The 72089-nt window shown below is 32.6% G+C and overlaps 3 protein-coding genes across 6 annotated transcripts; all 3 read left to right on the forward strand.

The window, feature by feature from the left end:
* The first annotated feature begins 360 nt into the window (after positions 1-360).
* Positions 361-14348, forward strand: Fatp3 (Fatty acid transport protein 3). Its single transcript, XM_077417664.1, has 13 exons — positions 361-625; positions 6075-6225; positions 6658-6895; positions 7331-7562; positions 8453-8654; positions 10960-11152; positions 11414-11557; positions 11951-12088; positions 12176-12242; positions 12396-12486; positions 12668-12821; positions 12905-12960; positions 13032-14348. Exons 1-13 carry the CDS (start codon positions 498-500, stop codon positions 13125-13127), a joined length of 1890 nt encoding a protein of 629 aa, XP_077273790.1. The 5' UTR covers positions 361-497; the 3' UTR covers positions 13128-14348.
* A 1447-nt stretch (positions 14349-15795) lies between these two features.
* Positions 15796-27038, forward strand: LOC143903757 (5-oxoprolinase). 4 transcript variants are annotated; one of them, XM_077417639.1, is made up of 22 exons: positions 15796-15979; positions 16991-17172; positions 17524-17709; positions 17840-18078; positions 18203-18365; positions 18550-18635; positions 18724-18925; positions 19062-19322; positions 19476-19586; positions 19708-19909; positions 20001-20220; positions 20296-20434; positions 20581-20858; positions 20954-21214; positions 21415-21520; positions 21593-21760; positions 21843-22090; positions 22371-22482; positions 22549-22773; positions 23639-23820; positions 23983-24142; positions 26467-27038. In XM_077417639.1, the coding sequence occupies exons 1-22, from the start codon at positions 15817-15819 to the stop codon at positions 26689-26691; spliced, it is 4119 nt and encodes a 1372-aa protein (XP_077273765.1). In that variant the 5' UTR covers positions 15796-15816; the 3' UTR covers positions 26692-27038. The 4 variants fall into 4 exon arrangements, with proteins under 4 accessions (XP_077273765.1, XP_077273766.1, XP_077273768.1 ...); XM_077417640.1 differs by having other exon boundaries at positions 15865-15979; positions 16983-17172; XM_077417642.1 differs by lacking the exon at positions 15796-15979 and adding an exon at positions 16016-16276 and having other exon boundaries at positions 16983-17172.
* A 4948-nt stretch (positions 27039-31986) lies between these two features.
* LOC143904230 (cytochrome b-c1 complex subunit 7) lies at positions 31987-33319 on the forward strand. Its single transcript, XM_077418677.1, has 2 exons — positions 31987-32289; positions 33044-33319. The coding sequence occupies exons 1-2, from the start codon at positions 32060-32062 to the stop codon at positions 33216-33218; spliced, it is 405 nt and encodes a 134-aa protein (XP_077274803.1). The 5' UTR covers positions 31987-32059; the 3' UTR covers positions 33219-33319.
* The last annotated feature ends 38770 nt before the right edge of the window (positions 33320-72089 follow it).

A 72089-nucleotide genomic window follows, 5' to 3' on the forward strand; every position in this document is an offset into this window, starting at 1 on the left:
TCATTTTATTAGAATTATTTGAAGAGAATTCAAAGTGTAACCAGATTGTAAGATCGAATCTACTGCAATTATACATTTATCCTCCTTTTTGGAGCACGCGCCTTCTCTGAGTCAATTTTGTCGAGACTGATGGCCGAGAGCTTTTGCGCATGTGTTGTCCATTGCAGCGTGTAATATCAGCTTTATCACTCCCACCGCCTCGAAAGTAACCCCACAGGATGGCTGGTGGATTCACGATGACTACGTTTAGGTCTGTCCACATGTTGGACGTGGGGGATACACGGATAGTGCAATATATGCCGGAGTCGTCCTTCAATTCCGTTTCAGTCATACGGCAACGTTTGCGTTTATCAGTTCTCAACCGGTTTACACAGTATATTATTTTACGATCGGCGTTTGTGACTAACGTGACTAACCGGTGATTGCCGACACCATTTCATCTGGGTCGCACGCTCGATCAATTATTCCAAGTTCTAGGACGGGGAAACGTACGGAAAATGATAACAACAGATCTCCACCCGGTCGTTATCACCGCGCTGAGCCTGCTGCTCGGTGGCTTTCTCCTTACTGGAAGTCGCCGGCACTTCCTCTACGTGCTCTATAAGACGTTGCCAAGAGATATTTTGTGAGTATCAATAAATGTGAGAAAATGCGTGTGGGTGTATGTGTGTGTGAGCGGAAGGAAACTACAGGTTTAAATGTTCTTCTTAGCAGATAAACCTGAGTTTAACGTTAAACGAACCTGAATATGTCGATGTCGTATCTCTTTAAATGCAGTTTAAATTAGAGAGCAAATTAGAAAAAAAGTAAACCTGCGGAAATGTATTTTATATTTCCGTAATCTAATTATTTTTATCATTTATTTTATATTATACAAAAATTTGTTCCATGTTAAATCTGATTTAATAAAGTGTAAAGTGGCGATTATTATTAAACACTTTGTTGCTCCAAGATGTTCGTTACATTTATGATTGAATACAACTGAAAAATTCCAAATACATTTGTTTTCTAGTATATGATATACATCGTTCTATTTATATATTTATTAATACACATAAATTTAACTTTTTGACATAGTAATTGTTGCAAATTATTTAATATGCAGTAAATAAAATATTAGCGGAAAAAGCTCCGAATATATTTTATCGCGTATAGCGGTATATTTAAAGCTTGTAGTAATATAGAAGCACTTTCGTGCTTCATGTTATGTTATGGATTAATAATTTGCGTTCAATGCCCGAGTTGCATGATTGACCGTCGCATTCGCTTCAATGCTTCGTTTGCCGTTGGAATGCATTGCGCGTGATGGCTGATGAAGTCTGCAAGAACTCTCGATGCATCTTTCTTTTATTACATTGTGACTTCCTATTGATATAATCATCTTGTTGCCATAATTTAATTTATTTTAAATTTTGTTGTTAATGTTTTAATTATTTGTCAGATTAACTTTCCATTTTTATATTTTTAGACAACGTGTTCGACCTTTGTCACAGGCTTTTATTTCATAAACACTCGTTTGCGCTTGTTCTGCTCCATTACCCTACTATATGATTTTAATCACCGGGATACATTGTAATTATTTTATTATTCTTTTTCATTACTTTTTCCTTTTTCATTATCTAATTATGTATATATTACCTAATTATGTAATATCCTCTATTCTATTTTTACATTATATCTTAATTGCTGTAGAAGACTAACTAAAGTCGAAACATACAATGTTTTGTTCATCTTATTTTTGTAAATATTTGTCTTTTAAATTTGTATTCTAAATTAACACTTTTTAAAAAGTTATCAAACTTATATAGAATTTCTAAAAAATTATATAAAGAATCCTAAAAAAATTTTTTTTAGTATTATTAGTGTTACAACTATTAGTTGAACTATTATTGACATTTTACATAGGTACTAAAGAAAAGAGAAATGAGATTTAAATTACTTAAAGTGTTTATAATTGCTTACTTTCACACACACACACACACACACATACACACACACACACACACACACACACACACACACACACACACACACACACACACACACACGTTATTGTAAAGATTTTTTTTATACCTATTTGGTGTCGCAATTTTATATTGTTAAAAAAAGTACATTTTTTATTTTAAAGACCAAGAAAATTTTTAATTTCAGGATATCTAAATAATATAATATATAGTTTTATATGCAATAATAATAAATTAATGTAATATTTCTTATTTTTATATGGTATTTCAATAATATTCCTTTAAAACAGCATGGCACGATTACAATTTTGAAATATTATCTGTATCAAGAGAAATAGATCTTTTATTTTTAGATAATATAGATGAGATAATGATATAGCGAGTACTGTAATGATATAACGAGGATTTTTGCGCAGCATATATAATGTATATTAATAAATCTTATATTTTGTTTCTGTATAGATGCTACTTACAATTAGATTACGTATAGAATTTAAGTAGAGGTTAAATTCACATTCACACATATTATTCTCGTATGTGTAAAGAAGTGTTTGTATAGCTTTGACCTTATCCAAAATACTAAAAGAAGGAAATAAATAATTTCTTGCTTTACAAGATACTAATTTATTTTATTTCATAATTTTTTGTTTTAAAAATTTCTTATAGCGAATTCAATTGATGCGCACTGTATATTAAAGCCGTTATACGCTGATTTTAATCTGATTGTGAGTGTAAAGTAAATGTAAATATCTCAATCAATGATAAGATATTTTATCAAACAACACAATAAAGTGTACTGAAGGGATTTCGTGATTTAATCCGTTTATATTAAACACATCACATCTTTACATCGATTTGTATACGACGACTAAAACGACTTTAATGTGCATCAGTGCACGTACTGAGTGCGCACTAGTGCGTCCAACTGAATTCGCTGTTAGTTCATAATCCAATGCAATGATACGATTAATAATAAACTTTAATCCATTTAGAAATGTTTGCATGCAACGTGAGCATCAAATATGTAGAATAATTAATTTCAATATACCTTTCTTGTATAATTTTTTGATTATTCTTGTTTTATAATCTTTCGTTATAAAATCTATTCATATGTGCTTTATATTTTGCTAGCCTTATCTTTAGCGACTTAAGGTATTCCTTTCATGACACCAAAGTCTTAAGAATTAACTGATTTATACAAGAGATGCAATATACAAGAGTTTGCTGAGGCCCTGCTTAAGCGCCTACAAAATACGTTCCTCCGTGAAAGGAATACCATAATCTTCCATGTTGTATACAAAGTTCGAGATATCTATTAAGTCAAAACACTTGAAAGAGTATATTGAATTTTAATACATTTATGACAGAAGTTATTCGCATGTGTAAGATTGCGTGTAATAATAATCACTATGTTAAGATTCAATATACTCAAACTTCAAGTGTTTTGACTTTTAATATCCTTAAAAAATTTCAAACCGGTAAATCTCATATGACAGGGATATGCATGAATAAAATTTTGTTGTATAATATAAATCAAAACATGGTTGTATTAATTTCAAACAGTTATATAATCTTTACTATACAGTGATATTATTAATCGGGAAATGTTTTCCTTCAACAACGATAACTATTCTTTATATATACGTTTTTCCATATTGACTTTGCGTCTCAAATCAGAAAGATAGTAGTGTATATATATATATATATATATATATATATATATGTGTGTGTATGTGTGTGTGTGTGTGAAACATATAAAAAGATTACAATAAAATAAGATATAATATTAATCGTATTATGCTGTTTTTCTTGTCTTTCTTAAATTACTTTTTGCAAGAATAAGTGGACAAAATTTTAATAGCATTATTATTGTGTACACAATATGCATATGGAATAACCAGTCTCAAGTTGCTTTGGTCTGAATCTGATTGATGTATATTTTATGTATTACGGAAGCCATGCGCGCATATACGCATTTTATATGTTACGATATTGAAATAAGTTATCAAGTTTTACAAAGTATTAACGCTCTCGTGTTGGAAGAAATAAATAGTTTCTGTTTATCGCTCTGTTCTAATTGTAAACGTACTAAATACACAGAGAGATTATTTTTATCACCTTTTGCTTTATTATGTTGGGTATTTTTTTCCTGATTGTGATTTTTGATCGATATTTTATTGATGGTATTAATAATAAAAATTGAAATAATTGTTATCATGAAATGTCACATTTTGTAATTACAAATTTATTATATTATATATTTTTTATCATTTGTGTTAATATTTGAGATTATATTTAAATGTACAATATCTAAATATACTTTTCTAATTATAGATAAAATTATTTATTGACATATTTGTGATTGCGAAGTAAATAAAATGTCCGTTTAACGTTACTATAATGATAAGCTGAATTAATTACGAAATTTGTTGGGTGACTATCATGCCTAAATTGATATATTTCGTTGGAATTTATTTAATTAAAGTACAAAAATCATCTAACACACATATTTATGTCAATAGAACTTTCTTTCTGTACATGTCACATCAGTCACATAAATATAAAGAGAATATGTAGGAGAGGAAAAAAAACAATAAACATAGTAAGAATTCAAAGTTTATGCGAGGAGACCAGACATATCAATATATTACGTATTCTGTTTAAGAAATCTAAAAATAATTTGTTAGTACTGTTTCTTCAATTTTTCCCCGAAAAATAAAGTAATTTATCATCATTAATCATTATTGTTTAATGTATTTGATATATGCTGTAAGTATGCCATATATGAGGATCGCGCACTCATAAAGCTTTCAAGATAGGAGTATGTACATCGATAAACATATTCTCAAATATGGTAGATATATTACATTATATCTATACGTAACTTAACTTTTTATTTATTTTTTACCAATTTATCGGGCTCGTAATTTGAGCAGTGAATTACAATGTTCGTTTCTTATACAATTTTCGCAAATCAAAGAATAAATTTTGTTTTATAATAACACAATGTGTTATTATAAAACTACCAGTTTCTACTACTACTACCAGTTTCCAATAAGTATCGCGCCTAATACGCGCGGAGCGATTACGCGACGCAACGAGTTGCGAGTATAATTAATTACGTAGCATATAATTTACTTTCGATAATAAGAGGTCACAATTCAAATTAATCAAATTAAATTAATCTTGTAAATGTAAAAAATTTACTGTATTATCTAATGGTATTTAAGAATTTAGTATTGCTTTACATTTTTTTCATCAATATTGTATCATTGTGTGAAAGTAACATTCAATAAACTTTACACGATTAATTACACATAATCACATTAAATTGGGAGATACAGTCGTATTTATAGATGCTTTACGCAAAAATCACGACGGCAAAATTACTTTTTTGATATTTTGCCAGGTGTTAGACGAGTGACAATAGAGCAGTTGCGTTTGCGTGACATATATCACGCATGTCGTGTGACGATATTAACCAATTGCTAGCTAGAGAAAAAGGCATTACGTGAGGGGACCAAGAGCAAAGAATGTATTATCAATTTAAAAAACATGTGACACTAGTTAGTGTAACTTAAAATCTTTTTTTCTATTTTAATTTTATAGTGCGAAAAAATGTATGACGAGTTCTATACAATTTATCATTCTCTTGATATAAATCTACTTTAGTTTCTTTTTTAAAAATGTGTCTAAAATAGAAATTTTTAAAATGATTATTTTAATTGTTTATTTTATTACTCAATCATTTGCTTTTAATTGTGCATTTTACGTTACTTAATTTTATTTAGAATTGCAATTAAATAAAGAAGAATAAGATAATACTAAATTTATTTATCATAAAAATAATTCTATATAACAATAACAAATAAGATGTTTGTATATATTAATTTTAAGTTTTTGATATTATTTAATAAAATTTGATTAATATATTTTTCTTGATTAAAAGAAGAAAGGGTACTCTATTGATACATATATATAAATCGATAAATATATATTTATATTAAACATGTAAATTATATATATAATAATCAGCCGAATTAAATAAATAATTTTTGATAAATTACATGAATATAATTTAGGTTAATTTTTGAATTTTCTTTTGTGCAGGGGTGCTTCTCGATTTTTTAAAGTTAACTTACTTCTTTGGTGGTGGGAGAAACGTGAATATACCGTTGCAAAAGTTTTCTCAAAATATGCAGCAGCTCATCCGAATAAAGTCGCTTACATTTTCGAGGACACAGAATGGACGTATGAACAGGTAATATCTGACTCATAGACCGCTTGTATTCGTATACATTTGCATCGCACCGTACATTTAGCACTTGCGTCGGTGATTGTAAAGACGAGTAGAATTAATTAACTGATGACATGTTATTATACAACCGCTGTACGTATAGGTGCAATTTTTTGAACTTTAAATAAATTATTTAAAGTTCCTTGGAAAAAGATTAAGACAATGTTCATGAAATTATTAAATTAATCAAATTTTAAGCGCAAAAATATTAGTTTACAAGTACTTCAAATATATCTTTTTCAATTAACGATGTATTATATAAGAAATAAGAAAGCAATTAAGAAATACTATAATTTATTAATAAACAGAAAAAGCTAATCAAACTCTTGATTATTTAGTTTTCAATTACACGCGTCTATAATAATTTTTTTACAAATATGCATAAATAACACACAGTTGGAGCACTACAGCAATCGCGTGGGACGTTACTTTCGCACCAGGCCATTTTCTCATTTTGACAGTATAGCTGTCTTTATGGAAAGTCGTCCTGAATACATCGCTACCTGGTTAGGTCTTAGCAAAGCCGGTTTTGTAGCGGCTTTAATTAACACAAATCTTCGACGTGATGTACTTCTGCACAGCATTAACGCTGCTGGCTGCAAAGCTGTCATTTTCGGATCGGAACTTAAGGATGGTGAGTTCTTTGCTTTGAATTGTAAACAGGTATTTGTAATTTAAAGAATTAATAGAAAATTAAAAGCCAATTAATGTAAAAATGTCAGTAACATTTATAAGCATATCATTATTGTTAAATTTGATATTTTATAAATATATTATATTATTACTGTTAAAAATTATCATAAAATTCTCATTTTCTCACAATTATAATTCACAAATTAAAAAGAATAGACGACTTTTTTGCTAATTATAGAATATATATAGAACACTCATAAACATACATTCTAACGTCAATATCTACGTACTTAATCATATGATTGTACTACTAAGTTACCCGTAACTGGATTTTCTCTGGCAAATATACTTTCTAAGTGCACTTTCTATGTTATGAGTGGTAAATATCTCTAAACTTGTTTGCATTGCACATATTATTAAAGCATATCGTGTGCAGCGATCCGTGACATCAAGGATAAAATACCCGACATTGAGCTTTATCAATGGTCCGAGTTGGCGGACACGCCGATTTTGGAAGGTGCGATCAATATAAATACGGAAATCAGCAGTATTGACCCTGGGTCTCTCTTCGTTCAACTTGACCATGTTAATTCCCGAGACAAATTGATTTATATCTATACATCTGGGACGACGGGAATGCCAAAGGCTGCTGTTATCAATAATTTAAGGTGAGGTTTCGTGGATTGATTATAGCTATATGCAAAAAATCATTAGGATATTAAGTGTACGAACTTATCGACGAACATACTACGTGTGTGTGTATATATATGTGGAGGGGTAACAACCACAGTGGTGGAAGTCAAATTTTAAAAAATATTTTTATGTGTGCATAGATGCAATTTATATATTGTATAGATTGCATTTAAATTATTGTGTATATATATATATATATATATATATATACACACAATAATTTAAATATAAGATTTTTTTATCTTATACAACGCATGTATAAGACCATACTGATAAAGAAACTAGTAATGTCTTTTAGATCAACGATTGGTGTTTTTATAGAATTAAATTCTTAATTTGTGCTTAACTTATTAACTATGTATTTATATGTTATTATTTATTATGAGTAACAATAAGAAATTAATAGTATAAAATTAGTAGTTTGGTCTTTGTCTTATTTTTTTGTTTGTATGCTTCTTTATGTATAGCCACGTCTCGATGGTCGAAGCTCATCTAGCTGCATGTCTACTTTAATAAACTCTAATAAACTTTAATCACAGACACTACGTTAACAAAACTTCAATCAGAATTATCGCCAAGCTAAGAATAAATATCTTAAATACTACGTTGATAAATTCTGCTTAAAATGTTCACTAATTGTAAGTATTGAGGCTTAAATTAGGAAAAAATGTATTTACTTATTATCATATTGTTAATAATATATAAGCTGATTTGTGAAAATTTTACATTTATTTTCTAGTGTTATTAAAAGTCAGTCCATAACGTTAACATAAAATATTTTTCTGCATTTATTTGTATACGTATTGTTTCAAATTGAAAAATAAAAATCATTAATAACTTGTGTATACTATTTTTGCGTTTCCAGGTACATGTTGATGACATGTGGCGTGAACTCGATGCTTAATCTACACTCGGATGATCGAATTTACAATCCTCTACCTCTTTATCACACCGCAGGTGGTATACTTGGAGCTGGCCAAGCACTCATGGGAGGCGTCACTGTCGTGCTTCGTAGAAAATTTAGCGCGTCCAAGTATTGGTCGGATTGCATTCATTACGAATGTACTGTAAGATCACTCTATTTTTTAATATAATTTTATAGTTCTCTAATTTTATCATTTTTATGGAAAAATTATAATTAATTGTTACAAAGAATTTTTATTTAATAGATAATGCTGACAAAATAAAATCGACTAATATCGACTAACCAAGCATTCACATCATGCAAAAATTTTAAAACAGTAATTTTTGTAAAAATAATTTATCAATCGTTCCAAAAGAGCAAACGCGTTCCAGAGTTCGAAAAGAATAATTGTAAATTGCCACAAATTATTATTAATTAAAAATACTATTTTTTGTTATTTTAAAGTTCATTTTTATTTACTTACTTTTTTAATCTAATATTAAAAACCAACAGTTTCCAAACAACTGATTGATTATATAATTTATCTTTAATAAGAATTTTTTTAGTGTTACTGTATTTAATTTTTAATTAATAATATAATACCTGATAAATCTGTTTTTCTATTTTATATTAGAAGAAATTGATGACACTGTTCTATAAAAAAGTTGGGAATTCCAGGATTTCTCAGTACCTCGACATTTCATATCTTTAATAATGCTTTTTATTCCCTTACAAAAAAGTATTACTAGCTGGTTAGTAATAAATACTTATTTTGTGTATTAATAATACTAAAATTAAGTATTTATTAGTACTTGAATCACTGTGATCCAAGTATTGCATAGTATTTTATTACTGGTCAGTAATTTATGAAAGTAGTATTTAATACAGGACGAGTATTGAATACTTAGTATTAAATTTCTGATGAGAAAGCATTTAATACTAGGTGAAAAATACTTGTGTAATAAATACTTGTGTTGAATTACTGATGAGTATTTCAATGTTAGTACTGAAGTACTGAACCAAGGATTCCATGTGTAATAAATCACTGGCCAATATTAATACTCAAGTACTGAACTGAATATTCCATGTGAAATTAATCACTGACCAGTACTACAATTTGTATAGAAACATTATAATGGGTGTGTAATTCCTGATAATATTAAGGAAAAAAGATAAAAGTAAGGCACAAATACATTTTATATGAAGGTCTGTACTAATTCGTCGTGATAAAAGTGTACAATTAAGTTTTGAAATAGTACTGAAGATATCATTTTAATATCCAATTCAAAATTTTATTACTCTTTTTAAACTGAATTTGTTTCTTAAGATGATTTTTGAAAAATTATATATTTGTGCTGGTTATGACACATGTAGACTATATATAACACTTACATCAAATTAATAAGTAGTCTACCACGTAAGGCAGTTGGCTCACGATCCAGAGGTCCCGAGTTCGATCCCACCAAGGTAAGTGTGTTTTTTAAATACGAGAAAATATTTATAATTATAGACTGCATCTTAAGAAACAAATTTAGTTATAAAATAGTAATAAAATTTTGAAAAAAAAATAATTTTTTTTTATGTCGGGTAAATATCGGAAATCGAAATATCGGTAGGTAATTCAATACTAAGCACCAGTAGTTCTGTGTAGTATTAATCACTACCTATAATATTTATCACTACCAGTATTTTCCCAGTATTTCCCAAATAAATATTGACAGTATTAAATCACTGAGATTTTAAGTATTTAGTCAGTAATACTTTTTTGTAAGGGTTGTTTCTTGCGTTTACAAAGAAATATGTTGAAAATCTTGTTTAATGAAACTAGACAGAATTGCGTCATAAGAACTTTATACTCTATTACATTCCTGTAATAAGAAAGGATGTAAACGAAGGATATATTCTTGAAAAATGTTATATATGTTCTGAGATTTTATCAAGAAATTATTAAAAATATCCTTCTTAAATTTATTTATATTTTACTAGTTCTGTGTAAAAAATTTTTTTTATAAATATTACAAGAACTAAATGTAGAATTTACTATTCATGTAAATTTAAAATAATTGTTCTTTTCCATTACTATTTCTAAAGCTGAATTAAAAGTTGTTTAAATCATCAATCTTTTGAAATCTGATGGCACTACAAATTGTGTCCAAATTAAAAAATAATTACTGCTGTATTTTTTTATTACTACAGAAATCATCCTTTTTTTTATTAAATAGGATATTTATAAATTTTTGTATTGATTATTTACAACAATCGCTTTATACAGATAAAGCTATTAAATGCAACAATATATTATTAGTATTAAATTTGCAATATTTTATATTTATATGCTATTAATTTATGTTGAGTTATAAAAATGTGAAATGTGTTAATTTCTACAGTATTTTTATAGTATAATAAATTTTGAAACTATTAAGTTTTGAATATTCAACTATAATATAAAAATTGTGTTTTCATTTTAGGTAGCGCAATATATTGGAGAGATCTGCCGTTTTCTGCTTACAGTCCCACCAAGCGAGTGCGATACGACGCATAAAGTACGGCTAATGTTTGGAAATGGTCTGAGGCCGCAAATTTGGGAATCTTTTGTTAAGAGATTTGGTGTGAAGCAAATAGGCGAATTTTATGGAGCCACTGAAGGAAACTCAAATCTCGGTAACTTATCTGTTTAATTAGATTAATCTCAGAAAAATTTTGTTATTTAAATCCATAATCTTAAATATGATACATTTTGGGCACAAATAATAATTATTTTTCTTCTGCGTAAATAATAAATTTATCTTTGTAGAAATGATGTGTTAAAGTTTCGTTTCATAAATAAGTAATTATTTACAATAATTAGCAATAACTGTTGACTTAATATTTTATAATTGTCAAGTGTATAGTTTTTTTTAGAAATATTTGTATAATTTACAGTCAATATTGACAATAAAATCGGTGCTGTTGGTTTCATACCAAGATATGCTAGTAATTTGTATCCAGTTGCACTGTTAAAAATTGATGAAGAAACAGGAGAATTATTGAGGGGGTCAAATGGATTCTGCATACCATGTAAACCTGGTATGTATCACTAAAATTTTATGTTACAAAAAATATGGTAAAAAATTTACTATTTTAGAAAAAAAAATTTTCTCTCACGTTAATGCAACGGATTTAATTTTATTTATTATTAGTATATTAGAGTACAAGAAGATTTTCTATCGTGTCTTTTTCCATAATTTTTTAAAGAAATTGCATGCTATAATAATATCTCTAATATAATTGGATATTATTATGGCATACAATTTCATTAGTTCCAATTTATTATTAATAAACTTATGTTATTAAAAATAATAAATTCACAATAACATTCAATAGTTAAATATATATATATATATATATATATATACATATACTATATTCTTGTTATAATATTTTTAACACAATTGTATTGTTTTTATATTATTTGTTTAGGTGAGCCTGGTGTTTTTGTAGGTAAAATTAATCCAAAGAAAGTGGTAAACGACTTCAGTGGATACGCGGATAAAAAGGCTTCAGAGCAAAAGATTATACATAATGTTTTCAAGAAGGGCGATCGCGTTTTCAATTCTGGTCAGTGTTAATATAAAACATAGGGCAATTTATTTACATGATTCATCAAGGATAATTATATATAATTTAATTGAATATTCCGAACAGGTGATATTTTAGTTATGGATGAACTCGGATACTTTTACTTCAAGGACAGAACTGGTGATACATTTAGGCATGTAGGATACTCTTAATACAAAAAATTAACATCATACAATCAGATCTATTTAAAAATTATTACTATAAATATTTTTAAAATGTAATATTAGTAAATAAATAAAAATTTTTGACTAATTACATTATGTCGCTTTTGAAATTGAAATATTAGGTGGCGAGGTGAAAATGTTGCTACCTCGGAAGTGGAAGCCGTTATAAGCAACGTGATAGGCCTCAAGGATGCAACTGTATTTGGTGTCGAGGTAAATAACATTTAAATCCATTACTCACTCATAAAATAATCAGTTTTGCCTGAGAAAAATATAGAAATATATATAATAAAGCATATAGTATCAATTCATATTGAATAAACAATTGTTTCAAAGTTTTAAAGAAAATGTTATTGATAAAAATTTCTTATTATTCATAATTATGCGTTTGCAGGTGCCCGGAAACGAGGGTAAGGCAGGAATGGTGGCTATATACGATCCAGAAAATTCCTTGGACTTGAAGGGATTGGTCGAAAAATTGAAGAAAGTTTTGCCGAACTACGCCATACCTCGTTTTATTCGTATTCTGTCAGAATTGCCCATGACTGGTAAAGAAACCTATTTAAAGCCACTTTATATTGGATTGTATTTAAAAATTTGTATTTAATAACACAACTTATTTTGTATACAGGAACGTTTAAATTGCAAAAGAAAGATCTCCAACAAGATGCTTTTGACATTAAAAAGGCAAGTTTCGTCCTATTTATTCTAATTCTTTAAAATAGAAGTGATAGTTATAAGAATAATTATTTTTACAGGTTAAAGATCCAATTTACTTTCTCAACAATGATACCTACGCGAGAATGACTGATGAACACCACAATAATATCGTCAAAGAAAAAATTCGATTATAATTCTTTTTCGCGGCACACTTTTTCGCGAAAAAACATTCTTTAATTTTAAGATAAAATGGGAAATTTGAACTTAGAATGAAACGTTTTTTACGATATTAAGTTTCCAGTGTTAGTTAAACTATATTTAGTGATTACTATTTTGTGAACCAATAAACTATCAGGCATGTCTTTTTTCGCAAACGTGTGTGTGCGCAATAAGCACATGTTGTTTCAAAGAAGAAATGACATGAGGTATTTTCCATTAGGACATTTATATCATGACTGATACTTTATAATTTTTTAGTTACTTTGTATATTAGAATAATGACAATGTGACGAATATATATTCCAGTGTGAATTGCAAAATAGCATAATAGATAATTCACTCAATTAGTAAAAAGATAAGAGAGAAAGAAAAAAATATTTTTTTTACAGTTATACTTTATATAGTTATACTTTTTCATAGATTGTACTCCTTATTTTATTTTATTTAAGTTTAGAAAGAAATAATTAAGACAAAAAAAACAGTGTTCAAGAAAAAACAAGAATAACATCTTGTTCATTAGATTTTATCGTTAATTAATTAAAGATAAGCTTTAAATTGAAAAACATAAAAAATTTGCACAAACGCAACGGTTGATATCTTGCTTCCTTTCTGTAGATAAAAATCTGTAATTGTAATGTCGACATGACGTAATTATAATATATCTACATAAGTTAACTATAATGTTGACATAAGTTGTATATTAGTCGACTCGCGTTAAGTTAAATTCTGTTAACTTAAATTTTTTATATTTAAAAAGATCCATATAATTGTAAATTATGTCATTTAATCAATATTGCATTACATCACGAATTAAAATTTGCCTGCAAATGATAGCGCAATTTGTATGTTTTCTTATGCGTTTACACATTTCTTTACAAAGTTTTAATATCTAAAAAATAATATGGTAATACAATTAATTGTAGGCTCTCGGTTTTGTGCGCATCTATATCTATCTTGTAATTCTCATTATATAAGTAGTATTCATGTGTTCCCATTTAAGATAATTTAACATAAAATTTATTACTTACACGTTGTTATTCTTGTACTATTAACAAATGACAATATATTTTTCAGTCCCTGTGAGTATACAATGTATACATATTCAGAGATAACATTTCACACACACAGAATTATTGATGTCTATTTTTGAAAATGTACGATTGTTACATAAATAAAAAATGTTATCATGACAAAAACATGTTTATCATAACAGTTTTACGTTTTTTCCTTTACATAAATGATTATTTCCAAATAAAGACAAGAAAGACATAATACAATATAATATCACAAGTAATTTCAATAAAACTAAAAGTATGGTTTTTAATTAAAATATAAATTAAGTATTACATTTATATCTTTATATCTTATAGTAATATAATAATAACATAATAAAAAGAATAATTACTTATCTTTACTATAGATAGATCTTCTATACCACATTTTTGCTGGCATTGCTAAATTACTAATAATTTTATTGGCCGATTAGCTTAAAGAGATAAAATATGATGTTAACAACTTTATAACTGTATTTGAGAGTTATGGGAGTATATATTGCAGAAAAATGTGTGTTTAGTTCTTTATAATTATCATTGTTATTAAAATTATAATTATTGTGATAAAGTGTAGAATCTTTTAACGAAACCTGGTTAAATTAAAAAAGACAGTTTGCATGATTGTACGACGTTATAACCATAAATAAATAAAGCATAAATAAGGCAATCTTATCGTGCTTTGATATATGTGCTATTTAGATAATGTAGCATGTTTAAAAATCCTTAGAACGTTTTATCAGATAACTATAAATTTTTCCATTGTGAAAGATAAATTAGTATTCTATCAGAAGCATTTTTGGTTACCTTTATTTGTTACCCTTCAATTGTGTTTTAATATATTAATGAAATAAAACATTAAATGTTTTATTTCATAGGATTAATATTATGTAAGGGTTAATATAAGTATAAGAAATATAATAAACGTATCTTTAAATTAATTCGTTAAATAATATTAATATTTAAGAGGTCTGGAATTATAAAGCTTAATTGACAGTGTGTTATTTCTCAGAGAAATAATTACGATGAAATAAATAAAAATTCTTATCTATATATGTTTCTTAATATATTACTTTTTGTTCACCCGATATATTGTCTGCTTGGTTTGTGCGCAGTCTCTTGATCAGTGATACTCATTGTGATCACTTTTGCATTCTTTTTAATGTGATATATGTCCATAATCAAGAGTATCTTTTATAACAATGTTAATTTTAATTATGCTATGATTATTACATAAGTAAAGAATTTTATTAATTTTCTCAAGAATCTTACATTGTTTGTTAAATAATTTCCAAATAAAAATGTAACCGAAAGAATAAGTTTGTTTCAAAAAGAGCATGCATGGCATCTTATCAAGTTAATATATAAATTATGTTATATATTTTTTTAATAATATATAAAATATAATAAAATGAAGTAAGGAAAGAAAATATATAATTTTATTATTTATATTTTTATACAATATTTTTATATTGTTTATCATAGAATTTTCTTTAATCCAATTTCGTTTGCGTCACAAATAGAAATATAATTATTAATTCTAAATTAAAAATTACTGTGATTATTGTATTGTGTACAGCTGATGTATTTACCATTTCTGTTTGAGAACCTTCATATGAAAACCTTGCTGTTGATGTTCCTCGTGCTCCCTCCTGTAGTCACAGTTCGCAGTTGCTCCAATGTCGTAGACCGGTGCTGTCTGTCGACATCGCTGTCGTGGAACGAATACCTATATAGTGTCAAGAAGATATTAGCGATACATTGCATTCAACGTTACGGTACTGTTATTACATTATAATAAAATTATCTATTATAACAGTAATTATTATCGACAGTGGAATTCGCTCGACGTATTGATGTAGAAATAACAGCTGACATATACGAATACCGAGCTATTTGCGCGCATATGCGAAAATAAAAATTATAAATTTCAACTCATTGAATTTTTCTTTCTTTCTTAGAACGTTTTATTTTGTTTTTGCTCGCAGTTTTAAAGTGTGATTAATCTTATTAACGTTATTACACGCTAAAATATCATATTGAAAATGAAAGAAACCTTCAAAATCTTTTATCAGGTAATTAAATCTTCTCTTATGCGAGCAACATAATTAGTTTTTTATCAGAAGAGCCGTGCTTAATTCATCGTTGCGTATAGGTACTTGCTTTCGCATATAAGCGAGCGAATTATTGTTAAGTAAAATGTGAATTATGTTTAAAATTTTACAAAACTGAGAAATTTATAGTTATTTATTACAACGTGTATATTAATTACAAGTCATTTATTACATTTTTCATCGCAAAAACTTGGCAAAAACCGATAGCTAAGGAAGATTCTGAACCTCTGGACTGATAGAAAACGAATCATGTCGATGTTCACAAACACAAACACGAACAGAAATAATAATCCATAGCAAAATCCATTTGTTGAAACATAATCAAGTACACGTGCACCTGATAGACCCCCAAAAATGTTTATTTCAAAAACAAAACTTTGAAAAAAAAAAATTATTCTACAATTTTGATTTTACTTTGACACGAGGAATTACTTTGTTCTCGCTTGTACTACAGAGAGAATCCTGTATATTACAATAAAAATTACACTATTGTAAGATATATTGTATTCTGTAGGAAAATTAAGCACAATAATAAATAATAAAATATTCTTTTGCGGCCTATATAAATTAATTGCAATAATAAATAAAGAAATATTTTAAAATTTGCGTAAATTCTGAGAATTACTTTTGACAGTATAACAAATAAAATTTCTTTTTTTAAAATTAGTTTTACAGTTTTAGGTTCACAGCCAACAATGGAAGATAAATTCCAATTCTCTATAGATCGTGGGGGTACTTTCACTGATATATACGCTAGATGCCCTGGAGGGAAAATCCGAGTTATGAAATTACTCTCGGTAGATCCTAGTAATTATAACGATGCGCCGACAGAAGGGATCCGTAGAATATTAGCAGAGGTATGTTAGAAATAATTAAATATTATGAAAAGATAAAATTTTACAATTTTTATATCATTTAGATCGTATTAACAAAAAATGTGTTATAATTTTTTTATCTACAACAATGAATTGCAGCCAGTAGTTGACAAGTATGTAATTTATAAAAGCGAAGCTAGTAAAACTGTAATATAAATAAATTGTATAAAAGTTGCGTGAAGAAATTTGTAAGCGAAAATATAAGATAAGATAATATTGAATTGTATTACACACAGAATAGCGTAATCCAATATTTTGTACAAAATATCTTATAAAATTCTTGAAATTATTTCTAACATATTTTATATATTATAAAATGTTTATTAATTTTAGGAAACTGACGTTAAAATGAATGGCACAATCGACACTTCAAATATAGAATGGATCAGAATGGGAACAACAGTCGCCACTAATGCGTTATTGGAAAGAAAGGGCGCGAAAATGGCGCTTTTAATAAATGAGGGTTTCATGGATCTTCTGTACATCGGTAATCAATCCCGGCCAAATATTTTCGATTTGGTTCGTATAGTTGAATTCAACAAATACTCATGTTCGAAGCGTATATCGCTTTACCGTGAAATATATAGCGAAGAAATTTATAAGCGTATTAAATTTATCATTCGAATCATCTTTTGCTAAATATTTACAGGAGATAGCGATGCCGCAGGTTTTGTACAAATATGTAATAGGAGTAAAATGCAGGGTAATTCCTGCTCTGCCGGGAAGTTGTCGTATGGAAAACCAGTCGTGGCGAAGGGTAAAAGGTTCCACCGGCGAGAATCTGTTCGTTATTCAAGCACTTGATGAGGCACAATTGAAGGAAGATTTAAAAACACTTCGTAATTTGGAAATAGATAGTCTCGCTGTCGTTCTGGCACATAGCTATACGTTAGTAAACGCATCTGTTTGAATAAAATTTTTTTAATTATTTTCTAGTACATTCTGTTTATAATTTGTTTTAATTTCAATCAGACACTTATTTTAATTCTGCTGTTATATTTTTACGATATAGTTATGCAGTTGACGAAATCAGAGTTGGCGAATTAGCGCGAGAAGCAGGTTTCTCACAAGTGTCTCTTTCACACGAGGTAATGCCAATGACAAGAATGGTTCCTAGAGGCTTTACAGCGTGTGCAGATGCTTATTTGACGCCACACATTAAAAATTATCTACAGGTAATGTTATCTTTATAATTGTACATATATATAATTTGGATTACTTTATAATTACTTATACAAAGTCATTTTCTCTCTCTCTCTCTCTCTCTCTCTCTCTCTCTCTCTCTAAAATAATAATTAAAAAATATATATTTAAGAGATACGAGTTTCTATTTCTAAACTATAATAAATAATTTTGTAGACTTTCTCTTCGGGATTTAAAGACAACTTGAAAGATGTGAACGTATTATTCATGCAGAGTGATGGCGGATTAACACCTATGAATTCGTAAGTCTATTTTTGGAAGTCATTTTTAAGGATTTTTCTTATTACTCTATAAAATTAAACAATATTTTGTTTTGTTGGCATATTAAAGTTTTAATGGATCACGTGCTATACTTTCTGGACCAGCTGGTGGCGTCGTTGGGTACGCGATGACGACTTATGGAAAGGAAACTGATCTACCAGTAATCGGATTCGATATGGGCGGCACATCTACTGATGTAAGTCGATACGGAGGAAGTTATGAGCACGTTTACGAGAGCACTACGGCAGGCGTCGCTATACAAGCTCCGCAGGTATCTCTCTTTTTTTAAAATAAATATTATTATAATGTTTAAAATACATATTAAAAATTGGGCCTTCCTAAAAAATATTACACTGCGTTTTCTCGTGAAGAGTGGTATTTTGCTGAAATAAAAAATTGGGTTGAAGTTGGATGTCAATACAGTTGCGGCGGGAGGTGGGTCAATGCTTTTCTTCAGGTCCGGTCTCTTCGAAGTCGGACCTGAGAGCGCGGGGGCCCATCCAGGACCGGCGTGTTACAAAAAAGGCGGTCCACTGACCGTAACGGACGCCAATCTCGCACTGGGTCGCTTACTGCCCGAATATTTCCCCCAAATTTTTGGGCCTGAGGAAAACGAGCCGCTCGACGTATCTCGTACGTTGAGTATGTTCACAAAACTTACCTACGAGGTAATCTCCTTTACACATTACACAAAAATATATCTTTTAAAAAATATATCTACATTTTAAATCTTATACTTCGTGAAAGAATGAACTTTTCTAAACTTGAGAAAAGATTTATTGTATTACTTTGAACATACAAAATAACCGTATATGTTACAGATCAATGAATTTTTAAAGAAGGATGAAGCAATGTCGATCGATGAAGTGGCAATGGGGTTTATCAGAGTCGCGAATGAGACCATGTGCCGACCGATTCGCGCTCTGACTCAGGTACAGTTAAATCGAGCTTATTTTTTAGTCGACGTTCGTTTCTAGCTTTTGCTGTAACGCAAACTGCATTATTATTAACACGATAACGCACTGTGATTGATCAGTTTTCTTCTTGAGACAGGCAAAGGGCTACGATACTTCGCGTCACGTCCTGGCATGTTTCGGCGGTGCCGGAGGACAACATGCCTGTGCAATCGCTCGATCGTTGGGCATAAGTACGGTTTTTGTCCATAAGTATGCCGGCATTTTGTCAGCTTATGGAATGGCATTGGCAGATGTTGTTGAAGAGGCACAAGAACCAAGCGCCGAAACTTACAATCGCGGTGATTTATGATAACAGAGAATTCTCTTTCTTTCTCATTAATTATCTCTTGCGCGTTCCTTCATATTGATATTCTTTCCGCATTTCTACAGAAAACTTCGCCCGCCTGGATGATCGTTTGGACGCGGTGGAAACCAAAGTCAGAGGTAGACTTCGCGCACAAGGATTTGCTGATTCTCAAATAAAGACGGAACCATTTCTACACTTACGTTATGACGGCACTGATTGCGCTTTAATGTGCACCCCTGCAAAAGAAAATTTAACGAGCACCACAACTAGACACGGAGATTTTCTCACTACTTTTCTAGATAGGTATAAGCGTTTGATTGGAAAGCAGTTCTCTTTTTAATTACTTAAATTAACAAACTTTTTTAAAATTATAATTAGGTATAAGACAGAATTTGGCTTTACGATACCAGACCGCAAGATTTTAGTCGATGATGTGAGAGTTCGAGGAAGTGGAAAAACTGAAATTCCTGAGGATCCTACATTACCTTTTTCACAAGCTTCGCCAAAAGCTGAAAAAGTTAGATAAAAATAATGCAGATAATATGTTAAATAGTTATTGAACTATTTTTTGCATCCAAATCAAATTTAATTTTTGAAACTTAATATTGAACTTTATTATCAATCAAAGATAGTTCAGAAATCTTGAAAATATGAATTTTCTAGACCACTATGGTGTACTTCGAAGGTGGCTATCAGGAAACAGAAGTCTATCAGTTACCTTTGTTATCTCCTGGAGATATTTTACGTGGTCCCGCCATTATTATGGATAGTTTGAGCACATTATTAGTGGAACCAGACTGTACTGCGGAAATCACTTGTCGCGGTGATGTGAAAATCACGATTGGGCAAGGTCGACGAATGAAAGTCACCACTGATCTCGATAGTATTCAGCTTAGTATCTTTTCGCATCGTTTTATGAGCATTGCTGAACAAATGGGTCGGTACGTACGTCAGTAAATAATTTTAACGTTTTAAATACAATTATTTTTACAGTGCTTTTAAAGATGATAATATATACATTTTCAACTTTTGGCAGGGTACTTCAACGAACTTCGATCTCCACTAACATTAAAGAGCGATTGGACTTTTCGTGCGCAATTTTTGGCCCTGACGGCGGTCTTGTTTCAAATGCACCTCATATCCCGGTGCATCTGGGTGCGATGCAAGAAACCGTGCAATACCAGATGAAATCATTTAATGGAAAGTTCACACCGGGAGACGTCATTCTCGCTAATCATCCATTAGCAGGCGGTTCCCATCTTCCAGATTTGACAGTCATCACGCCAGTATTTTACAGGTTTGTGCATTCCCCGCGTTCTATATGAAAACAAATTTTAATGGACAGAAACGTTACACGAGAGAGAATCTTATTATAGACACGATGCTTTAACGAAAGGAGAAACATTGCTAATGTTTTGAAGCTAAATATTTTAATTTTCTCTCTTATTTATTACACAATTAGTAAGTATTTTGACAAAAATTTTATATGTATTATAGAGATGTGCCTGCACCGGTATTCTTCGTGGCCAGTCGTGGTCATCATGCTGATATCGGTGGTATCACGCCGGGCTCTATGCCACCTCATTCAACGAGCCTGAGTCAAGTACGAGAGAACGTAGTTCCGTTTTGGATTTTAAAAGAATTGTGTACGTAAAAGTTGTATTTTTTTTTATAGGAAGGCGCCGTCTTTAAAAGTTTTCTGCTAGTACATAAGGGAGTATTCAGAGAAAAAGAACTAACGGATGCTTTGATGGCCCCAGGCAAAATACCGGGAAGTTCGGGGACCAGAAATCTCTCGAACAACATCAGTGACCTCAAAGCTCAGATCGCAGCGAATCAAAAAGTAATTTTTGATCATTTATTTAAATTCAATCAAATTTACATATAAGTTAAATATGCATAAAATATGATTACTTTTCTGTAAGGGTTTTCAACTGGTAAACGAACTAATTGATATATACAGTCTCGAGGTAGTTCAAGCATATATGGATTATATTCAACGCAATGCCGAAGTTGCCGTTCGAGAAATGTTAAGATCGATAGGTACGAGAATTAAAATGCGAAGAGGAAAAGAAACCGAAATCGATGCCGTTGATTACCTTGATAACGGTAGTCCCATCAAGTTACATGTAAATCTCGATATCAACAAGGGTGAAGCGGTTTTCGATTTTAGGTATATGCTTTTAATTGATATTTGCTAGTATTTATGATAATCGTAATTTTGCTATTTAATTTTATCAAAAACTGGTCTTATCTATTATTGCTATACATTTCTCAACACAATATATAACATTTCTTTGTTCTCTAAATAATAATCTTTAAAAAATACGATATAATATTTTGCTACTTTTCTCATTGCTTTTTGAAAAATTCTATGCTATAATAATTGTATATGACATATTATAAATTGTAGTAATTTACAAGATATTTGAAGACAAAATCTAAATTTGCAGTGGAACAGGTTGTGAAGTATGGGGTAACTGCAACGCGCCGCGTGCCATAACTTTGTCTGCGGTAATTTATTGTTTGAGATGTATGGTGGGCCGTGACATACCATTAAATCAGGTACTGTCCTCTTGGATTTTCTTAGGGAAATCTAACAGTAGAATTTATCTCATTCCATTTCTGTAGGGTTGTTTGAAGCCTGTGAAAATAATTATCCCCGAGGGATCGTTACTCGATCCCTCGGATGATGCGGCGGTGGTGGGTGGCAACGTCTTGACATCTCAGCGTATTGTTGACGTAATCTTAGCAGCTTTCGAAATTTGCGCGGCGTCACAGGGTTGTATGAACAACGTAACTCTCGGCACTGAGGAATGGGGTTACTATGAGACAGTTGCCGGTGGCAGTGGAGCAGTAAGAAGAAGAAACTATAAATCTCAGATATATATTCGAGTCTTGAAATGAGTTTTAATTAATCAGTTATTTAAATAATTAAAATAAGATGCTAATATACGGCCCTCTGATTGGCTGATGACGCCTTAAGACTATCTTGGATATTATAAGACCCGACTATGAATACCGGCCTTAAAGAATTATATATGAAATAAAAATAGAAAAAAAAAAAAACTGAAGAATATAATAAAATTAAAAAACTTCGGTAAACTTGGTAATTTTTTTCAACAAAAATTGGCAACTTCTTTATTATTAACAATTTTTATTAATTCTATTATATTCTTCAGTCTTTTCTACCCTTATTTCATATATAATTCGTTAAGATTTGGTTGATCAGTTCTGGAGTTGTAGAAATTGTTGTAAATTTGGCACAAAAATACATACATACATACACACATACCGACATTTTTTTTAATGCAATATTTTGACGTTTTAGAACACTCTGAACATATTGACTCAAAAAACAATCTTTTCTCTCTTTGGTTTCTTCAACCCCTATTTTATATATAATTTTTTTAAATTTGGCCGATTAGAGCCAACTTTATACGCGATCAAAGGTTCATATACGAATTTACGAAAACAAAGCTTCCTCTATGAGGAAGCAAAAACGAGCTATTTAAAATAATTAATTGAGAAAAAAGATTTTTTTAAATTTTATATTGAATTAAAAAATATATAGAAATAATAATTATTATTTTTCTGTACCACATAAAAGTTAATGTATATAAAATAAAAAAAGATATAACATCTTCTGTCTTATTTTAGCTTGGCGGTATAATATATGGTATATAGATATTTCTTTAGCAAACATATTTGCGTTCCTCAGGGACCGACATGGCACGGCAGAAGTGCCGTTCACACGCACATGACCAACACGAGAATCACAGATCCAGAAATACTCGAGCTTCGCTATCCAATTATACTTAACCGCTTCTCTATTCGACCTGGAAGTGGTGGTAATGGAGCTTATATCGGTGGCGACGGTGCTGTGCGTGAAATGATATTTAGGTAATTAAACTTTGTTAAATCCCAAATTTCTATACATACTATGAACTATATAGCTATTTGTATAAATTTTTCTTTAATTAAAAAATTATGTTATAAATAAAAAACAACTGTATGTGCAAAAAATATTTCTACTTAAAAGTCTTTTTAAATATTTGTTCGCAGAGCTCCGATGACCTTATCTGTATTAACCGAGCGGAGAGTATATCATCCACCTGGATATAATGATGGTGAGGATGGAGCATGTGGCTTAAATATTTTGGTGCGGGCTGATGGCAGGCGGATCAATTTAGGCCCGAAGGCTGCCGTTCCAGTTTATGCGGGGGTAAGCAATTTTAAATAATATCTTTGGCAAAAACAATATATCTCACAGACTTTATTAAAAAAGCAATATGTTCCAAAGTATTATAACAAATTATAACAATTCATTATTTTACCATAATATAACATTAATTAAATTTATGCACCCTACAGTTTAAATTATATCAATTATAATATATATTGAAAGAAATGTAAATTTTATAATTAAATAAAAGAGGTAATAAATCAAAATCTTATCAAATTTGATCTTAATACAAACTATAGATGCTTTACATAAAAATAAAACAATACTTAATTTTCGTAGAAAATAATTTGTATCAATTAATAAATAATGAATTGATACATATGTTTCTTCTGGAGAAAAAAAATAAAATTTAACAAATGCGCAATTAAATTTAAAGGATAGCAGAGTGGCAAAGAAATAGTTTTTATAGTTTATGTTAGCTCGTAAAACTGTATCCCGGTAAAATAAGATCTGTTGTGTGCCACACTATGTTTATAGTGTGCGCGCAGCAAGAGGTAAAATAATTTCTTTTGCAGCGAATGTATGAGTATTATTAGATAATAGGAAAAGGTCGCATGTGGACATATAAAATTCTTAAAAATGGAAAAATTTCGATGTATCATTTTTTATCAAAACGAATGCATGAAGAAACTTTTTTCAAAACTATGCAATTCTATAAGTCCGATGTAATCTGAGAGATTTATAGTGTTATATTTCAAATTTAATATTATAGTTAAAAATTAAAAAAAAATATTTAGAAATAGATATGTCAAACAGAAAGACAGTACATTTTTAAACATTTTATAAAAATTTAATAATATTTTATGTTTAACATAATATTTAACATTTTACGCGTGCTTTTTTACATATGTATATCTTATCTAAAAAAAGGCATGTTAAATCGATACTCGCATCTCTCGTGTTATAAATTATAAGTTATAAATACTCATAAAATGCTATAAATGCTCTTTTAGCTAAATCTTCTCTTGCTCAAAAAGTTTTTATGTCTATTTTCTCAAGCAAAATAAAAAAACTTAAGACAGGTCAAGTAAAGATAAAAAATAATAAAAAGAAAAAGCGATAGAAATTACACGAAACTATACTGTGCATATCAACTAACACCGAGTTTTGCAAAATTTCTTTTCGCAATTATCGGAGTGTGAGATTTTACGGCGGATGTGTATCCATGCACGTTTCCGAATATTTCAGTATAGCAGTTAGTGCCAAGAGCATAACGATTACCATATACAGGTGTATACCGGGCTATATATACCGGGATTTGCTAACTCTTTTGCCTTTCATTAGTGTATTATACTTGTCTTTGCAATTTACTCCTCGGTCTTTTTATTTAATCTGCCCTGCAATAAATTAAATAATTATCAAGAAAATTTTTACTTTTCGTTGTACTAAACAATATTTACATAGAAATTCTTTTAATAATTATCCTACCTTTAAAATGATAAATCCGTTTTATAATCAAGTAGTAAATATAAACATAATTTATTGTTCACATACATATCTAATAATTTTTTAAGACTCTTTATATATGTAAATGTGACTGACGTTTTTTGCTTTTTTTGTGATTTGTGCTATAAATCTCGATTAATATGCGATTTGATTTTATGCCAAGGGTAAATGCAATTTTCCAAAAATTTTGATGACGTTATTTTGCGGCACGGTATTGCTTCAGAGTTTCGATGGAATAGTTTGCAGTGGTTTGGTCAAAAGTTGCACTGTGTACATAGCCGCGCCCACATGCAAAAACTCGTAGCAGCGTAACGTGACTGCTTCTCGGTCCTGGTTATCTCTTCCCGCTGCATTTAATAATTATAAACTCGTAATTTAATAATAATAAATTCAACAGTCGTCGGTTGTCTGAAATATTATATGTATATGTCTTTGTACCCGTCAAACCATATTAAATATTAAAACGCGCGCGGTAAACAATTATGACGGAGTATATCTTTATATTTGTAATAGCATTTAATATGTATAATAGAAGTAATACAAATTATAAAATAGACAGCAGCAATTATTATATTTATACATTTTATGTAACACACACATTTTATGTAACACACTCGTTTTATCTCAAATATATATAATGGAATTATATAATTATAAAATGTGCCAATTTAAAGAAAATTAGGTACTTAAAAATTGTAATTAATTAAAAGAAGAACGTAATCTTTTAAGACATAAATTGCCTCTTAGCTTATTTTGGTATTACCAATATGATGATATTTTCATTTTAATAACATGCAATTATTGTTATTACGAAAGTTTAGCTAACAATTTCTCATCAAGTTTCGATTTCTTCACAGGATAAGTTCATTATGGAAACTCCAGGTGGTGGTGGTTATGGTTCCGTTTACGAAGAGAAGCAAGAGATTAAGAGATCTTCAATCTGTTCGAAAACTTATGATTCTCAACATTTAAAAACAAGATTTGCATCAAAATACAAAGATTCAAAATCTAACAGCAGTCTGCATAGTTTTACAGAACGCGGAAGTGTATTTGAGTACCGTATGGCCCAGGAATCGGTTTAATAAAACTCACAATTATTGTCATAAACGCGACGAATTTTAATATAGAAAACGTATCTCGGAAAAAACGAATAAGTTGAAATAGTAAATTTACGCTTCAATGCATACATTTTTATTAGTAACACTATCTGTTTTAAATCAAATCATATTTGTTCAAAATTATATCTTGTTTTTAGTTAGATCATTGCAAAATTGTTAAGAAATGTTATTTACTGTTATATTTTATTGTGTTAATAATATTTATATTAATATGCGTTTATAAGTATATCACATATTGTTATGTGTTATTGTATTAAGCATTATATACCTACATATATATACATTTTAATAAAGATGTTGCCAAATTCTAATTTTGTATATCACTATATTTATATTTCTAATTTTGTTAGTACTTCTCGTGCAATCCCGGCTTCTATTTTAGTTTTTGCCATTCAATTGGTACCATCGTACCATCACTTCCAAGTCGATTGATTCGCATTCTCGAGAAATCGTCAATTCCTAGAGAAATCGAATTTCTCTTTGCTATGGTTAATTTCCTCAATTTGCCAATCCGTTCGATTTGCAGGTGCAAGATGGCTGCCGTTTCATTTCCGGCAAGAGTAATTATTGACCGAAATGTCACTATGCTGACCTACATAGCAGTGGAATTATGATTGCATTTCCATAAAACGTTGTCCAAGATATTCTAACACGTTGCAATGTTAACGAAAGATTTTCCTTTCGTAAGTTTTCATGTAAAATATGATAATAGAAATATGCGAAATATCTGAAATACGTTTTTTATTATTCTTGTAAAATTATTTATATGTTTTAGGGGTAAATAAATATAAATATTAAGTTTCATCAAACAAAAATATATTACAATTAAATATAGAGAAATGTCGTCTTTAGTCAGACTGGGGATCTTGAGAGCCTACAAATATATTAAAATATATTTCATGAAATATTTCATGAACATATTTGTAATTATACTATGTTTTATTATATTTTATTAATTGTAAATGCTTCACAACGATACGCACGGCACAGCACAATACACAATTAATGTGTATGCAATACATTTTTAAAACATTCGTTGCTGTCAAAACTTTTCAATTTTTAAGAAAAAAAATTAATAAAAGTAAAACAATATAAATTAATTTTAGTTTTTGCAAAAAATTAAATTACTTTTATATAAAATAAGTATAGAGGAAACTTATATCTAACCATACAAATTTTTAACTGTTTTATAAGCTCAAGTTTTTTATTACCTTCTATTTTCAAAATTGTAAAATAAAAAACAGCATCAAAGCTCAAATACCGGTATTTAAGTGACTTGTATAAAGCTTCACCTGCAATTTAAACAACATGAATGAGCTTCTGATGTCATTGATACGTACGTAACGAGGAAAATCTCGCTTTTTCAGAGATAGTGAATTTTCTTTGAACGTTTGCGAAAATTGTTGCTGCTGTTGCTGCTCTGGGAGAACAGCTACAGCTGATGAATGCTTTGAAATTCCAACTCGAGAGTCAATCCCCATTTTATTGATGCTGTAGAGAAACTTTATTCCTGTGTCACCTTTTGCACATGTTTTTTATTTTGCTTTTCTTTCATATGCACAGAGAGAATTTTTTCTTAAATTTATAATTAAGAATAAAAGGAGCTTTTAATTTTATAGTTTTATTTTTAGAGAATTGTATCACGCGCGGCGCATCTTTATTCTATGCAAAATACAGAATTTTATCGCATTATTATTTGTGCAATATACATTCATGCAAATTATCTTATTAAGAAATAAAGATAAGAATTTAAGATTAAGAAATTGGAGCGTTAATTTATAATAATTTTTATGAATAATATAATAGAGATTATATTTATGCGTTAATCAATTTTTCAGTTAAATTTATATATATATCATTAGTAAGATTTTATGAGTAGACATACTTATGTTCTTAATTTAAGCGTAAATATATCGAGAGAGTAGAACCGTAAACTGTGTCGTAATTAAATCCACATAATTTAAACATTTCTAATGTATTATAGAACTATAACTATATAGAAGATATACGAAAAATGTTGCAAAATTGATAAATAAGGAAACATAATTTATGCACTTAAACCTTTGATTCAGTTGTATTTTAGTTGGATGATATTTCTCGCAATATACTTGCATCTCAAATTTTACTTAATGGCGAGGAAATAATGGCGAATAAAACTGAAAGAACGCGTTCTTCGATGAAAGTATCCTTTTCACGATGATATATATCATACTGGTTCAGGGGGGGGGGAGGGGGAGCGATTACTCCCGCCACCAAATAAAAGCGAGCCAGAACGCAGAAGATAGTGTCGCTCGTAAAAAAAAAGGGCAAGACCTGTATCCGCGACGAGAGTCACTATCGATCGACATTTCGCTACGGGATGAAAATCGAAGTAGATACTTCGAGGAGAGACAAACGTGCGCGGTACACAAAAATTTCTGAATAAGTTTTACGGTGCATGAGGTTCTTACGAAGATCGCGCTACCGGAAATCGGCACTATTCTCGAGAGGAGTCTCATCTCATCAAGATTTCGCAATTTGAAACTCTTACAGCACATCGCGTTCTTTATGGGAACAAGAGTTTCTTCTTGACTTCAGTTCCTTGCCAGTGGATTAGGATAATGTTTTCTTCTCCACTCTGTGCTGTTCGGCGATCGTATAAAGCTATAATACTGGATGCGCGGTATTATTGGAACGCGATTCCTATATATATATTTTGCAGTTTTATCACTCTAACAGAAATTACGATGCGTGAAGTTTAATGATCTAAATATGGCCATAATAAAAAGATGAATAATGTCTATGTTGAAAAAATATGCATTGTTTAAAATATTTAAAAATTGCAAAAAGTATCCAAATTTCATAAACGCGAATAGCTTAGTGTAGGTACAAAGTTAATTTTAAGAGTTTGAGAATTTGTGAATGTATATCAATGTTCCTAGAATAAAAAAATAATAATTCTGTTTTAATTGTTATAGAAATTGCTGCAAATTCAATATATTCCAAAATTGTAACTATAATTTATTCGATTTGCAAAAAGAGACGCATAATTTCATAACCGTACATAATATAAATGTCAAAATTTTAGGAATTGTATTTACACTTATATACAATTTAATTTTTGTGGATATTTTGCGATGTGTCTAATTACGCTACAACGTAGCCGGACATAAAATATCGAAAAGTTTCGTCACGTAGAGCGTAATGTGGAGGCGTCGCAACTATATACAACTCATCAGAGCGCATTGAGCAGAACATGACATGAGATACAGAGCGGAAGTGTTTTCTCTGTTTAAAACAGTCCTGACGGTTGAACATCACGTTTTGGACATTCAGAAAATTACATGCGCGTACGCAGTTTGATATATATGAATTACACGATGAAAGCGTGAAAAAGCATATGAAAAGGTAATACATCTAACAAAAAGATGGCATTAAAAAATGCGGCGATACTTGCATAAAGGATCATCGGCGATAAATCAGCGCATTCGCGATTCCCAGCAAGTACACAAGCAGAAATTTATCCAGTGTTTTGTGTTATGATCAACTCACAGTAACCGTAATTATTAATTCAATGATTAATAGAGAGTATGAAAATTATTTACAATGCAATTTAAATGTCGCTTTAATACAGTCATGCACTTTTAATATCCATCAATTTCATTTTAAATTTTTTGTGCACAAGCAATTTTTTTAATTCGTGGAATTAGACAAATTTAATGGAATTAGATATAAATTTTCAGTAACTGAACTTTTAGATCAGTTTAGCCTATGTTCAGAAAAAATTCGGTTCAAATTTGCCAAGGAGAATCCATCTAAAATTGAAACCGGAACTTCTGTGATATCCTGTATGCACGCTGCATACAAAGGGTATAGCACATCGAAGGGCGACGTTGCTTCATGAATACGGTTGTAGTCACGCGAGGCGTTCTTGTAGAAGTTATGCGAGGAATATACGCACCGACGATAGCTGTCCCGGTTCCATCTCCGGCATAAATCACCGGCAACAGCTCACACAAAAACGCGGAAGAACCATGTGTAGTCGTTTTGCCGCCTTCGCATTCGATTTTCGTGACTCAGCTCTATCCTCTTTTGCGTAACGGTGTTGTCTCCAACAACAGTGATAATGCGTTGAAAGTGCTTCTAAGGCTCTGTTGTCGTTAAACATATTATTCGCATCTCGTACACACTTGCAGAGTCATTCTTATCCCTGATTTTTAAATATATAGAGATAAATCGTCTTTATCTTTTTTTTCTCTTTTTCTCTCTCTTTTTTCATCGTGCTATTTTTAATGAGTCTACATTAGTGTTAAAGTACAATCATAATTACGACAGTGGACAATAATTCCAAAATACTCTTATAACATACGTATATATACATTTAAGTTATAGATATACTAATCTATTAAAATGTATCTTGTGTTATTTTATTTTATGAATTTTATATTTCTCAATGCATTTTTAGCTTACTTTAAATAAAAACTCGATTTTACGTTCAATTTTAACTAAAGTATACAATTTTAAAAAATACATACTAGTCTCTACTCGTATCATTATTCATGCTATTAGTGAAAATTATGCGTAGCTGACGTCTACACAAAAATTGGCGTAGCAAGACTTGCGGAAACTAGGGCAGTGTTATGAATGTTACTTTAATATGCGTCAGGATAAATGTAACAACGATACACAAAAATCGACCAGGAAGCACAGCTCGCAAAAGCATTGTTGTGCGGATGACTTCCACACGGTCCGCTTTTTTCTTCGTTTTGCTCCTTTTTTCTTCATTTTCCGGCTATTCGACAAAGTGTCTCCGGTATAGCTTTATTTTTGCGAGGTTTTGCAGTTTTTCGATCTGCTTCACTTTCAACTAATTACATCGCAAGTCCGTTTTCACAAAAAAGCAAAATTTATAGAGGATGCAGGAAAATATAACGACACACTCATTGTCAGTGGAACAGAAGTATTTGGAAAATATGCTGATATTTTTTATACTTCTTTACAATCTCAGTTAATCTTCGCTATTGCTGCACAAACACTAAATGTGTATGGGCTCTCTTTTTAAACAAGTCTACAATTAATTAAAAAATAAAAAATAATTTTATCGATTTCTATATTACGATATAAATATCTATATTGTACGATATATATCTATGAAAGAAATTAGTTGAAGGCAGTATCATATATAAAATGATTTCCATATATGTGAAGGATGGAAACAATTGAGAGATGTGTGATCTTCATTTGAATCTCTGCTATTGAAAGTTAATGTGCAATCGTTATTATTATAAGGAGGTTAAAGTTTTAATACGTGTTGTACAAGTGGATTTATAAATTTCCGAGAACGTCTTCCAACATGAAATTTCCTTGGACATTAATGAAAAATCTGAAGTTACCTAGGTGGAATTTTGTACAAAATGATTGTGGACAGAGCTGGCAATTCACTTTAAGAAAATTAGTGTTTAATTTGTCGGGATACAACAAATACGGGCTCTACACACACGACATTATCTATTATGACGATCCCGTCGTACGCGAAGCACTGCGTCGAATACCAGAAGAGGTAATGGATGCCAGAAATTTCAGGTATAATGAATTTAATGTAAATCCCAATAATAATCCACTAATAAAAGCAAAAGTTATCAATATTTATAGATAACTAGATAAAATAAAGAAAATATACAAATAACGTAATGAGCATATTTTTATACGTGTTATAAATATACACAAGAAAAAAATAGAAAAAAGAAAAGTTCTCTAATTTTCTCTAATATTTAATAAAGTAACTACATTGCAATCAGATATGATTTTGCCTTAATAAATGAGATTTAATTGAAAAGACTCTGTCAACTTTAAATTAATATTTGTGTTTTCAAGTTAACTGATATAAAAGATTTGCTGAGCACAGCATGGTGTTTCGCAGTTACACATAGATTCTTTATAATTTATAATGCATATGCATGTAATTATGTGCCGGTCGGACGGGAGTGACGTCGGACGCAGCGCATCGCATTACGCTTCAAAGAACTTAAAACGCCTCTTTCATTAAGTGCTAAATTCGCTTAACGAGGTTTCTTAATTTGAGACTCGGTTAGCATTCGCGATAGCGTTCTACGAGCAACTTACGCGATGGGGTCGCCCTACTTCTGGCATTCGCGTTTTTCTATAGCCGGTCTCGGAAATTTTCACCGTCTGCAAATTAACGCGAGAGATTCCTGTACTCGTTTTTACGTTTACAAACCCCGAGAATATTCTGCGACTACGCATCAGTTGATTTTCCCGTTATGCCACTCAGGCGCTTCTCGAACGAAGGCACGTAACAGTTTTGCATGCTTTGCAGGCACATACGCGCTATACAACTGAGTTTCCTGAAGATATATCTACCCAGGGAGAAATGGGTCACGTACGAGCAGGATATAGAGTATCGATACCTCGGTCCGTATATGGAGGAGATCAAAACTGAGCAAGCTGAGATAAACGAATTTGATTACCACAATTACAGAGATAGTGATTGACCAACTGGTGAAGTAAAATAAGGGATGGTTTCTATAATCCTCTCGATATATACATATATTATTGAATTAAATGTTAAAATGCTGTTATAAGTCAATTTCATGTGAAGGAAATCTGTTAATAATAATTAAGTAAAAAAAATGTAATATTCTATATTATTAAAAAGTTCTAAAGAATAAAAATATCTTTAAAAAAGCCATTATTTAAATAATATGTTGATGTATAGATGCAAGTTTCCCAAATAATATTAGAAATAAAATATCCTATTAATTAAACATATATGTTTAAGAGATTAACGTATAGATTAAAATGTTTTATTTTACTAGTATGCCAAAATTTATTCTTATATTTCTTCCTTTCATTTGCGGTGGTTAGCAGTTGAAAGTGTTGTTTCAACCTGCAAGTATAGTGTTAGTTGTTAGAAGTGAAACTTCGAGATTCACGAACTAAACATCAGATGTGAGAGGTCAACCGGTTGACTGATTCTCAAACACCGAGCGTTAACTATTCTGTGATAGCTTGTTTACGTTGCGGTGTATTTTATCTCACGGTTTGTAGAAAAATAGAACTCTGTCAGTGAATATCAATGTGATACAAGTCTAATCATTTATTGCATGTATCGTACTTAAAAGTTAAATAAACTAAATTTTTTACTTTTATATATTTTTAAATCAGTGTTTAAATGCAATTAATATAAATAATAATGTTTATATATGCAATATGCAATAAATTTTATCTAATATTATACATTACGTAATTATAATAAATAAGTACCATTTTGCCTTTAATTGGTTCAGATTCTACAATCGTAAATTTAGAATAAGAATTGTTATCGCAATAGTTGAAAGCGAAATAGATGTTTTTTCAATGAAAATAGCTATAACATTGAGAGTCCTTTAATTTGATCGATGTCGAAAACATATCTGAATGCAATATGCAATTTATAGCCCGACAAATTTATAGCGCATCACATTTCCTCCATTTGCATGCGCATGTTACATCGAGAAACGCATAATTCACGGATTTGTTTACGCGAAATTTACGACGAATGGAAAGAAAAACCTAACTTCGCTTTGCATAGCATAATAAATCGACGTATATCGTCATTGCATTGATTTCCGCACTTTTGGACTTCCCGTTTTTGCAAATCAGAAAATTGTTGTTTCACATAAAGCAGTAAATGATGTACTTTCATTCTGATAAACTCATTTCCGATAAAGTTTTAATTATTTATATTGTTCATTTCTAGCACATATACATATTTCTTATTTTCGTTATATTTTATTCGTTATATTTTATTGTCTTACATCTTTCTTATACATGTACATTAAAATCTTTTATTTTAATTTTAATGACATCTTTTTCTAATCAGTTTGAAATACGCTCTAGATATTGTCTTTATACTCTTTTATAGATTTTGCGGTTTTTATTAATTATTTACATCACCGATATAATTTTTGGTTAATAATATAGGTTCTTTGAGGACTTTGCTCAGAATATATAAATAAGTCTACCTTACCCGTTCGATCTCTCTTTCACAGGAAATATCTTCTCTAGGCATGTCGATCTTCTCGCAGCGAACTTTTCTTATTTCTGTTCGACAAAAGTTTCGCAATTTTCCATAATTTTTTTTTCTTACAAGGGGGCGAAGACATCCTGATATCCGAGTCCATTTAACGTTCGATCGGGTGTTGGCGAATTACTGTTCCAACGCGGCAGCGCGAGCGTCTAGGTCTGCGCTTAGGGTTTTCCGTGAGGAAAGAGTTAATTGCAGTAACGCACGACTAGCGTCGATTTTACGAGTTACAGCGAGTCGTAAAAAGTTCGTCGCCGTGGTTCCCGTACTCTTATCCCGAGTTACCCAGTACTTGGTGGTTCGCGTTCTGAATTCTTTATGATTTCGCGAGCCTCGCCGAAATGCCCCACGAATGAAAACGCGAAAACGCGTTTACGTTTGTCGCCGATAGGAGTATAGTATTCACGCGGTGCACCTCTTCTCGCGAATGGTCTTGCATAAATTCAAAAGCTACATCAGTGTGTATGCCGTCACAATTCTTTTACTTCGCACTTCAGAGATTACAAGCAATTTAACGAATAAAATCAATTTGTCGCTATCTGATTTTTACGCTTCAACTATATTTATTATTCGTTAAATTTTGAAATTTATTTAGAAATTAATAGTATTTACATCTCTCTCTCTCTCTCTCTCAATTTTTTTTAATTTTTTTACTCAAAAATTAGAAAAATAAAAAGAAAATCGGTAACAAAAAACTATATACTCTATAGTATACTCCCCGGAAAATTCTACCCCTATTTCATATACAATTCATTAAGATTTTGTTAATTAGTTCTAGAGTTATAGAAATTTCGGTAAATTTGGCACATACACACATCATTGCAGAGTTGAGAGACCTGTATGTAAGACCGTGATCTTAAGACATCACTTCCTCTATATATGAGGAAGCCAAGTACAAATTTCTAATTTGCACTATTTTTTTACTTGTTTTTCCACCAACGGAAATGACTGCTTAGGGAATTGCGCGACTGAGGGAGCATTTTAATTTTATCCACGTTGAAGAGAACGGATCTGAACATTATATCCAGCCGCGTTCTTCTAAGTAAAAATATAAGCCTCGCTTATTTATTTCGAATTGTTTTATATCACTCTTGTTAAACCCCAGTGGAAACATAACGCAAAGAGCGGATTATAATCCGAGATAATTTAATAATTCATAAAATTGTGCAACCAAAAAAATATGAATAACAGAAAAAATTATAATGTTAATTAATAAAGTAAGTTTAATTAATAATAAATATAACTATTGTAATTTAACAAAATAATGAAATGTATTCAAAATTATTAACTACTCTGTTACTTTATAAAAATTTATTGTCATATAAAACAAATTGAAATATAAGTACGGCACACATTATTATTTTCTCCTCATTTTTATACAAAAAATTAGATCTGAAGATTTTATTTTGTTTTCAATAAGTACTTAGTTTAATTTAACAATTGCTTTTTCTGATAGCAAATTTTTTCATATTCTAATTAATCTCTCGTGTGGTGACTTTATGAGTCTACGTCGACAGAGATGAATAGCGCTGTCCGTGAGAATATGCGACAGCTATTTTATTGCAAAGCGCATTCAAGTTGCGGCCCCGGAACCAACTCGCTCAGAGGAACTGGTGCTCGAATTACTTTCAATATCCACATGATAAAATATACGCTTTCTCGATGCTCCTGTTGGCGTTCGTGACGACAAAGTTTCGCAGACAGCAAAGCATTTAATTTGAATAAATAGGACTAATTGTAAGAGCTCTCGCAGGCGCGACAGTAAGGACGAGCAAATGAACTAATGAACTTTATAGAGAAATTCGTCATCTTCGCAAAATTGCGAGTATTAATCGCGAGTAAAAATTACTATTACTTCGTGCGTTCTGCGATAATATGGAATCTAGTTATCGGCATTAACATTTAGCCGGTGGCGTAAATATTGCAAAGCAATGTCATTGTCGTTTAATACCGCAACCACTACCCGCAGCTATCGCGCGCTTTCATTTCTCGTCAATGCGGAAATGAAATTCGCGTTTCAATCGAATTATACGAATGACGCGTTACGAAATCGCCCATTCGTTGGCGCCGCTTTGTGTATCAGACCATCAAAATTATTACGTCTAATAAGTCATTAGAGTGAGTGATTTATGAAAGCGTTGTGTAGTATTTATGAAATTATGTATTAAAAATTGCGAATTCTACAAATAATTCGCACTCAATTGCACATCGCTTTATTTACAATTTATATCTGAATTTCACACTCAAATAATATTTTTATAACTTGTCGATAACACCTGAGATATATTACTACTTTTCCAAAAAAAATATATTAAATTATTTTTTCTTTTGTCCATTCTTTAACCTAAATTTAAATAAAAAATGTTTTTATTTTTATCATTATAACAGATACGACAATTATAACTATAAGATTATAAAAAGATTATATTTGCATTAAAGAGACGTTTTGAATCATATATTATTAAATACGCAATTACTTGAGGTTTCTTGAGCGTTAAGTTTCGAACACTTCAGCAACCAACAGATCAGTTTCATAGGTTCGAGTAGTCGAACGACTTTTGATAACAATACAACACGTCTATGATTGGAAACGTCGCAGTTAGCTTGATGAACTTTGGTATCCGCAACGAGACCAAAGACGAAGTTTTGACACATACTGTAACGTGATTTGAAACTTTGAGGTAGATATTGATTGAATGTATAAGATCACATATAGCACTCGTGATAATAGGCACAAATGTTTATCGTTGATGTCTTAAATGTACACACAAATGTATCTTGCATTTTGCAGAACTTTTAAGTAAACTCTTAAAATATGATGCATTATTTATCAATATATATACTGACACATGCGAGATGCAATAAAGTTGACTTTTATTTTGTCCCGTAGGGAACCATACGCAGCGAAAGATTATAATGCCAGATTATTTTTTATCTGCTGCAGTTCTACGCACATAACACTGCATGCTTTTAAACTCAAGCGCGCATGTAGCAACGAATATTGTTCCGCGCTATGCGTAAAGTAATGTTTTCCAACGACGTTCTTTAGTTGCCGAGTTTTAGAGTAGCCTTTTAGTGTCACAAAAAATCGCGCTCATACGCAGTAACACTAAACATGTAGTCGAAATGGATGATTCCGAATATGATGCCAAGATACATTTTGTCTTTTATCCTTTTTACTATATTTTGAGTTCAAAAGCTTTCCAAATATCCAGTGTTATTTTTTTAAAAAATTTATTTTATTAATAGAGTTATTGTAAAAATAATGTAATGTAAAAATAAAAATGGAAAACAATTTATTGGCTTTATTAGAATACGGAATTTATTGGCTTTTTATTCTACCGTTTTCATCAAACTCTATAACTTGATACTGATTGTGAGTACCTATATAAGAAATATACATACACATATTAAAAAAAACATATTTTTTATATTTTTGATAAATTATAGGCATATTTATTTTGTGCATAATTTATATAACTTTTATTTTAAAGTATTATATTTTAAATTTTAATTATTCTTTTTTCACAGGCTTATCAATTGAACAATATATAGATAGTCAGAGCTAGATGGATAGCTATACCTGAATGGCTCTTGGTGCGTGAGAGGTCCTTTGTTCTAGATAAGATGAAAGGACATCTCATTCGACAAATAGCCATTAACATTAGAAATGATGATCATAATTGCCTAATAGAAAGAATAATTTGAGAACTCTCTTTCGTGAATTATTTAAGGTCTGTAAATAGATTGTGTAAATAGAAAATGGAATGTTTTACCAATGAGACAACTAAGTTTTTATATAATTATTAAAAATTGTTAGTATATGATTTTAAAAATTATCAAAACATTAATAAAAATGTCAAAAGTCTGAATAATCTTCGGTATTTAGAACGTTAAAATAAAAATGCATTTTTAACAATTAAATAATAATTGTTTTATCTTTGCGTAAAGTTTGAGAATTATTATTGTACAAATAAATAATAAAAATAACTTTTAGTCACTTGACATAAATTTTTATTGTTTTTGTGTATTTTTTCTTTTTCCACGTTTGATTTAATGGTCCTAAAATTTTTCAGGGAAACTTTGATTGAAGCAGAACAAACTTTCTCAACAATTTTCTTGCGCGTTTGCAAGCTGTTCAAATTCCATTGTCAATTTAGCGTGTGTTCGCCAATAAATCGCCAAGGCGAACGTAGGTATCTTAAGGCATTGCAAGACAGACGGGAATCTAAAACGATGCCATTGTTCGCACGACGTGCTGTCCAAGTCATGTATGTGCTTTGTCGAAAGGCAATGGGTTGTCAAACTTTATCAAGAACTGCACGCTCTCAAAATGTAAGTTTCTTTCTCACAGCTATCAAATACTATAAAGATATAATAGATACAAATTCAGTATGATTGCAGAAGTTTTATTGTATCTATAACTTGCTTAAACTATCAATCTAATAAAATCTGCTTGTTGCTTTGTAAAATCTGAAAAATATTATATTATATATTACATAATATTGTCTGTATAAAAAAAGAGATTGAAAGAATTAATGTAAGTTAAAAAAACGACATTACACGTATATACTTTAGTTTGAAGTAAAGTAGTTTAACTATAATAATAAATTAGGCATATTTGATATCGTCATAGTGAAAGAATCTTCGAGATACGCGAACGATTCTTTTCTTCCCCGTGGTAGGAAGATTGATAAACGAACAACTTCTTCTCGAAGTCAAGAGAGTCGAGCATCGATCGCATGATCGTTCTTCATACACGATGATTCGCAAAGCGTAAAAGTATTTTGGAACGGTAAAATTTCGCTCCGTTTCCTGGCAAACTTTCAGTAATCCTTGAGTTGATCACGAAGTCGGTAATTGGATAGCCGATGGATCCTGCGCCAAGTAAAGTTCCAGTATATTTTGGGAATCACATACGTTGAACGAAATCCATTCACACACGGATGGAATATGCATAAATGATCTTTCAACAGATTCGACGATATTCAGATAATCGGGTTAATTATGGTTATTAGCACACGAAACGCTTTGGATTTTAATATATACTGAGATACCGTATATGTAAATGTAGAGATTATATTTCGGAATTAACAGTGATTTTTTATGCATAATCGTCGTTGTATTATAATTTTGAGAAAAATTGGAAATTAAAATTGTTATTTGCAGTCAAGAAAAAAAATAATTTACAGGAAGTTACATTTTTTAAATTTTTGTTGCAGTAGTAATCAACCTTTTTATGGCCATTACTTAAATGTTGAGACAAAAATAGATTAATGTTCTATTGTTATTCTCTCATCGCTGATTAACGTAAATTATTCTCTATCTATCTATCTAAACAATAAATGTCAATGCAAAATTATGTCACGAGGTAAATGCTTTCCATACAATTCTTGCATAACCTTTTGAAATCGCATCAACATACAATTTATAATTATGATGCAATCAGTGTGCCGTGTTAAACGTGATTAGCTTACACCTCAATATCTGCTGATATCAAACATAATATGTCTACGCATTGAAAATACTTATATGCACGGTAGCATAAACAGGGAAGCGGACGAAGTTTATTTGCAACATGTTGGTTTGCGTCGGGTATTCTCGCTACAAAAAATATTTTATATTAAATATTTTTCTCGGAGTTTTTTCTCTCTCATTATATAGAAGAATGCCAGACGTGTTTTATTAAAATCCAGGAGGTCTGAAATTCAAGAAGGGGTCATATACAGAACTGCGTATCTGCAAATTCTCGCCCCGGCGCGGAAAGATTTTAATTAAATGCAATTTTCGTAAAAATATTTGAAGTTTCCTGTCGTAGAAGATCCGTCGCGAGCATATGCCACTTCAAATTAACTCCGTCCATATCGTCAGATGAGTTTTTACAAGGCTGATAACAAACAATGGCGCGCGCTATGGGATTTCGCTTATCGTTTATATTGTTAGGCCAAATACGCTTTTTGCGCGAGTTGCCTTTTTGCGAATATTAAAACACGGCCTGATTTGGTTTCATCAGATTGAAATTGGAAATTAATGCGCTTCACGTGATAATAGCGTCGCTTTTTGAGGCCAGTTGCATTCACATCAGTCAGCTCTCGCAGCTAAATTGCATCGTCCTTCTGTGTGTCTACTATAATTTTAACTGTCAATTGTACAAAAAAATTGGGCATTTTTTATCTAATACTAATTAACTTAATTTCAAAACAATTAATCTTAAGCAATTAATTGTACACTTCATCAATCAAACATGATTTCATTATAGAATACACACGTACGTAGTAATAAAACGCTTAGTTATATAATTGCATAAAGGATTAAATAAATGCCTAACTGAAGATAACCAAAGAGACAGTAATGAAGTGATGTTCATCACCGGCTACAAACCAAATTTTGCGAACTTAATATAATAGCAGTGGCCCTCATGTCGGTACGAATATCGATCCCAATATTCAAGTGTGTTGCAAACTTGATTCAAAGCGTAATAGAAGAGACATTGTCGCAGATTTTCGGGTAACTTGTAACTTGCCCGTAATCCCTATTTAGATGCGCATGTAAGCTTCTCAAAACCTCTCTATATTCTGCTATAGCACACGAGACGTATATATACAGATTAAAGATCCCAATAAGATGTTTATCTCAAGATGTGCTTACGTTGAACGAGGTACATGCATTTAAGAGATCTTAAGTATTTCAAAGTTCGTAGTCCGAATTGCATCCACGTGCAGAGTAACTGGTTGTAAGTACTATATAGATAAACTTCAAGAGTTGCTAGTTTGTTTCGACTTTCTCGAAACTTTGCAGTTAGCTGGACTAATCAATTTAACACTGAGGATCGCCTCTTTCATCGCGTATTCTTGATTGCGGAGATCAATCATTTTGAAAGTAATGCGTCTTTTACGAATGTTTGCGCGGATTTAAAAATTGAAGTTGATTCTTCTAGGTCTTATTTCTCCTCCTGGAAGAAACGCAAGAAAATTTTCAGGGGCACGATAAAAAAGAGATTTGTTTTCGCGTGCCTGCCAGTTTTCACGAGATGAAATTTTAATTTCCCGCAATAAAGCTGAGAATTTATTTCCAATAAAACCGTAACTTTATTTGCCATAAAACCGTAATTTTCCACGTTGCAATTGGCCCTAGATACCGTTGCATTATTAAAGCATAATTTATATGTCTTTCTTACGATTCCATAAAAGCACGCAATATTGTAACATAAAGTATATAAACTCAAATCGGTGGTTTATTTTAAGGTTTACGACTCTTATTTCATATGATATTGATATATATGTTTGCGCATTTAAAAAGTTGTTATCAACTTGTATTCTTTTTATATTTTATATTTGTATCTTTATTTTCGCAATTTATATAATATTAAAATAAAATAAAAATAAAAAACGCACATTTCATGATAATATCAACATTGTGACATAAAATCGCATTATGTGCATTTTTTCTTTTAAATTAAAAATATTATCTAGTGGTCGGTTATGCTCGTTTTGCTGTACCGTAATATTGAATTTAAATTGAATATTCAAATAATAAAAAAATGAGATAAAAACTACGAAAACATTATTATATCATTTAGTTTTTATAATTTTGCAAATTTTCAACGTTAACATATTTCGTGTGTGTAAGTGACTGTAAATGTAAGTAAATTTGCACGTTTCCGATTCGTACTCTATTCATTTCTCCATCTTTTGATTTCAGTTACAAAATATCTTCGTTAAGGATTTATCTTCCGCAGGATGGTGTATTTGCATTTATATGGGTTTGACTCTAAAAAGATAATATTTTTAAATTGTCAAATCGATATGCCATTAAGCTTCGAGGCTTCATAAATATTGAATTCAGCCAGATTTAAACTGCATAATCTGCTGTTAATTAATAATCGCGTTAAATGATTATTTTTCTACTTCAAAAAATTCAAAATTGAGAATATATTGTCCGTTGGTTGGTCATGGCCCCTGTGGTGTATCTTTTTCACAATTTTTGTAGCATAAAAACGGACGAAAAATATTTATTTTATTGTAGACAATAAAATCTAATTGTTCAGTTCTTTAATCTAATCTCTTCTATACAAAAATATGAATTGTAAATAGAATTGTATAATTAATGCTTTTTTATATTTTTTTTCTTCTAGCCATGTCTAATGGCATTATAAACAACTTCCATTTAAAAGGACAAATCTTCCTTAATTTGGTGATTTCCTTTAATTTTAGCATTTTGTATCAAAGAGTCCTCGTATCTTCTTATAAATTATCCGTCGCGGTAGTCACAGGTGCGACAAGAAGACCTCGGCAATTTCTCCGCAAAGGATACCGGCGACGCAAGCGTGTCGTTGTAACATGTCGCAGGTCTTCTCGCGCATCTGAGGATGTTACGTAGATCTACATGCATATAAGACGTTGCCATTAAATCACGAATATTTGCATATCATGGGCAAAGGAAGCGGAGGAAGAGGCAAATTCGAGGGAAGAGAAACGATCCCCCGTTGGTATCAGCGCGCTGTCGAAACCGTGTTACATGCGTGATGTACCGTACGGTGTTTCCAAGCGAGACTATATTATGTCGCGCCTCTCTCTCTCTCTCTTTCTCTCACAAGCCGAGTTTTATACCACAAAACTTCCTGTATGTCGACCCCGGATTAAGTTAGGGAAACTCTGAAAAACATATTTGTCGGTATATAATTTAATGTCGGTGTTAAGATAAGAAGATTAAGTTGTTGCGCAAGAAACTTCGCGAAGATGCGACGACTTTTTAGTGCAGCGGATAATTTAAAACCGGGTTTGTTATTTGCATAAGCAAAAGCGGAGCGTGCAAACATCGTACCAATGCAATGGAACGTTGCAACACGCTCTAACGAATTCTGCTTAATAGGCTTTGCGCTTTCACAGTAATTTCGATTGCGTTTTATTTCAATGTACCGAATACAAGGATTCGCGTAGTCCATATACATACAATACATATGTATATCGCCAACGTAATAATCGCCACGTACATAGAAAACACTCGTACAAAAACTGAAGTGATAAGCTTTTTTTACATTGTAACATTTTTTACATTGTTATTCCTATTTAAAATATTTGTCACGGAGGTTTAAGCTTTGGTTATAAGCTTCAACCAGTTTTTTTCATAACGTGTTACAGTAAGGACAAATTCAATCGTGATCTAACCATTAAAGTCTCGATACGTTTAGAATATTCAATTAAATTGCAAACATTTTCTGCGATAATCTTAGTAATTATCTTTATAATTACTTTTGTCAGTAACATTTAACTTTTCACTCGTGTTTCCGTTTTGCTCATCCGCTAAAATTTTCCACTGCTTGACAGAATGGCTTGGCTTAAACCGTGATCTCTCGTAGTTGAAAATTCTCGGTACACTTCTGAAAATGGCCGTGGCACGTTTATGAGACCGAGTAACCGTTCCAGTGCTACAGCAAATGCAGTCCGGGTTACCTACCCTCAAGGGTAGTAGCTACCAGAGATGGAGGATACGTACGAACACGAGTGTAACAGGTGCATACAAACGTGTAGCAAAAAAGACAGAGGCAAAACTGCCTTTTATTTGGCGAGTTATTTAAATGAAAATAACTTAAGCGATTGCAACACTGCAATGTAATCCGCTCTAGAATCTCAGCTGACTAGAAGACAGGCCACAATACAGGAAAATCCGTAGAACAGAGGGTCCATTTTCTCGAAATGGAAATGAAAGGATTATGCGAAGTTCAACCCCGGGGAATCTTCGAAGCGACATCTTCAGCGATTGTGTCGTTAATGCTACGCTACGTTATTATATGGAGAATCGTAATATATCATGTTCTCATGTTGCACGTGTTCATGTGTTTTACGTTTCCTCGCACAGGATAAACTTTCTCGGGCATCGGAGTTTGAGATAAAATCCGAAGAATAATATTTATAATTCTCTTATGTGTATAAAATCCAATAAAAAATATAACAATAATGTACATGTATATATATAGGTAATATAAGAGAATTATATACAATATAATAGATTATATATAATACAACATACATATCTTTATTGTTTAAAGCGACCGAGTTTTATTGAATATTTATCTTGAATGCTAAAGACACCGTTTATCTTATTATAAGAATTGCAATTGTGTTGACATTTCGCTTTAAAATGTCAAAATGTCAACATTATTAGCATCTAAATAAGTGACAGAATTACAAATATATTATATCTCCATAAAAAAACAAATGCTTTCTTCTCACAAAGGAAATAATTATGAAAATTATTAGGTTAACAGTGACTTTTCACGCTTTCATTTATTACGAGCGGAAAGCCAACTGGCCGGATGCAATAGAAAAGAAAGTGCTAAATGGACCGAGGGTGACATAGCTGTAGTAAAAGGTTACTACAAGAGGAAAGGTCCGACCGAAAGGAAACTCAGCTTCCCGGTTAATCTTGATTCCGCCTCCTGGTTTTTTATTGACAAACCCAGCTATAGGTGGCCCATCGTTAGCGCTTCTCACAGCGCGTCTCCTGCGAGACTTTGCTGTCGCAGGAGAATTAAAGCCACTTGTCTGATCAGACCGTTTATTTGCTGCATTGATTCCTCATTCGCGTGTCACCTCTCCAGCACGGTATAATTCTTTTACTTTTGTTTAGTGGCATACAAGGACAATCAAACTTATTTTTACTATTATCTTGTCAGTTAATTAAACAAATTATGCTTCTTATAATTAGACACAAACTTTATCAGCTTAATTTAAATTTAATTTTCTCATCTGTCTGTGTGATTCGTTGCTCTTTCATTATTAATTATTTGTAAAAAATAATGATATGTGCTTTATGAGTTGTGTTTCTACTGCAAATCAAACGAGGAAATTTACAAGTAAAAAGAGAAAATTATTATGGAAATCTGTCCAATACAGATAATTTGCAAACTATCTGATTGTTTGTTTAATCTCCTGCAATATAATTACACACAAACGGCATGCAGTTTGCAATTTATTTTAAAGATTTGTGAAATAACAGGAAACATACAACTTGTGTATATTATTTTTATAACATAAAACGTTATATTAACTCATAAGGCAAAAATAAAATTATCCAAAAAACAAAATTTTTCATCTAGACAAAATTAATTATATTATATAACATGTAAAACATGTTATATACATTAGAAAAATCATAAAAATTTCCAAATAAATTAATTAGAAAAATAATCCACGATTTCTCTTTTATCATCATACAGCAGGAAGCTTCGCAACCATACTTTCATATATCAAAGCGTCGGAAATTTCACACCAGTCTCGTCGGCGACATTAAAACCTTGTTACGATCATTATATGTCGTTGTTCGTAATCCTTAAGTTTTAGATGCGAGCAGGAAACCAACGGGCTGCGGCGGTTTAAACTCGGTTAATTAATTTTCTTGGGAATTCCATCGTTTATAATGGCGCGCTGCTGGAATTCATTGTCCCGTCTTTCGCTCGCCGATATTCCGGTGCAATATGAATTCTCTACCATCGGTGATCGATTAAGCATATTGTCATGAAACAGAGAGCGTTACGATCGCAAGCGCAATGTTCGCATTAGAGGAATTCGTTTGCGATTGTGACATTAAGGTGAATTAAACTAGGTTTACTGCCAGTTCGAATTTCTCTAATGGAATTGTCTGTCCATTTTACGCTGTGTATGGCCGACATTACTTATCATTTGCAGCAAAATGTCGACTTTGATGACCGAGCATCTGATGATGGACTAACCACTTCTTTATAGCTTGTAAATATCTGTGTTTCAAGTTTCTGTGTGTAGTAGTACCGAATCTATAAATATTGTTATTCACTGTATAATCAATACGCGCGATAAAATAGAATGGAATATTTATATTTTCACACTGGCACATAGAATATTTATACAAATTTAGATTGCTAAATACTAAATTCAATAGATATTACACTTTACTGATAACTAACAAATATTAGCATAAATTTATGCACAATTTTAATTTGTACGAATTACTTGATGTGTGTGTGAATCACTGTAAGAATATTATAATAGAGATATTCTGTGGATATATATATAATTAAAGAAAGATATTTACGAATATATGCATGGCGAAATATATAATTTTAACCATGAAGAAATTTTTAGAGATGATTACGTGTGCGTCAATACCTCGATATCGATTTGGCAGCTATACGTTGCTTTCGGATCAATTTGGTACGGTTAAAAATATTCTTTCCATACCATCGAGAAAAGAAATATTCTTCCCATAAATCGAGGTAAGAAATTTGTTCACTTCACTGAACCAATTCATGAAATTTCTAAGCTCGGCATTGATGTGACCATATGGGAAAGTTACGGTTGAAGAATGAGGCTTAGAAAGATATGCCATCAAAACGATGCCACAGAGGAAGATTAGATACAGAGCTATAGTATTCAACGCACAGTAGCGAAAACATGGCGACAACATAAAAAAAATCAATTATTCTTTATGTTGCCTTTTAGTTTCCACGCTCTTTTGACTGATAAAGAATCAAATAGACCTATAGACACTTATGGATGTCTCGAGAACGTGCATTTACGAGCTGTACTATTTAAAACTAAAATACCATGTTCGTGAATAATCGTAAATAATCGAATGTACCCGATCTATTGCATCAAAACAATTATCAAAATTTTTGGATATTATTTTATATTTAAGACATTTCGCGAGAACGGTAAAAGTATTAATTAAATGTTGGAAAAAAAGAAATACAAAAAGAGTAATATTCTTGAAGACAAGAGTACGCGATTTAATTATAAATCTAGAATTTCAACCATCTCTTTATGATGTTGCATCGGCGAGCAAATAAAAGTGCAGTTGTTAAAAACGGTATCGCAGAACATTGAGTTTTACGTACATTTACCGTGTGCACGTCAGTTAAAATGGAAGTTAACGCGTGTTCAAACAGTATCAGCCCTCGGGTCAACGTCGCGGCGATTGATTTGGGCGGCTACGGCCGCGCAAACAATTGGATTCTATTTGCCCGGATCATTTATTATGTCGATCTTTTGTTCATTTTTCAGCGTATTTCAACGTATTCTGCTTACATATAGGTATTATCGTATATTGTTCGCGAAACATGGAATATGAACTATATGAGGTGTACCATTCATCAATACGCATGCTATGCGTTTATCATGGCGTTCCACGAACGTACTGTGAGGGAAGATAATAAAATCCATGGAATATAAATGCATATTGATTGTTTCTTGCATCAATTATAATCTTCGTAGATTATTTATATAATATCAACTGAAAAATTTTTTTTTTAATGCTCTCAAGTAGCAACATTCATATTGTTTTGATTTTATATTTCGAGATAATTCTGCTAAATGATCTTATCACAGAGTTTACTTCATAATTAAGGATTTCATACACAGTGGAATATCAATCGATAATTCATATCTTTGATTCTATTATAGATTAAAAGTGAACTAATATTTCTCTCGTAATATAAAGTCTCGTTTTCGAAACTTTAGAATTATCACCACGCAGCACCTTTTTGAATAAATTCTAACATTTTCCTTATACACCAGTAGCAAGAATTCTTGTAGCATGCATAGATGATTTTCCAGTAACCACTTTGCCGGCGAAATCGACGTCGATCGCGTTTACGGCGCGGCAGACAATTTTGTGAAGTGTCAACGACGGATGGTGAATGGTTTGCCGAGTTTTGAGTGTGTGGATGCCTTTTAAGTGCGACGCCGCGGCCGGTCCACATACGTGCTGTTGTATCATGCATATTGCACTGTAGAGCCGCGTGCGGTAGGGGAAAGCGAATGAAAAATGCACTTCTTCCACGAGTAACGTATCACCATCGCGTTGCCGGTACGACCATCTTTTTCAATGTCTGCATTTTTCAAAGATTCTGATGTTACTGGTCCGCGAGACTTACGACCGGACAGCGGAAGTTTTTCTTGAAAGTCATCGAGCAGGTCGTTGTTCGCACGCTTCTGTACCAAAGTTAGTAAACCATGCTGGTGCACTCCAATAGCCTGTATATTGCATTATACATACAGGTGGAAAAAAGAAGAAGAAAGTAATACAATTTTGCGAAAAAAGAGTTTTTACTGGAAACTTTACATTTAAAAGAATTAAATAAATATAATTTGTACAAAGATTATCGATTTTCTTCGTTTAGATTACAGATCCTACTGCCTATTCTGTATTTCTCTCTTCGAATCGTTTATATCACTATATCGTAACAAGGCGATTAAGTACATAACTGCTTACGTCAGGAAACGACCGTAAGCAAGTTTGCGCTTTGATATCTGAATATATAGTCAGTCAATTAATAAATAACTGCCGAGGTTAGTTTAGGCTGGTATTTAGAATAGGAAACTACGGTAGAGTTAATGACGAAATATAAGTATACAGTATGATACAGGCAACAATCGCTGCAAAAGTGTGTGTTATATATAAGTACTCGATATATACATCGAACATCTAATTAATGCGATTTATTTAGTCATTTTGTAAAAGGTATACTTTTTGATTGATTATCGGTGCAGCACAAAGCACAAATCGAAACTATCATATGCGTATATTGAATATTAAAATATACGTATACTTAGATAAATTCTCTTTGAATAAATTTTATTTCTCTTAGGCCTGATTGCACCAACGTCGCATAAAATTTAACCTTAGCAACTCTTAGAAAGAGATAAAAAGTGAGTTAAGCTAAGATTAAATGTTATGCGACGTTGTTGCAATCGGGCCTTATTTCCACATTCTCTTTCTCACTAAGTATGTTACACAAGAATAATCTTTATCTGTATAATAATTTGAGCATTTTCGAATTAAAAAAGTACAGTTTACATATATAATAACATACATATATATAAAATATCAAAAAATAATACAAAGTAACATATTATTTTAAATTGTCCATAAAAATAACATGAAATAATTCACTAAAGATATCTTATATGTATATCTTTTCCAATATTTCCTATACTATAGCTTGAATAAATTTTTACAAAAAATGTAAAGAGAGAGAGAGAGAGGGGGGAGGGAAAAGAGAGAATAATTTCAAAGCAAAAAAAAGATCTTTTAAACGTGAGCGTAGTATAAGAATTTTTCCACGTAGTATAACGCTATAATTTCATAATATTTATGCAAAACATAATGTAACTGCGTAGTTCGCAAGCATAGTACACTTTCTCGGTACACTCATCAATGAGTTAAGCTACGCAGATATAGGCTGCATGCACCAGAGCACATAATGAAAATCGTAACAAGTATGAGGACGCTTTGATCTTATTACTGCCTTTATCTTCTAGCTGTCGTTTGAAGTGGCTAAAATGAAAGTGCTAATTACGACAGCACTCGAGATAGCTCTGATACAATGAAATAAATTTATAAACTATCAAATAGTAATTTCAAATAAAGTATATGTATTAGAAGTTTGATTTAGAAGAAAGATACTTTTATTATTAACAAAAAAAAATATAAATAAAAAAAACAATGTAATTGGTAAATTAAAAGCAATTATAATTCTATATATCGTAATTTTTATATTAATAATCAATTTTTGGTAAGTAAAATGTTTCACAAAATGTTTTATTTAATATAATATAAAAACAATACATATCTATCTCCCTGAATGTATCTCCCTTTAAACTATATTCAATTCAAATATAAACATATGATATAATATGGCTAAAGGGCATGCTCACTAGATAATTGCGTGTAATGGTTCACTGCTGTGGGTGGCAGTAACAGTGTGCATTATTTTGATAGTTAATCGTCGAGTATTGTGAAAAATAGCGTGGTCTGCGCGACAACCCTACGTCCTATCGTGTGAAATATGATCTCTCATGTTGACATCGCGGTAAACGCGAATGAGTGAATGCGAAATTAATAAAATAACGGAAAAAGTTACGTGCGCGCTTTACCGTACACGTTGCTGTGTAATTTATCCCGACGCTTACTTTCGCCGTTGTCGCATCATGGAAATTAAAATAATGCATTATGCATACGAGATGTTAAGGCTGTCCATCAGCGGTTGACATCCGAAACGTATTCCTGATTTTCTCTGAAATTACGCCCATTTAATTCTACGTTCACATTCAAAATAATACGAAAGCAAATTATGAAAATACACTTTTTGCGGAACGGCAAAATTATTGGATACGCGGTCGATTCAGAGCTTATTACGCGCGAAAGCTACAAAAAGTTTCTCCTATAAAGCATTTAACTTCCTTGTTAATCTGAGGTTTAAAGGATTCATTCAATCAACGAGTGACTTGATTGTGATCCAATTTGCTTATCTGCCCATCATCGATTTTTTGTTGTGCTTGTAATTTTTTTCTGGAAACATTTTAATTATTCGCATGACAATACCTAATTATTAAATTCCAATCGATTGAAAAAAAGATATTAAATTCTTAACAAAGTTCTTTATCGATTATATTTATTCAATTATTTTTCTTTGTATGCAGATATTTTGTATTGATTATATTAGCGTAATCAAATTATCTTGTCTAAAATTAAATTCTTTCGTCTGAAATCAAACTTTTTATTATGGGCTGATTTCACCATCTCTAATTAACTGTAACCTTCGATTAAAATCACTCTTCGTCTCTTTTTAAAGAAGACAGTTAGAATAAAGAGATGAAGAGTGAGTTTAATCAAAGGTTACAGTTAATCGACGTTGATGAAATTGGGCCTATAATAATTAAGTTATTTAATATAGTTAACTAAACTATAAATTCTTAATTTAAAACTTATTTTTCTTTTTCTTTTTCCTGAAAAAAAATAATATTTTTTTAAACTTTTACTTTTTTTAATTTGCTTTTGTTATACGTGTACTAAGATCCTATTATACATAATGTATAATCTGCCCGCATGAATATATTCAGATGAATCATTCGATAAGATGACACGTGCTTCTAGAATTGCTATGCTAAAATCGCTTCTTATCGATCTCTTCAATGATATTCCCTTCGTTAGTCCCCTTAAATCGTTTCAAACCACCGAGCTCGCCGGTTCCGATTGTCGAGCTTGAACATCTCAATTACGCTGACTTAACGGAGGGCGATAAATCCGTCGTTTAACCAGCGAAGCTCCATGGCCGTCGTGTCGAAGTAGATCACTCTCTTTTTCTTTCTCTCTTACTTACTCACTCACTCTCCATAGTTTGTGGGTTCATGGAAACCGCATCACACGCGAAACTACGTTTCTACTTCATTTCTCGGTTGTCGGCAGTTGTATCACGGTGACAATTGGCTCCGGCCACCTAGCCAGCCGAATTGCGGCCAGGTTCGGCACACACCAATACATAAAATACAACGTAATCTGTCCTGCTGTCGATACGATTCCACGTGCACATACTTGCACGGCACGTGTACGTGCCAGATTTTAGCCGGCCGCACGCGGAAGGTTCGCAGATTTCGATGTAACGTCATCAGAATAAACAGAAAAATAAGCGATATACGACTCAATCGAGATAAACAGGTCAGATTAGTTGTTAACTCTGTTACAGCGAATATATCCCGGTACACATTAAACTTTAATGATTAAAGCGATGGATTGAGAGAGACACGTCGAGGAACAGGTGGGATTGCGTTTAAAGTTGAAAGTATATATCGTCTATTAGTCTATTAGGAACAAAAAGGCACAACGATCGACCGTTACTCTTTTCACTAACATGAGAAAATTAAATCGTTCGCCTTATATTTGTATTAAAAAAAGATAGAGAAAGAGAGAAAAAAGAGAATTTTCTTTTATATTAAAAAAAATCTATTATATAGATCATACATATATATGTGTATAATATTATCTTTTAATCGATATCATTTAATCCGTTATTGTGTAAAATATTTCGCATTTCATGCACATTTATCTTTAATTGCGCCGAATCGATACTGACAATGACTGACAATGAGAGAACAAATATCTTCGTGTAAGATGACAAAATCTGCAAGCAGTACTAAATCTTCATTATCTGCTGTCGTGTAAGACACAGTGTCCTGATTCGGCGTGGAAAGCCTGGCATAAAACACGGTTCAGTCTCTCCACCGGCACTGACTAGGTGGCCCAGATTCTTAGTCTACGTCTGTTGTACGACGAAGTGAGGCACGGCCGGCTTTTTTCTCTCTTTCTGTTTATTTCGCACGACTGCACGAGTAGGCAAAGCCGCGTACTGGTTGATGCAGCGATAAATCCAACGACCGAGGCGATATGTTTTCTTCGTTGCACCATATGCACATTAAGTACATACGCCGTGGTGAAATAAATTTTTTACGGCGTTCGAGTGTGCCGAATCGCTGGGTACGATCATCGGAGATGGATGCGCGGTATCCGTAGATTGCACATAATATTGATACGACCGGAAGATGCACGCTCGATAATAACGCCGAGAACTAAAGTCGTATCACGTAGTCGCCGCGTGGGATGTCCTGTGTATGCTTAATGAACGTGCATTGTGTTCGGCCACTTTGCACTGTACGCACAGTGTCGCCGATCTGTTTCGGAAGTGACGTGATAAAGTGCATTTTACGAGCACCGTTACCGCAAGAATTATTACGTATTATAAACTACTAAATTCCGTAGCTATAATACGTGCAATAACTTACGGTGATCTCGGACCGTAGGTCATTGAACGTAACAAAAATCACATGACTGAAAGTATCTACTTCTCAATTAATTTTTTTTTTTTTTTTGAAAGATAATACATGTGCAAATAAAGTGCAATATTAAGAAAATCCCGTTAAATGTAGAAATAACACGCGTTATACCAGTACATTTGGCAAATGCATTGCCTACTCGCGTACTCCAGCGATTTGCATAAGAGACGTATGTGTATTTTGCTTTGCGGAATCGTCGTCGGTCGATTTAATATTTCACACCGGAGGAAAATGTATTCTCGGTCCTCCATTTTATTTATTTCGTCTTGGCTTATCGTCCCGACGTTCAGATTTTTCGTCGCTCTCGACAAAACGGAATTTCACGACCATGGCACGTATTTATTTGATTTAATATCACTTCAAGATATAGCAAGTTTTGAATTAATAAAACCATCATATAAAAGTGTGTTTTATTTTTCATTTTCATGTAACATGCAATATGTTACATACGCAAAGTTTTCTACGTAATGCTGGCGAAAATACATTATCTGCATCAATTTATGATAACATTTAAGATCGAATAAGTTTATCTTGATTCTCAGTGAACACCGAATCAAATAAGCGATTCACACGTTGAACACGTGACTTCAAATGAGCGTCAATTTCACGCTTAGTAAGATTGAGTTGCATCGTTAATTGGATTATTAATTTATATGCACATAAGTCAGTAGTGCAGGTGATATGACCTGCACGTAATGCGAACTAAAAGAATTGAGTACTTAATTGACCAAACGGTATGTGCGCGTTACTAAACAGCATATTACAATAATATCGTAACGCAAGATACAGTGATACATACAAAGTATATATGTGTATATGAATAGGTTGTACTCTCTAAATTTCTTGGAGTGGGAATACTGCCACTCCAGTGAGATTTCACTCTTTTGGAGTAAGATTTCACTCTTTTTGGAGTGAGATCTCACTCCAAAAGAGTGAAATCTCACTGGAGTGACAGTATTCCCACTCCAAGAAATTTAGAGAGTAGTTTTATATATTTTTAACTCTTTCTGCTTCCGGGTAGCAAATGGCATTTCTGATGTTAACGATTCTTCGCGTGTTTCTCGCTTATAAATTAAATAAGACCCTTCAAGTAAGACCGTTCACGCTTATTGCATCGCAAAGTGAGTTAGAAATAAAAGGTTCCCCGCTTATTCTCGTTGTTTTCAAATCGGGCAGGATCTCCAAACTGAAGGAGATCTCATCTGGATTCTACTACCCTTTCCATTCGTTTCGTCGGTGTCAGATTCTTCCGACGACCAATAACGAGGATTTCGTGAGAGCTCTGCGACAACGACGACCGACGACGACGACGACTGGTGAGGGAAAAGTGCTCCGAAAAAGGAAGTCTCGTGAGACTTTATCAACATCGAAGAGCCACGCAGCAGCGAACCGTGCGACATGTCTTTTTACGATGACGCGATAACGCATTTTGCTGCCGTTCTTCGCGAAAGGCCGCGAAGAAAGATAGAGTGGTACGACGAGCTTCTTCCATTCCGGGCTGGGTAATAGAACGAATGCTCTCGTCGCGTAATAAATAAAAAAACGGAGGGAACAGGAAGCTGATATGTCTGCTTCCGCTTACATATCCGTTTTGCGCGAGCGGAGCTTCGCTGCGAAACGTCAATGCTTCCTCGATCAGGCTGAATTGCAAGTGATATCGGACGTTCGTTTTAATATTGCGAACAACTCATTTATCGAAAAGTTTGTATAAAACCTCGTATAGAATTCCGCTTATAACACTGTATTATAAACGCTCTGTTTCTCATGTTTTCATTGCTCTATTGGTAAATAGATTATATTATTGATAATTATTAGGATTATTGATAAACAGTTTATATCATTGTCCGAGTCATTGTCGCATAAGTGACATAATTTCATAGAGTACAAATGTAAATGGTTACCTATATGTATAACAGTGTCTATAACAATATATGTTATAATAAAGAATCGCTTTATACACAATTATAACTATTATTAGGTACATAAACAAATTTGCGCTCATGCTTTTAACACTATTTCCGGGATGTGAGCAGAATTCAATGTTTCACTGCATTGCAAAGTTTCCATATCCATTTTGTACTCATATACAACACAATCACGAAGCTTTTACATTACAGTCAGCTATGTTGTAATAACTCCGACAAATTAGCGAATATTATGCAAGGTGATATTACGATAGTAGATGTACGCAGGATTATTTATTAAACGTTATAACCAAGATACGTGCGCCATTAGGTGGTGTTTAATAATGTATATGGTATTTGAAGTATAATATAAATTCTCAATAAAATCACATTAGTTGCGTAACTATTAATTTTCAGACGCATACCGGTGGAAATAAATTTCAATGACGTGAGAGCGCGGTAGTTAGCATCGCTTATGCACCGTTTATCAAAGATGCTCTGCAGTTTAGGTGGCTAATATGATTACATATATGTAACACGCTGTTAGAATAATTATAAATGATGCGAGAGGCGCGAGAAAAGCGCCTCATTGTAGAAAATAATGACTGCAATGTAAAAAAAAAAAAAGTTTCTCATTTTCTTTATGTCCACCGATAATGACCAAGAAAGCTGATACGTTGTATCTTATGCGTTATACCTTTATAAAATATGATCTCATCGAGTGGACACAGGTTAAACTCGTCTCCGTTGTTTCGCGTCGTCTCTCGCGTCGTCTACTTCCGACGAATCAAATAATAAATCTTGACGTCGGCGTAAGAGTTCGTTTTCTTAAGTGACGCGCCCACGTCCCCGAAAATCGGGTGCATTTATTGGAAATTTTTCATTTATTGACGTATAGCCGGCAGTCAATTATATTTTTCTCATCGGCAATCTAAGCCGTCTGTTACGCCGTCGAAAAATATTTTTATTGAGTAGGAAAATATTCTTCTTGATGTGAGACTAATTTCTGAAGAAATCGTTATCAGAAATTGTGCGGGATCAGCGTCTTCATATTTAAATTAAAAATTGTTAATAAAGAATATACGATTGTGAAAAGATGTGAATGATCTGCATACGAAATAGTATTTAGTAGGATTATTTGTAAAGAAATCTATAATTATATATAAGATTATTATATCTCTATATTATAAAAAAAAATTTATTATAGAAACAAACTTTAAAGATATCCGTGACAAATGTGTCCGAGTACAGATGTAATTTTTTGTAAAACTAAATCGTTTTTATTTTTTTCCTTTTAGTCTTATTTTATTCTCGCGTTAAATATATATTTAAATATATAACAAATAAAGATTGTCGTCAGATTTCAAGACCAGAATATATAAGCCATTAGAGACAATCCTTATATATGTATCACATAAAAAGTAATCTCAGCAATATTTTATGTAAGAAGATTAAATCCCTTTAAACCTCTTCCATTAGGATCGTATATTTCTATACCATCACCTCGAACTATATTGGTCGACGACGTGCAAGTCGACCTCCGCGTGAGTAAAGAGAGAAACTTGGACCGCAATATACTCCGAGATTCAGCTAGGTGACTTATCTCCTTCGCGTGAGCATAAATAAAATTTGTTCCTTGTCTTTTTCGGCACAATTGCTGCTACAAAATATGCACGCATATTGTTTTTCACGAGAAGGTAAATATTTCTCACGCGTGAATATTCCATTTTGTATGACAGTGAAAAATATTAACTTCATTTTAACACGTTTTCTTGCCGTTTTTTTTGTTCTTGCCGTATTCTTTTGTTTATCAATTTTTTCTGTTGAGAGATTTTTAAATATTCAAAACGTTAATGGTGAAGTCAATTTTATCAATTGCAGCTCGAAATTTCATCATTTATATGTGAATGAAGTCGTTCCATTACTAATACGTATATGTAGATAAAATATAATTCGCGCTTCGTTTATTATGAGAGATGAGGGCTGGTATATTCGTGCCTTTGAATATTTTTTTCGTCATAATAATACACTCCGCCCAGCAATTGTAAAGTTCTGGAGAATAATGGCGTAAGCAAGTTTCTTTTAGCGCTTTCAGTATTGTTTTCGTAGCAGTGCGCACCGCGTCAGCATTTCTGAAAGGACGACGTTTCAGCAATTGTCTCACCCTTGGATAGAGGTGGAAATCGGTTGCTGATAGTTTAAAAAGAACTATCCACTTAATACTTTTACTAAGATATTAAAGATAATTAACTCATTTAAGAGAAATAAATAATGAATAACTGAACTTAAATTTTACTTTTTACAAAATTCTTTTTCAGAATTTTATTAAGAATTGACAAAACAAGTTTTTTATATATGGAAAGTATATCTATATTAGAATGTATGTCTTGTTTCTTACAATATAAATATATTCTCTCTCTCTCTCTCTCTCTCTCTCTCTCTCTCTCTCTCTCTCTCTCTCTCTCTCTCTCTCTCTCTCTCTCTCTCTTATCTTCTCTGTCTAGCTAATGATTTTCTATATTGTGTGTTTTATCGGGAGTTATTATTACGTATGGTACTATCATTATGTATATAATATGATATCATTAAATATTATTTTATATATTTCTCAATTTACTTTTCTTATTGCTCAATACTTTGAATAAGGAATGAGCTTAGTTGGAAGTCATTCTGTAACAATTAATCTTCATTTTCTGGATAATAGAAGTTCTTTACTACCGCACTTTCGGGAATCAAGGCGGATATCCACAATTTAATTGGATGTAAAGTGTGATTGACTGCGTCATTTGTCTTTAACACCTTCGCTGTTCGTCACTTGGATCAAACTCATTATGTGCTCCATTTGTGACGAATGAATAATATTTGAATAATATTGAACTAAAAGAACAAACAAAATAGGTAAAAAAATATTTATGCAAATTTAATGTACAAAATAAAATAGAATTATAAAAAAATTGTTTACAACCATTTCTCAGGTTTTCACGTGAATTCGGAATGAGTATGAGAATCGTATCTACATAGAATATAATATTTCAAACTCATTATGTTTAATCTCGTTCGATTTCCTTTCGATCTAATGAAAAATTAATTAATTCGATGAAAATCCTTATATATATCAACGTGGAGAATGGCAAAATTTCCGATGTGCACGAACAAAGGTAAAGTGATGTTGAGAGTTTCTTTTGATCGTGAAAGCATTGTCCAAGCCGGATTCCTTCCCGCAGTTGGTACGATAAAAGCGCATTACTGTGAAGTACTTCGGCATCTGATGTTCGAAATTAGATTGAACGAAAGAAAAATCAACAAAATGAGCTTGGAAAGATTGGATTTTGTTGCATCACAAAATATTGCAAAACGTATTAATCTTCTGATAAACTTATAAAATAAAATAACGGTTATTGGACTCGATAATCGATAGTAAAGCATTTGTATGTTATTAATTCAAATATTGATTTGTTTATATTGTTTTGTATAAATTTAAAAGTAAATAAAGCATATTGAAACAATTTATAGCCAAATTTTCTGTCTGAGCGATTTAATCTAATAGTTAATTATCGAATCACTGCAGATTGTAGAAAATTAATGGATTATTTAATAAACTATTACATAATATTTTTTAATTGTTTGAAGGTAATAAAAAGCCACTTGATATTTAAAATCTTATTAAATCTTATTAAATCTTTTAATATTTAATATAACATAAAAGAAAATAATTTTTAAATAATAATAAAATTTTTAAGAGTACGTAAGAAGAAATCTTGTTAGAGTTAATGCAACAAAAAATTAAAAATTAATATAACTATGAATTTTAAAGTTTTTTGTGATTGTAATGGAACTTTCGAAAATTCGTAGACGGTCAGTATGGCTATAATTGTACGTTGCAATAACGTCGAGCGCAATAAATCACATTCTTCTGGCACTTGCGTGGCTTAATTAATTTGTAACGAGTTTGCACAAGTTACACATTGATAAAGCCGGCGTATTAATCATCGTTGAACTGTTGTGGAGGCTTCTCTTTTCACATCGTTCTCATTTTCTTTCAAGTTAATCATCTTTGCTACTCCTTCGCGCAACTCATAATGATGCGTAGCGTTGGAAAGTTTTTAAAACATCTGCCCGTACACAGAACACTTTACCGCTACATTAATTATCATTTTAAATAAAACTTTTAATATAATGTCTAATAATTGTTAGAGAAGGACTGTTCGTAACTTTTTTATAATATCTCTTCTTATATATACATTTGACATACGTTTGTAATATCATTTTTACGAATCCATGGTTTGGATCAATGCATTGTCTCGATATTGAAATAAAACAATCACTCACCGGGGCCGATGCGCAACAGCGGAGTTGTAAGTCGTAACCCTGCGCTGATCTATAACGTAGAAATATTTTTACATTAAAAAGCAATGTCCAAGATAATCGATACTTGAAGTAAATAATTATTATCGCGTCCGTTAAAATATTAAAACGTCATTTCAATATCTGATTTAAAAATGCTATTTGCAAGAAACGATCGCAGCTGCATATATTTCCGCATTAACTCCCGGTCGTATAATTAAAATCCAGAAACAATCGTGCAATATAATACGACCGTGCGAATAAGAGCCATTCTACAATACGTCGCAAACACAACGTCGCCAGTCGCGAAGGATGACAATTGCTAGTTAAAAAGAGCTATTTTCGGTTGCCGAATTATCAGTCGCCAGAAAGTTAAAAGTTCGCCAACTCTCTTTGACAACCACGCAACTGACAAGCGTAACCGCGGAAATAACACTTTTCAATTAGCCATTGTCTTCGTTCGCGACTGGTGACGGAGGACGGAGCGTTAATCGGCGACGTATTGTAGAATGGCCCTAAGACTCTAAAGAGAGACGCGACGTTTGCGACGTAATATCTCTTCTCGCCGGAGATCGAACTCCGACATTGCGAAATTGCGCCGGAGTTAAACCTCGAAAGTGGCGGAATTCGTCACACACAGGACAGCAAAATAATAAACAAATAGTAATTACTCACCCCACGGTCGCTCCGCCGTCGCCCGATGCCTTCCAAGCCCCCTCCTCCTCTCCTCGAGCCGTTCCCGCATATCTGTCGGCGCACTCACTCACTCCGCTCACTCGTTCACTGGACCCGTTCACGCGTAAAAATATCGTCATTTCTGATCGCGCGCTTACGTTCGACACCTTGCACGGTACTCCCGGTATTAATCTCGCGGCGCGTACTTACTTAATTGCACGGCGACGAAAGAATTACGTTCGGAGAAGCTACGAACGAAGGTATGCGATCCGCTCGACGCCCGGCGTCGGCCCATGATGTCCCGCGTAGGTAGACGCGACAAGTGAGCATAAAATGGCGGAGAGAATTTTATAAATTGCGCGACCAACTTCACTCGCCAGGAGCAACCGCGTCGGAACCGTCGCGCGTCGCGAGGACGCTACCATAGACATATACATGATGGGTGACACTATGGGCGAATTAAGGGTGTGTAAAGCTGGCGCTAGACTATGCGCGATTCGTGGTTCGTGATTCGCGGTTCGCCATTCGCGCCGATTCGCCAGCGGAACGGTTTTTTGACGAAACGAAATTCATCTCATTGATTTTGTCAAAAAACCGCTCCGCTGGCGAATCGCGCATAATAGTCCAGCGCCAGCTTATGGCCCGGTATTCAGATCTTATTTCAAGATCGTTTTAAGTAATCTTAAGATGCTAATACGGCTCTGTGATTGGTTATTAAATATGTATATTAAGAATCGACTATGAATACGCATGATGGATGCTACACGCTTGCCGCTAGTTAGGCGATTTTAATTTGTTAACTGCAATTAAACGAGCAATTAAATCATCGATTTATGAACACTGTGTCTATCCTTCTCGATCACCACATATATATCAAAACACTATATTAAATGCGAAATTAAACGTACGACGTTAATAGAGACTATTACTACGTTTACGCGAGCGTTACTTCTGTAGTAACTTACGATAATTCCTTCGCGGTAAACGGGATTTTGTAGTTACTTACGATAATTTACTCCGCGTAAACGAGTAATATATCGTAAGTTACTACAGAAGTAACGCTCGCGTGAACGTAGTATATGGTTGCTAATTAAACATGTCGCGGTGTCACTCGGTTCAGAGTGCGCCCGTATTTTTTATCCGTGTTCCGAAAACGACGGCAACTTCATTCTGCAGCCGCTCGTCCAAAAGAATGTAATCGAAAATCAATATTAACGAATGTGATATGTATCTCGGTATCCGTATTATAAATTCCGCGAAGCACATTTGAGAGCATTCGAGGCAGTAAAGCAGGGCACACACACTTTTCGTAGAACGTAACAGTAAGGTTTCGACCAATCGTGTTGCTCGATTCTTACTTCTACGGTTACGGATGGCCGAATCGAGCAACGCGATTGGTCGAAACCTTACTGTTACGTTCTACGAAAGATGTGTGTGCCCTGCTTAATTCCAGAACGAGGCTGCGGTTTCTCGGAAACATGAGTAGGGGGGATGGAATGGGGGTAGGCTGATTAAAGGCCATTGCACGTAACAAATTTTTAGTCATAATCGTAAGGCCGTAAGAAAATAGACCACGCACACTCGATTATTCTTCGAGCTCGAGGAGAATACGCGACTGTGCGTGGTCTATTTTCTTACGGCCTTACGATTATGACTAAAACTTTGTTACGTGCAATGGCCTTAATGCGGGGTTTACAATGCGAGTCGCAAGTCGTGAGTCGCAAGAATTGACCAATCACAGTTGATTATTCTCCTCAAATTCGATTTTGATTGGATCATTTCCTACGACTCACGACCCACGACTCGCATTATAGATCCCGCATAATAATTGTAAACACACTAAACCGAGCGCGCACCGCGCCCCGTGCGGCGTGCCTATTGGCCTACCCCTACTTCGTCCCCACCACTCGTGTTAGTCGTGTTGTCGAGAATGCCGAATGCCGAATGCCGAGTAGCCGCGCGCCGCGCGTGTCGCGTATAGGCCTTCGTTTGCGCTGCACGGTGCTCGATTCTTGAATTTATTCATAATAAGAGAAACGTATGCGCGCAAATTCTGTTTTTGCAGAAACATTTCAAACATTGTAGTTGATTGGTTAAAAGCCATGCGATAGCCACTCGACTTGTACTTTTGTGTATAAAGCCCGGTCTACATAGGCCGCAGTTCGCAAAACGCAAGACACACGTACAGTCTACATGTCAATCCAACAAAGAGGTTAGGTTGGGTAATATTGACTTTCGATTACATATTCGCGAACGATCGGTCTCGCTTTTCTCAACCATCGTGCCATCGTGTCGCGCGGCTTCAGAGTGAAATTACCATCGTTTTCGGAACGCGGATAAAGAGTACGAGCGGACCCTAAATCAGGTGACGCCGCGATGTGTTTGATTAGCGTAGCTAATTAGCGAGCACCGTCTCTTAACGTCATACGTTTAACTTCGTATTTGATCGTTTCGATATTTGGCGTCTTTGGCGATAGTTGGTGATCGTGCGGGATAGACGCAGTGTTCATAAATCGATGATTTAATTGCAGTTAACCAATCGCGTTACAAGCAGCAAGCGTAGCGTTCTCATGACGGTTGCTCCTGGCGGCGAGTGAAGTTGGCCGCGCGATTTACGAAATTCTCTCCGCCATTTTATGCTCACTTGTCGCGTCTACCTACGCGGGACATCATGGGCCGACGCCGGGCGTCGAGCGGATCGCATACCTTCGTTCGTAGCTTCTCCGAACGTAATTCTTCCGTCGCCGTGCAATTAATACGCGTCGCGTCGCGAGATTAATATACCGGGAGTGCCGTGCAAAGTGTCGAAAATAGCGGGCGATCGTTAAGTGACGATATTTTCACGCGTGAACGAATCAAACGAACGAGCGAGTGAGTGCGCCGACGAAGATGCGACAACGGAGGAGGCCCGAGGAGAGGAGGAGGAGGAGGAGGAGGCCTGGGAGGCATCGGGCGACGGCAGAGCGACCGTGGGGTGAGTAATTGTTATTTGTTTATTATTTTGCTGTCCTGTGTGTGTGGCGGATTCCGCCACTCTCGAGGTTTACCTCCGGCGCAATTTCGCAATTTCGGAGTTCGATCTCCGGTATATGCGAGACGAGATATTACATAGCGAACGTCACATCTCTCTGTTATTCGCGCGGTTAATATTACTTGCGCGATTTTTCGCGGATTTTTCGCGTTTCTTGCATTAACATTTTAAAATCAGACATCTGTTAAATTGACGTCTTAAAAATTTAACGGGCGCGATAATTATTTATTTTAAGTATCGATTATCTTGGACACTGCGCGTTAATGTGAAAATATTTCTATTTCTATGTTACAGATCACCGCAGGGTTACAACTTATAACTCCGCCGTTGCGCATCGGGGCCGGTGAGTTATTTTTCTTATTTCAATATGGATCGTTTTTATAATTTGTGCAAATAAAAGTGAGGATAGGCTGACACGGTTTGCTCGTTGTGCCTAAGTCAGTCTGCCTTCGCTTCATCTCTATCGCTCATGTTGCCAAGAATCCGCGGCTCCGTTGCCCATATATCTCGTGATAGACTTCATTTTATACCGCACGACCGTCATAAAGCATGCAAATATCCTGGGAATATCTGCACCTCGGTTCGTATCGATCTTGTCGGATGAGCGTAATTATTATAGGTGGGTACATTAGGCTCGAAAAATGATAAGATATTCGAACGTTCTCGTCTAGAGCGGTAATCACGGCGAAAGCAGGCACGCCACGTAATATATGCTTTGGAAGCATATTAAATATATTTCAAGCATCTTCAAGCGGAATAATGGGGAGTAGTCGTTACGGTGTGACAAGGCGCTTTTGCCTTGAAAGCGCCTAAAAAGCAAGAAAATGAAATTTATTCTCGTTTTGTACCTGAAACGCTAAACACACTTCCGTAGCCTAACTTCGTCCCTCTCTATTATTAAAAGGAAGTACAGAGTAAATCATTCTTCCTTCGTGTGCTTTAGATAGATAAGCAAAGCTTTATTAAAGGATTTTACAGTTTACAAAGTATTTTTTTAGTGAAATAAAATGCTCTTGTAATTGTTCCTTTTCACTTTATAATAGACATATAATATAAATTATTTTTTACATATACAATAATTTCCTTCTAGCGACAAAATTTGTTACGCTTTATTCACTGATAATGCAAAGCTCATTTTTATATTATATATCGATTATTATTAATCTATATATATTATTCTATAATAATGACTGTTATTAATCTATATTATTTTATAATAATGATTGGAAGAAATCTTTAGACGGTTTAAGAATGCCCGATCAATTCCCTCAAGGCGCACGCAATAAAGCGATGTCTTGCGATCAAGATGCAGTTCGAGGATCTCGGGCTGAAAGGTTTCAATTGTGTCACGGATCCATTCCGTTCGACACAACGTGCCGAGTACAGCCTAGCACGTAGACCGGATATGTACCGAGTCCGCGCGAAGTTCTGTTACATCGGAAGATTAGATTTGTGCCCCTTCTCGAAGGAGTCGCGGTATTTTGTTATACGTGAGAATATTCACGTGTAGTATTCCTCGCGCGTCTCGATATGATCCTGAAAATTATTTCAATTATGTAACAGCGAAATTGTCCGGAATTTAGTAGGCGGGCAGGATGAGCTTGCAAGCTCTTAAGCATTAGACAAGAAATTGAATTGGCGACTTTACACGTTTTCGTGAGAACATATTAATTCGAGACACAGCGAAAATTTAAACTGCTTTTTTTGGAAAGTAAATAGGTCTATAATATCGTTCCTTTTTAAATTTAGTAAAAATAAAAAAGATCGAATAAAGAGATGATAAAATATGATGATAAAGTATAGTATAAGAAGTTACAGTAACAATTATTTTAATCTGTCGTCTTTGACGTATACATATTGTATACATATATATATGTTTTTAATTGGCTCGATCCAATAATACGAGACCTATCGATATTGTAGCAATTTATCGCGAGTAGCAGGATCAGAGACTTCGAAGTCTCTGCTTTAGAAGTTTTACCATCGTTTTCCTTTCACGACTAAGCGATATGCTAGTTTTCTTCTAGTGCGAATGCTTCACGTGGTTATCAGTTAATTAGTAACGAGCGAAAATAGTTGCCGAAGTCTCGTCGCATTTGAGTGAGCATAACAATTTATCAGGGAAATATGAATTTGAAGTTACATTTATTTTATTTCTTTTAATTTAAAACTTTATAAATTTTTGTGTGTGTGTTTGTGGATGTAAAGAATATTACTTTCCAAATAATATATAATAATAATAATGTTAATAATTGTTTCTCAGTCTTTCGTATAATAAATTCTAATCATTAAATTATGTTTGAATGTTGATCCAAAATTCTCTGCGCGTGACAATACAAACACATAAAACGAGTTTACGTATCGAAAAAATAACAAAAAAAAATTTTTAAATTTAAGAAAATATTTATTTGATATAGTACCAATGACATATTTACTTAATATAATCACATATTTATATATTTAGAATTAGATATTTTTACTTAATTTAAGTAAAGATATATATAATTCTAAATAAATATATGATTATATTAAGTAAATATGTCATTAATATCTACTATATCAAATAAATATTTTCTTGGATCTAAAAAAATTTTTTTTTAGTGTACAACAAAATCATTTGATATATTTTAATTGTCAGCGCATATGAGTTTCATACAATCAAATAACCATACTTAATAATAAATTGTATACACATATCAAGTCATTAACTGAATTTTAATACAATTAGTATTTACATCTCCATCGCAGAATTTCTTGATATATTAGTTAATATACATATTAACGCGCGTTTAAAATTTATTTTATGACAATGTAATTTATTGTAATAGATGGTATGTACAAGGATTTAAAGGTAGCATTGTACATACCTCTGTAATCTGAAATCTGTCAAAAATTTATTGCTAATTATCGTGTTGTTTAATTATAGAAGTCATACGTGAAAGGTATACAGAATTAAAAGTTGTAAGCAAGACGGCCGGGGATAATGCTTTCGGAAAAGCAAAAGGAAAAAAAACAGATTTTTTGCAGTTAATTAATTGTATTATTAAACTCGCAAATTGGATAACGTCTAACGCGAATAGTCACGTTTCGGCATAAGTCATATGCCGAATCCACGAGTGATGGATGAGCAAAACAAACTGTAATTTTCGCAGTTCGAATAAGATGACGGAGCACTAAACTTCAAGAATGTTTACTAGTGATTCTTGAACTTTGTCTGAATACTTATATTCGCTGATGAGGTTGCGAGCGGTATTCTAAAGAGTTCTAAAGAGAAACGTGCTTGTTTTTTTTATACATGTAATCCGCCGTTCTGTGTCTTAACTCAGCTAACCTTTATCAAAATACTTCTTGTATTTTAATAATTAAAAGTCTAATATAATATAACAGCTTATTATCTTAAGAATTATATAAAGTTATCCATGTTCTGTGTTTTAACTTAGCTAACATTAACTTACGCTTATCTAAGTATTTCTTGTATTTCAATAATTAAGAAATAATATTTAATAACCTATAATATCTTGAAAAAATATATATAATTATTCATAAAGAATAAGAAACAAAATTTATATTGATTAGCTTTTAATATTTTGTGTTTATAATATTCGGAGCTATGCATATATATCGGATAATATCCATGTGCGAGACATGGCTGTGTATTAGCAGCCTTATAATATTAAATATGGTTTCGCGCCACCGAAGTTGGCCGGTGTCTCGATAACTGGCCAACGATATTAGGGCGGGGTCGAGATGCACTTTCTACAGCTTATGGTATAACGTAAAGTTTGACCGGACGTAAATTATCAGAGCGGTCGACAGAGTCTGGCGGCTGGTTCAAGTATAATAAGAAGCATATAGGCGTTTAGAGCACATTTTCTAAACACGAATGCAACTTTACAATCTATATTATTGACACAACATAGCAAATCAGATATTAAACGCTATATGCGCTGTACCTAAAAAATTTCATGTAAAATTAAATAAAAAATGAAAAAATATTTTAATAAAAGTTAGAGAAAGAATTTTACATAAATTAATATAATCGATATATTTCTCATGTTAACGAAATAAAAATGAGGTGCATAAAAGTTTTCCTTTTAATTAATAAGTGGAAAAATTTTTAATATATTACGTACTTATTTTCAATTTTTTTTATGGCACGGTATTTCGGTATCAATAATGCTCGTGTTCGCAAAAGAGAGATAATAATAAGTTACAGAAATGTCTGAGGTTTCTCTGTTTCGTCGAAGTATTATTACAGAAATTCGAAGAGAATTAGAGAGTTTACGGTTGAAAAAATACAGTTGTAATAAACCACAGAATTCTCGTGCAAATTCCATCACATTTTCTCGAGCAAGTACCGCGTGAAAATATGTAAAAAAAGAACAAGTAATTTCGCGTATATAGTGTGAAAAATTGCATTCGATTAACAATATAGTATGTGGTCAGATAAGCTTCTCTTGCAGAGAGAGAGACTCTTTTACTTTAATACTCTCTTTTTCTTTTTGTCTTTAACGCCTTTGTGATCTCGAAAATGGAACCGAAAATAGTCTATATTATAATTGTCAATTTCAAAAGACGATAACGTGTGTACAGCTCTTCGCTGTTTCCCACAGATCAATGCTTTTACGAACGTTTCTATACAAGAGAGACTTTAATTCGTTTGCGAGCTTCTATTCATGAAATTTCAAATAAAATCCTGTTTCGGTGCATTGCGTCCGTAAGCAAACTTTACCAACTTATATTCTGCGGAACTTTCAAACATTTCTACCAATAAATTCGCGCAAATCACAGACATAAGACACGACAAAGGGGAAGGACAGAGCGACCGAAAATAGAAAACGAAGGGCAATTCCGTAGTAGATATTCTCGATTGACGATCGAGAACGTGCACTGGAAATGCAGCTCTGCGCGTATACGGGGAGAAGTTATCATTATTGCAGTTCTTGATACTATTGCGAACGTTTCATCGAACTTATATAAATACAATTACTCGAAGTTCCGCCCAGGTTTCCGGGGCTGAATCAGGACTATCTCGATAATCTTCACAAAGGTGCCCTCACCGATCGCGATATCTTATACGCGTCGCGTTCGGCATAGATATATGCGGAGCATCACATACGCAATTTTTCCTTTATGCATACCATATTTTTACCGTGTACATTTTCCTTTTTTTACGTGCATCTCCTCGACGATATCTATATATTCTTACAAAATTGTCAGCGAATCGGGTCGGGAGAAAATTGCCTATATCAAAAATAGATTCTTTACGCGAGTAGTTTTCTCGACGGTATAAAATTTCTCCCGTTCGCGGAAACCGGAATTCATTCTGCGTTGTTTATATAAGTCTTTAATCACATTCGAGGCGTCTCTTTTCACCTCGTACGTTCGCTACATTCGGAGACACTCGTTCGTCGCTGTACGTGCACCTATAACTCGCAATGCGGGTGAGCTTTCAACGAGGCCGCCCGGTTGAAACGTACGGAATTTTATTGCTCGTTTGCGCGGGAGTGATTAACGGACCGAAACAACTTCCCCTGCTAAATGTTTTTATTATATCGAATTCACGTTTCTCGCTCTCTTTCTCTCGCAATTCGCCGATGGATCCTGTTACTTCAGAGGTCACGTGTGCTCAAGGCGGCCCCGTCTCGTATCCTCAAATTGCACCGTATCCTCAATGCCTTTGATTTATCGTCGATGAACGTGAGTTTTAAAATTTGTAATCAGTTTCTCATCACGTAAAGACTTTGAAGGTGATTAATTATCAGTCATTCTGACTATTATTTCATGTAATAACGATGATTTAGAAATAATGATAATTATTATAATAATTTATTCTCATAAACTTAAATTTAATTCTTTTGACAAATAAAAATTCCAGTAATTACGTCAGTTTAATTTAACTGATGTAATTACATCACAGTTAAAAATTAAGTATGTTTCTTATATTAGCAAGTTGGACTCGATATGTGCCTGTATGCACGCGCATATAGTGCTGTAAATTACAACGATGAACACAGAGATTTGTAAATGGGCTTGGAGGTTTTCAGGCGACAGATGCTCACGACTTGCGGTTAGAAGTTCTCAAAGTACAATACTATTATTCGGACAACCCTGTACAATGTAATTTCGGTAACAGTGGCTAGGCAGTAGATTAGCAACTCTGCAACTACTAGATCTCTATCGAAGCAGTTACCACGTAAATGACATAATTTCACGTGTAAATTGGTCGAAATCGCTAATCACTTTCGTGACTTGTATATAATTATGCAATTTTCAATATTGTAATTTTTATTGAGTATATTTTATATTACTCGCATTATATTTAATGTTTAAAATAATATTTAACCAATATCACTATATCAATAAGTATAATAAAAATAAGAAATAAATTGTTTTCTGTTGACTTTGATGATACAACCAAACGTCCTGTCAGTATGTCAATTCTGCGCGGCGATATTGTGAGAATATTTCGTAATGAATGTATACTAGATCTAAGTACATTAGGTACCTTGTGACATCGCGTAAATATACACGCGTATATCCGGCAGCATTAATCAGCGTGAAATTAGACATCGGTGCCAGATAGTGTAACACACTGCGTGGGCAGCTTCGATAAAATATCGACCATTAGCCGGCTATTATCTTAGTCGTATAGCCAGGATTCGCGGTGCTGTTAATTCCGCGTTAATAAAGATTACTGATAATGTCAATCCAGAAATATTACGGAAATTTGGAGAACACAGCATAACTCGCAATTGTCACTCTCGAAACGCAATCGTACTCATTCTTGCATTAATCTGCATCCAATATTACGCACATGCGTGCTCTCTCAGAATTGTAATAATAGGATAATATTTTAAAAGAGCAAATGGTTTAGAACTTTCTTGTCGCGTTCGATATTTTTGGTATTCGCGTAATTTATTATTTAATACATATTAAAGATGTTACTGCATATCACGTGCAATGCACTAGTTTCATAAAAAAATATGACGCTGAAAAATATTGACATAATCTTGAATATTTAATAAAATATAATAATATAACGACCCTCGAAATTCAAATATAGATAGGAAGAGGCTGTATAAGGGTCACACGCGGATCCAGGTGTGTTTAAATATTATATTGATTTATTTCAACAATTCCAAATTCCAAACGTTTCGGCTCCTGTCCGAGCCATCTTCAGTGGTATAAAGTTAACAAATAAAATGTTCTTCTTAACAACATAGTGAGTTTACTGTTTTCAAGTTTTACAGAAACTTAGTGATACTACAAGGTCCAAATCTGTAACGTAATTAAGGAGTTACATCCTTGTCTTAATTAGATTAATTCTATAACTCCCCAAGTAGTCTGGAGAACGAATACATCGTAAAGTCAAATAAAAATGGTATGGTTCATACCAAATCTGTAACGGTATGGTTCATACCATTTTTATTTGACTTTACGATGTATTCGTTTTCCAGACTACTTGGTGAGTTATAGAATTAATTTAATTAAAACAAGGATGTAACTCCTTAATTACGTTACAGATTTGGACCTTGTGTAGTATCACTAAGTTTCTGTAAAACTTGGAAACAGTAAACTCACTATGTTGTTAAGGAGAACATTTTATTTGTTAACTTTATACCACTGAAAATGGCTTGGACAGGAGCCGAAACGTTTGGAATTTAGAATTGTTGAAATAAATCAATATAATATTTAAACGTACCTGGATCCGCGTGTGACCCTTACAGCCTCTTTCTATCTATACTTGAATATTTATAAAGGGTAAAAAAAACTTATTTTATGTAAAAAGTTTCGCGAGATATGCGCGCAAACAAGCAAATTTTTTTTAACGAGTAAACAATTTTTTTTATGTGCATATCTATGTTATAATATTTAAATTTTCTGACAAGTGTATCTGATTCAAAAGAAGAGAAGCTGACTTTTAATTAATTTTTTCTTTCCACTAAAAGATAAAAGTATAAAAAAGGTTCTTCATGTATCTTCATTATATATCTAATATCTTCATTATATATATATTACAATTCTCTCTATGTTTGTTCGTATCCTTTTTATGTACTTATAATTAGTTTAAAAGGGAATAATAAGATCTTTTTTCTTTTCTCTCTTTCTCTCTCTCTTTCCATCATCTCATGGTTCTACAATATGGCTGTTTTTTTTTTATTTTTTGCGGCAAAGCGCGGTGGTCATTTCGGGCCGACAGTCTCGCTCGTATCCCAGTCGATTGTTCTCAATTTTATCAGTCCTCCGATATGCGACGGGGATGTGAAAATCAGAGAGAAAGGGAAAGCTCGGAAAAATTGGAAGCAAGAAACGAGAAGGAGAGGTGAAACTGCGATCGAGATAAAAAATAAAAGAGTAATTTTTGTACACGGGGGTGCGCTCGATTCAGTCTGGGTTTTAGCAATCCCCGCATCCTTATAGGTGCCATGCAAAAAAGAGAAATGCGCGCGAGTGAGTAGTAGAGGCTACGTTCGTCTGTGTTTGTAATTCTCTGAGCGTAGTGTGTGTACACAGGGTGTCCGAAAATCGATCATTCTAATTACAGATTTTTTGGCCAATTTGGAACCGATCCTTTCGTAACGAACCTGTTGAGAAATATCGACATTTGCCGCAACTTTTTAATTTAAGTGAACAAATTTAAACTCCATCGAAGTAAAATCCAAGCTCGAAACTAACTACGGCACACCATTTCGTTA

This window comes from Temnothorax americanus, unplaced genomic scaffold, assembly GCF_048541705.1.
Source record: "Temnothorax americanus isolate GAGA-0224 unplaced genomic scaffold, ASM4854170v1 Scaffold5, whole genome shotgun sequence".
NCBI lineage: Eukaryota > Metazoa > Arthropoda > Insecta > Hymenoptera > Formicidae > Temnothorax > Temnothorax americanus.

Coding starts and splice junctions, on each gene's coding strand:
- LOC143904230 (XM_077418677.1), top strand. CDS start 32,060: ATGAAATTTCCTTGGACATTAATGAAAAATCTGAAGTTACCTAGGTGG. Junction 32,290..33,043: donor ATGGATGCCAGAAATTTCAG/GTATAATGAATT, acceptor CATGCTTTGCAG/GCACATACGCGCTATACAAC.
- Fatp3 (XM_077417664.1), top strand. CDS start 498: ATGATAACAACAGATCTCCACCCGGTCGTTATCACCGCGCTGAGCCTG. Junction 7,563..8,452: donor GCTGTTATCAATAATTTAAG/GTGAGGTTTCGT, acceptor TTGCGTTTCCAG/GTACATGTTGATGACATGTG. Junction 8,655..10,959: donor GCATTCATTACGAATGTACT/GTAAGATCACTC, acceptor TTTTCATTTTAG/GTAGCGCAATATATTGGAGA.
- LOC143903757 (XM_077417639.1), top strand. CDS start 15,817: ATGAAAACCTTGCTGTTGATGTTCCTCGTGCTCCCTCCTGTAGTCACA. Junction 19,910..20,000: donor CGCCGAAACTTACAATCGCG/GTGATTTATGAT, acceptor GCATTTCTACAG/AAAACTTCGCCCGCCTGGAT. Junction 24,143..26,466: donor CCGTTCCAGTTTATGCGGGG/GTAAGCAATTTT, acceptor ATTTCTTCACAG/GATAAGTTCATTATGGAAAC.